General features: G+C 40.7%; 1 long non-coding RNA gene and 1 pseudogene across 1 annotated transcript; one reads left to right on the top strand and one right to left on the bottom strand.

The window, feature by feature from the left end:
• Positions 1–17,928: 17,928 nt before the first annotated feature.
• Positions 17,929–18,831, bottom strand: LOC488418 (annotated as a pseudogene).
• Positions 18,832–34,685: 15,854 nt separating this feature from the next.
• On the top strand, positions 34,686–65,857 carry LOC111094274. Its single transcript, XR_005384513.1, has 4 exons — positions 34,686–34,844; positions 55,692–55,804; positions 63,804–63,940; positions 64,591–65,857. It is a non-coding gene; the product is annotated as an uncharacterized LOC111094274 (long non-coding RNA).
• Positions 65,858–70,573: the final 4,716 nt, after the last annotated feature.

The following is a 70,573-nucleotide window of genomic DNA, read 5'->3' as shown; positions in this document are numbered from 1 at the left end:
TCTTGTCTACCATTTTTGAAAGGTGAACTTTAGGGACACCTGGGAGGCTCAGTGGTTGAGCATCTGCTTTTGGCTCAGGGTGTGATCCTGGGGTCCAGGATCGAGTCCCACATGGATTTCTTGTAGGGACCCTGCTTCTCCCTCTGCCTGTGTCTCTGTGTTTCGCATGGATAAAAAAAAAAAGCAAAAAAAATCTTAAAAAAATAATAAAAGGTGAACTTTGGTGGCCATGTGGATGGGAGGAATGCAGAGGAATAAGACAACTCTTTTCCTTTAGGTAATTCAAAAGGATAAACCTGGGAAACCATTATAGTGTCCATCTTTTTTGCTTTTCTCAGAATGCAGTCTTTGCTCTCATTATCAGAGATGTTGATCCAGCTTGCAGAACTGGGAAATTAGGATTTGAGATGGAAAGGACACAAAAAGAAAGAACTACATGATATTCAGCTTCTGAAAGCAAGACAGGATTGTGCATGTCAGTAGCCTTGCATGCTGAGTTTTTATCTTAAGAGAGGATTTTTTTTTTCCAAATCCTTTTATTATTCACTGACTGAAGCAGGAGGGACCAGCTTATAAAGTTCTGTAGTCTATAGAGGATACTCTTCTGTTTGCATTAACAAAACCACAGGTCTTGCTGCTCAATAGCAGAAAAAGGGGAATAATTAGCTTAAGGTTGACTGCAAATAACAAAAATACTTGAGAGAAGTGTAAACAAAGTAGAAGTTTCTCTAGCATATTCCAGAAGTCTTTTTTCTGGTTCCCAAGGTTGTCTATGCAAATCTGGCATGGTGTTCAATAAGACTTGAAGATTTAGGCTCCTTCAGTCTTACTCTCTGCATGCTTCACACTGGAGGTGTAATCTCCAGTGCACCCAGTAGGCAGACCGCAAGGGGGAGAGAAGAGTCTGCCCCCTTCCTTTAAGGACGCTTGCTGCAAACTGCGTATACAATGTGTTCTTGTCCTGCTGGGCAAAGTTTTGTCACATGACCATAACCGACTACAAGGGAGCCAGGAAATGGGAGCAGAACTCTGTCATTATGGAAGAAGGGACATACAGATACTGAGGAATAACCTGCACTTTCTGCAACAGAAAGAGAGGTAGTTGGAAGAATGAAACTTCCCAGAAGGAGGGCAGTACTGAGTGGAAGGCCATGATGAAGGCTCCAGGCAGCTCAAACCAACCCTGTGTGAGGGTATTGAGTGTCAAAAGTAGGTTAGTTCTGGGATACCTGGGTGGCTCAGTGGCTGAGTGTCTGCCTTTGTCTCAGGTTGTGATTCTGGAGTCCTGGGATCGAGTCCGCATCATGCTCCCCACAGGGAGCCTGCTTTTCCCTCTGCCTATGTCTCTGCCTCTCTCTCTGTGTCTCTCATGAATAAATAAAGTCTTTAAAAAAATGAGTTAGTTCCGAATACCTCAAGAGGCTAGGAAATGGGTTTTGTTAGCTGAGAAAGGAACAAATGTTCTCTATCATCATTTTTTTTTTTCTATCATCATTTTGACTAAGACTAGTCCTGTCCTGTCTTTACTACAAATTGTATGTGAAAAGACTTCTTCAGAAAATGAGTCCCAGGAGGGAAGGGAGCCTGGTGGATCTCTCTTCATCATGCTGCCTGAAGAGCCCGGAGGTAGGGTTAAGGGTTGTAAGAAAGACCTGAATCAGAACCTCTAAGATGAGGCCTGAACCTCTGGCCTGCTGAGAGAACCGGCTCTCGTGAGCAGCAGCAGGTGAAGGTCTGTACTCTAGGATGAACACAGCTCTGAGGCCTCCAGTTTGAGACGGGACTCTGCTTTGATCTGGCACTTGATTTATGCCACCTGGGCACAGAGGCCACATAGTGATTTACAGCAAAGATTTGGGAGCCAGACTGTATAGTTTGGAACCCAGCACTACCCCTTGCTAGCTCTGTAACTTTCCTATATAAGGAGGTACCAAATATGAAAGCTTTCCTCTACTACACGATTACAGGATGCAAACAAGACCATATGTTATCATTGTGAAGTTTGATGTGGTTGGTCCTACAAAATTGAGATTATTTGCCTGTACCTAAAAACAACATTTGAGATTCTATCTACTTTGTTCCTACAGCTTTGTTAGTGTCTCTCCTATTATGTCAGAGTTCTTACAAGTGGTCCTGTTTCAGTTTTTTACCAGATTTTTTCTTTTCTTTTTTTTTTTTTTTTTAAGATTTGATTTATTCATGAGAGACAAAGAGAGAGAGGCAGAGGGAGAAGCAGGATCCCTATGGGGAGCCCGATGCAGGACTCGGTCCCAGGGCCCTGGGATCACGACCTGAGCCAAAGGCAAATGCTCAACCACTGAGCCACCCAGGCGCCCCTTACAAGGTTTTGTTTTTTTTTTTTAATTTTTTGTTTAGCACTTTTCTTTTTCTTTTCTTTTCTTTTTTTTTTTTATGATAGTCACACAGAGGAGAGAGAGAGGCAGAGACACAGGCAGAGGGAGAAGCAGGCTCCATGCACTGGAAGCCTGATGTGGGATTCGATCCCAGGTCTCCAGGATCGCGCCCTGGGCCAAAGGCAGGCGCTAAACCGCTGTGCCACCCAGGGATTCCCCTTACAAGGTTTTTATAAGTAAGTCTTGTATGGCTTTTTTTAAAAAAAGATTTTATTTATTTATTTATGAGAGACAGAGAGAGAGGCAGAGACAGGCAGAGGGAGAAGCAGGCTCCCCCTGCCCCCTGAGGGGAGCCTGATGCAGGACTCCATCCCGGGATTCTGGGATCATGCCCTGAGCTGAAGGCAAACACTCAACCACTGAGACAGCCAGGTGCCTCAGTTTCTTGTAAGACTTATTTTTTTTTAAAGGATTTTATTTATTTATTCATGAGAGACACACACACAGAGAGGCAGAGACACAGGCAGAGGGAGAAGCAGGCTCCGGGAGCCCAATGTGGGACTTGATCCTGGGTCTCCAGGGTCACATCCTGGGCTGAAGGCAGTGCTAAACCACTAAGCCACCCGGGCTGCCCATTATAAGACTTGATTTAATTAAAATATGATACATAGAAAAACTCAAGAAACTTAGCTCTTATGTATTATGTTATGTATCAGAACAAATGGAGAAAATGGCTGGAAAAATGGAATTTTTTAGAAAAGGAGTTTACTTAGGCTCTGGAAATAGGTATTTATTGATTTTCATCGATGTTGATGTAGCATGGTGATAACCATGGTTGATGTAGATGATGATAACCTATAATCCTTGCCAAAGTTAGTAGATGAATAAATATGCTTTCAGTTGCATCATCAGTTCGTGCAACAGAAATGACCTTAAATCCACAAGAAATGACATGCACAAATGGGGTGAAGACTGAGTTAATGAATTATTTTTACAGTTGAGCAACATTAAATCCAAACAATGTTATTCTGCTGTTTATATCACAGATCTGCAGTTTCGGTTAGTCCTTTGCGGCAATTAGGACAGTCACAAAACTGCAAGTAGAAAGCAAAGTGCAATTCAGATTGCCCTTGGGAGTAAACATAAAAGAACAAAGCAGGTCCCCAAGTACGAAATCGGACATTATAGGAAATATACCATAAAGGTTGTAGGGACAAAGTAAACACAACACTGAATGTCTTCTTTTTTCCCCCCTTTCCTTTTTCAAGATATAAGCAGATTCCATTTGGTAGGACTAACCATATTGAACTTCTAATGATAATACATCTCTGGATTTGTTTACATCCTATAGCTTATTCACAGAACATGCTAACCAGCGTATGTTGCATGTTTACTTCAAGCTTACAATATCAGCTGTGAATTCTGTTCAGTCCAAATCCCACCATGATCTTTTAAAGTTGTAGTTATATTATTCCAAATACTATTAGATGTATTAGTAAAGCCAGATTAATTACTTGCAGTTTATACCTCAGATTTCTTCAATTTTTATTATTTTAATTATCTGTATGTTGTAATTACATTTCCACTATACCTTTTTTCAGTAGGTTAATTATGTCTTGGTGAAGTGTCCCTTAAATCAAATGCTATCATATGAACCATATAAAAAGAATAATTATAATATTCTAATACATAGTGACTTAGATTTAAAGCAGTTTTAATGAGTTTTGGAAATAAAATTTATATATCACTTCACTAATATTATTTTAAATATGAATTTCTCTTAAGCATTAACTACACTATTAGGTATAAGACAATTTGAAAAGCAGAAACTTATTGTTATTAAACAATAGAGCAATAAAAATGTTTTGGGAGGGGAGGGGGGAAAAGAAGATTTAAAACATCTAAGCAGCTACCCAGGCAGCTTAATAAATCATTTGTCATGAAGCACCTCAAAATGTGCTAATGTGTTCAGGACACTTAATTCCATGTATCTGAGGGAGAATTGTCACATATCTTGATTCCCCAATTTGAAGTGATTTTGAGTTTTTTCTCTTTTTGGTTAAAAAATGACCGTGATTTCTCAATTTTGGAATTACACGTTCCTTAGTCTAGACCTTATAATAAGTAACGAAGACAAACTGGTCACATATTGGTGTAACTGCTAAAGTTAGAACTGTCGATAATTAGAGCTAAATCTCTAAATTGTAGAAAACTGACTCTCCTTCAGTGGGAACTGCTATTTACTGAACAGTAGAATATTGTAACATGGTGTAGCTGATGGGGTGGCAAAGCACACCTCCAGCTGGCTGGCGCTCATGGTTTCCCTAGTCTCCTGGGGTCTCCCAGGCCGCCTTCAGGAAGCACTTCGGGTCAGTTAATTCCAGGCTGGGCACTCATATCTCTGTCCCCAGTAAACCAGCAGTATAAAACTCAGTAAGCCAAGACCTTAGATGGTTTGTGAAGTCCTTTCAAGTGCTGCTTTCTCCTGAACTCCCTATCACAGGTCCAGCCAGCCCTGCAGGCAGTCACTGGGGTATATCCCCAGTTGTTTTAGCTTCCTCTCTTTGTGTAAAGAAGGAACAGAAATCTACTCTAATGAATTCAAATAAATGGGGTTGGGACACGTGATAGCAAAGAGCTCACAAAATCAAACATAGGCTTCATGGGAAATAAGGCTGTAGCTAAAGCTATCAGGAATCTATTTTCTTCCTTTTTCTGTCTTACTGAGGCCAACTGGTATTTCCTTTTCCTTTCTCTTGGCACATCCACTCCACTTTCCTCTTTCATGAGCCGGGCATATTAACGCACATGTTCCTGAAATGGCAGGCAGCCTCCAAGTCTGTGTGTCCTATCAGCATAGCTACCTTCAGGCTTTCGGGGTCTGTTCAAATATGTACATTGTAGGGGATCCCCGGGTGGCTCAGCGGTTTGGCACCTGCCTTCGGCCCAGGGTGTGATCCTGGAGTCCTGGGATCGGGTCCCATGTCGGGCTCCCTGCATGGAGCCTGCTTCTCCCTCTGCCTGTGTCCTTGCCTCTCTCTCTCTCTCTCTGTGTGTGTGTGTGTGTGTCTCTCATGAGTAAATGAATAAAATCTTTTAAAAAATGTACATTGTAAGATTATTTATGTATTTGACAGGGAGAGACAGGGAGGGAACACCAGTAGTGGGAGTGGCAGAGGGACAGGGAGAAGCAGGCTCCCTGTTGAGCAAGGAGTCTGATTGGGGCTTGACCTCAGGACCTCGAGATCATGATCTGAGCAGACGGCAGATGCTTGATACTGAGCCACTCGGGTGCCCAAAAATAGTTTTTTTTAAGATTTTATTTGTTAAAAGAAAAAAGATTTTATTTGTTTATTTGACAGAGAGAGAGAGAGAGCACAAGCAGGGGAAGAGATAGGCAGAGGAAGAGGGAGAAGCAGGCTTCCCATTGAGCAAAGGGCCCAATGTGGGGCTCTATCTCAGGACCCTGGGATCATGACCTGAGCTGAAGGCAGACACTTAAACCACTGAATCACCCAGGTGCCCCAGCTCAAAATATTTGAGAGGAGTGGTGGTGAGGGGAGAGAGACAGAATATGATTTGATACAGGAAAGCCAGTGGATGGACTAGTTTTACGTCAGCTGTCTTTGATCCTCCCGTCAACCTTGGTTATAGGACTTCTGAATGTTAAAGATCAGTCTTCATCACAGCAAAGAAAATAGAAGACGAAATGCAAAGCAAACCGGAAGATGAATGGCATTTGAAAACAGTAACAATTCCTACATTTTCATACTCCTTGATATTTTCTCCTAGTATGCTAGCTAGATTTTGTGGTATTCAGTTGGTAAGAACCAAAATTCTTTGTAGGAGCAATATTTAAAAAAAATATTTTACTTATTTATTCATGAACGACACACAGAGAGACAGAGACATAAGCCGAGGGAGAAGCAGGCTCCCTGCAGGGAACCTGATACAGAACTCCATCCCAGGACCCTGGGATCACGCCCTGAGCAGAGGCAGATGCTCAACCACTGAGCCACCCAGGTGCCCCTGTAGGAGCAATATTGACACAGAAGAGATGACCTGTCTCTGCCATGTAAGGATACAGCAATATTGCTGGAATCGGCAAACCCGGAGGAGGACTCTCACCAGACACCAGATACCCTGGCACCGAGGTCTTGGACTTCCCAGGCTCCAGAACAGTAAGAAATGAATGTCTGTTGTTTAAGTCAACTATTCTGTAGTATTTGTTGTAGTAGCTCAAACTAAGACGCAAATAAATTGTTTAACCCAGTAAAATTGTTTAAAGATTTTTTCTCTTGATACTTGATAATTTTAACAAACATGTACTGAATTGACAAGTAACTTTAAGTGTGTTGCTTACTCTCTAGGATCCTCGGTTCTTCAGTTACTATAATTCACCTTATGAAGTTCCAGATATAAGATATATTCAAACCCATCAAGGAGAAATTACTGATTGGGTTTCAGAAAGGATTTTACACCTCAGGTATTTCAGTTGACTTATTGTTTCTATGATGATATTATTCACCTCTAACTTTCTTTATATTTGTGAAATTTTATTACAATAAATCTTAAAATATTAGACCTGGAGGATATATTAGATGTTCTATAGTCCAGCTCCCTCATTAATATATACCATATTTTATCCTTCTAATTACTAATATACTGTTGAAGTAGCAAAAAGAAATAAGAAAAATCCAGGACTGCACCAGAGGAAGCATTTTTTGGAAAGGAAAAACTCAAATGAGGCCTCATCTCTATCAATAAAGCTTTATTCATTTACCCCATAATTATTACCTGATAGATTTTTAAAATTTGAAATAATCATAGGGTTCACAGATATGCAATAAGAAGGTGGCAGCCCAGGTGGCTCAGCGGTTTAGCACCTGCCTTCAACCCAGGATTGAGTCCCGTGTTAGGCTCCCTGCATGGAGCCTGCTTCTCCCTCTGCCTGTGTCTCTACCTCTCTCTCTCTCTCTCTGTGTGTGTCTCATGAATAAATAAATAAAATCTAAAAAAAAAAAAAAAAAAGGTGGCCGTGTTTATGGTTTCTGTTACAAGAAAGAAAACTAATTTTTAGGTGATTCCCCTACATTTGTAATTAGTTGAGCCTCAAATATACATAGACATTATATATATCACTGATATTGAGATTTTTCTATGTAGACAAATTTGAAAAACTTACTTTTGTCTTTTTTTTTTTTTTTTAAGATTTTCTTTATTTGAGAGAGAATGAGCCAGAGTAAGCAAGAACACAAACAGGGGAGAGTAGAGGGAGAGGGAGGAGGAGACTCCCCACTGAGCAGGGAGCCCTACATGGCTTGATCCTGGAATCCCAGGATCATGACCTAAGCAGAAGGCAGATGCCCAACCAACCGAGCCACCCAGGTGCCCCTTCCTTTAGTCTTACAATAAGTTTTGAATAGTATGCTATTTGATAACGAAAAGCTTATTTCTATATTTATTAATATTTGTAGTGCCCTGATGAACGAGGCACATCTCAGCCATAAGAAATATGTGTTCTGAAGTCCTCAAACTAAAATCCTCAGGCCCAAACATTTCAGTTTTGTTCATGTTTTAGTGACCACACACCTTTGAGAACTGAAAGGAGTCTTTCAGCATAGTGATGGAAAGGACAGACAGCAGGCTATTTTTAGTTGCCAAAGAACATCACATTCTAGCCAATACATTTTTTTACATGATACTGTCAGCCAAGTCCGAGGGTGTCATTAAAGTATCCCTTAGAGTGTGGAGCAAAGATCGTTTCTAAAAAGTGTTCATAAAGTCAAACTCCTAAACAGTAAAAAAATGACAAAGCTATCTAAAATTAAACTTTTCTTTCTTTCTTTCTTTCTTTCTTTCTTTCTTTCTTTCTTTCTTTCTTTCTTTCTTTCCTTATTCCATTGAGAACTTGCTTCACTAAAGTTAAATAATTCTCAGGTAAGAACAGCACAGTCATTTCCCCCATTCCTGGTTCTCTATCGATTTCAACACTAGATTTTGCGATATTTCCTGTGCTGTGAGCTTGAATTTCTAGGCAATAAAGATAAGAAGGTAGGAACAGTGTGACTCCTCCTTTCCGTCTGTTTAAAAGATAGGAGGCAGCTGGAAACCTACTTGTCAGGAGCCCACTAGTTGCCAAAAGTCTTCACAAATTGTTTCAAAGGATCCTTTTATTGGCCATAGGTAGGTCTATTATCTTCACTTTAGAAAGTGGGACTCCATGGGTCAGAGAAGCTAAGCAATTTGCCTAAGGTCATGTGGCAAATAGAAGTAAGGCTGGAAGAGAACACTGTGTCTGAACATAACAGAGCTCGAGATAAACGTCTCACTCAGTAGGCCTCTCACCGTCATCTCTCTTCACTGCCCTTCCACACAGACAGGAGAGGAGTAATGGCCATGGCTGCCCTGGGCCTCTCTCTGCAGGATGCAGGCAGCTGCCGTCCGGTGGAAGCTCTAAGTTCAGAAATAAAGGCCATAACCTGCCGAGCGTATTTGTAGTAAGATGCCATACAAATTCAAGGTAAAATATTGAATTGCTTCTTTCATTAGCAGTTTTGTAGTGAAATTTCTCCATGAGGAGGTGACATACCTCACCATGCAGGAAGATGTGGGACACCTCACATCGGAATAGACGAGAGCTTGCTCTTCTGGTGACCTCGGATAAACTGTACAGGCTAATGTTTATGCTTTCAAATCTTTCCTCGTTTGATCCTTTCAATTTATGGGCTGTTCATTTCTTAAGACTCAGAACTGGCTTTCAGGAAATATATCTATTTTTTTTCTTTCCAAAGTGGTGTGAAATTTAGATGCTAATTGTGTTTTGTTTAATTAGATGTGTGAATTAAGGTGTATAAAATAAGCAACTAACTACTTTCTCACAAGAAGTAATGGATTTCTCAGATCGAAGAGCAAAATGGCATAAACTGTAATCAAAATAGTGTTATGATCTCGGGGTACCTGGCTGGCCCAGTTGGTAGAGCACGAGACTCTTGATCTCGGGCTTGTGAGTTTGAGCCCCATGCTGGGCGTAGAGTTTACTTAAAAAAAAAAAATAGTGTATGATATCATTTCATGCAAGAAAAATGGATGATTCCCAAGGGCTCTCCCTGAGAAATAAGGTTGGGAAACTGGCTAAATCCTCAAATCCTCCCTACCTCCTCCTCCACAAGAGAAACAAAGCAGGTATTTTGCAACACACAGTTTAAAGTGAAGCTATAATTACCACCTAATAATCTCTCATCCTATAGTTCCTAACACCTTCACACCATTCTGCTTTGGCGATTTTCTGCTCAAAATAAACTCTGAAGTATAAACTGTTGAATGTCAATAATCAATTCCTTGCTAGATTTACATAATAGGATAACAAAACAAAAAATCGCTGCATAACTAACAAAGCCTTAACCCCTCTTAAGCAATATATGCAGTCACTCAAGCCAAACACCATTGTATCATCTGCAGATACCGAACAGTGCTGACATGCCTGACGTGAAACGCTTGGGAAGGCCTCCAGGCCTAAATCCAGCAGAGCCAGTCTACTGCCCTCAACTACCTACAGAAAGACAGGCATTTTAGTGGTTTTCTTGGGACAACCACCCCTTTTGGAACATCCTCTGGCTTCCTGGGACCCCCAAATTCCTTGCCCAAAGTTAAGAGCCTGCAGTGTCTTCTCTAGGTTCTTTGGTTGTTCTAATAACCTATTAAATTGACATAAGACAGGTACATGGGGAAAAAATTTAATTTCAAACCTAAGGGAGCTGATAAGAATATGAGCCTTCCTCAAGTGACAAAAGCAGGCAGCCTTTATATCTTTTATGTATTTATTCACTTATTTTTTAAAAAGCTTTATTTATTCATGAAAGACACACACACACACACACAGAGGCAGAGACATAGGCAGAGGGAGAAGCCGGCTCCCTGCAGGACCCTGGGATCATGACCTGAGCCAAAGGCAGATGTTCAACCACTGAGCCACCCAGGTGCTTCAGCCTTTATAACTTTTAAACAAAGAAACAATTATTTGTGAAGAAGTGACTAAAGGGTTTGGGCTTGGGGTAGTCAATAAATGAAGAAGTAATAAGTTTGTTTATATAACCTTTTTGGCCCTGAATTCCTTATCAGTGGTGATAAGGATGGTTTCTACCTTCTAGGTGCAGGGAAGGTAGCCTTACATGGGGAATTTATTTCCTGCTTTCAGGGGGACAAAAGGACCTTCTTGTGCCAGTTCCTTAAGTAACTTTAGTTCAAGATAATCAATATGTCAAAGTGGCATATTTTGGGGTGATCTGCCCTGAACCCCATCATTCTTTCTCATTGGCTGACTATCCCATGGCACAGCTTTCCCATACAGCCTACCTGTGCATTGCTTCCCATTCTTCCCTGCCCCTCCTCCCCCTTACTGCCCTGGGTTTATACCTACCACATAAAAGCAAGAACACTCAATCTCCTGTATACTTTGTTGTCTAGTAAATTGGGCTAAAATATAGATCCACAATATGAATCAGAAAAAATAAAATTCTGAGAGTTTTAAGGAGGCTTCATTACATAGACATGATTGATTACATCATTGGCCATCCACTCACTCTCCAGTCCCTCTCCCCTCCACAGAGTTGGGGTGGGGGAACTGAAAGTCCCAACCCTATAAACACAAGGTTGGTTCTCCCTGCAACCCACACTCACCCTTTGGTGCTTTCCAAAAATGTCACCTCATTAACATAAGACATCTTTATTGCGCTCTCTCATCCTCACTTAGGAAATTCCCAGGGTTTGGGGAACTGTGTACCAGAAACAGGGAGGAAGACCAAATACACATCTCTGATGATAAATTACATCATCACAAAACGAAACTTTTGGATGGCGTTTTTAAGGATGGATAATACCTGAACTGATAGAGAGGAAACAGAAAGGTGCTCCGGGTAAGAGTTTCAAACCCTGAGTGAAGACTTGGGACCTAGTATGGTACTTGGGAAGGACTTGCCATCTCTGCATTCCTGTTAATACCCTCAGGGTGTTATAGACTGCTTGAAGGGCACCAGTGAAACCCACATTCATCCATGATATAAAGAATTTAATGATTTGGGGCACCCAGGTGGTACAGTCAGTTAGGTGTCCAATTCTTGGTTTCAGCTTGGGTGGTGATCTTAGGGTCGTGAAATCAAACCCCGTATTGGGCTCTGCCTTTGGTGTGGAATCTGCTTAAGACTCTCTCCCTCTCCCGCTGCCCCTCCCCTCCACTCTATCTCTCTCTCAAAAATAAATAAAAAAAAAAAACAAGTAATGATTTGACAGTTTTCCTAACAGCAACAAACAAGACAAAACTGAACCTACATTTCAAATCTGGGTCTTCAAACAAATTCTCAAAAGGGCCCTCTCAATTTTGTTAATAAAAATAAACACTTCTGGGGCGGCCCGGGTGGCTCAGCAGTTTGGCGCCGCCTTTAGTCCAGGGCCTGATCCTAGAGACCTGGGATCGAGTCCCACGTTAGGCTCCCTGCATGGAGCCTGCTTCTCTCTCTGCCTCTCTCTGTCTCTCTCTGTCTCTCTCTCTCTCTCTGTGTGTCTCATGAATAAATAAAATCTTTAAAAATCTAAAATAAAATAAAAAATAAATAAAATAAACACTTCTGATGAAAAGTCCCTTTATTGGTAACTTAGATGCTTAAGAGTAGTGACAGGTGGTAACTATTCTTATTGTGATGAGCATTTCTTATATGTGTATATAAAGTTTGAATCACTATGTTGTATACCTGAATCTAACATATGGTATGTCAACTATACTTCAATTAAAATTAGAAAAAAATTAATGCATGTTAAATAGAATGGTCAGAATATAGGATAATTTACACAAGAGTGAAAACAGACAATAATTCACTTTATTTTTTTAAAGATTTTATTTATTTGAGAGAGAGAGGGAGAGGGAGCATGAGCAGGGGCAAGAGCAGAGGGAGGAGCAGACTCCCCACTGAGCAGGGAACCCTACACGGGCTCCATTCTAAGACCCTGGGATCATGACCTGAGCCCAAGGCAGATGCTCAACCGACTGAGCCACCCACGCGCCTGATAATAATTCACTTCAGAGTAATATTGAATTATGGGATATCCAAGAAATAAGTAAATCAAGGTCTTTTACAAATGATCAACTAGGCCCTTATTTAACATTCAAGTATGTGACCTGAAAGTTTTTGTTGACCTGGGAGTAAAATTAAAGAATTTAGGGGGCACCTGGGTGGCTGGGTGGTTGAGCATCTGCCTTTGGCTCAGGACATGATCCTGGAGTTCCGGGATCGAGTCCCGTGTCGGGCTCCCTGCATGAAGCCTGCTTCTCCCTCTGCCTGTGTCTCTGCCTCTCTCTCTCTCTCTCTCTCATGAATAAATAAATAAAATCTAAAAAAAGAAAAAAAAAAAAAAAAAAGAACCACAGGCCCCAAATGGAGTCTTTTATACTAGGCCACATCAACAAACCCAGGCTTGATACTTAACTAATTGTCACTTCCCCCAGAAATGTAGTCTTAACCAGTCAGTCAGGAGTTTCTGATCAACACCAATGAGGTAATCCATCACATGGGCCCTCTCCATCCCCCAAAGGAAGGTGAGGTAATCTGTATAATAAGACCCTCTGTCCTTCCCCCTCAGGAAAAGTGACCTTGCCTGAAACAATCCTTTCCTTTTTTCCTTTTTTTAAAGAGTTTATTTATTTATTCATGAGAGACACACAGAGAGAGAGAGGCAGAGACACAGGCAGAGGGAGAAGCAGGCTCCATGCAGGGAGCCTGACATGGGACTTGATCCCAGGGCCCCAGGATCACGCCCTGGGCTGAAGGTGGTGCTAAACCGCTGAGCCACCCGGGCTGCCCGAAACAATCCTTTCTTTTCATTTGGTTAATAACTTCCTTGCCTCATCCTCCTTCCTATAAAAACCTTCCATTCTGGGGAGCCTGGGTGGCTCAGTGGTTGAGCGTCTGCCTTTGGCTCAGTTCATGATCCCCAGGTCCTGGGATCGAATCCTGTGTACGGCTTCCCTCAGGCTCCCTCTGCCTGTGTCTCTGCCTCTCCCTCTGTGTCTCTCATAAATAAATAAATAAATAAATAAATAAATAAATAAATAAATAAATAAAATCTTTAAAGAAATCAGAAAACTTCCTTTTTGTACAAGTCTTCAGAGCTCTTTTCTCCTTGCTAGAAGGGATGGTGCCCAATTTATGAATCACTTGAGAAAGTCAATTAGATCTTCAAATTTACTCAATTGAATTTTTGTTTTTAACACATTATTTCATTGCAGCTAACTGTATTGTCACTGGGGTGAATAAGGCAGAGGAGGGGATAGACTCGTCAGGAGTGACGGGCCTGAGATGTTGGAAAGGTTGTATATAAGGAGAACAAACAGATTCTGTGGAAGTTTACAAGAATTGGTAATTGCTTCAGTAAAGCAGGAGTTGAAGTTTCTATAGCTGAATGGATGATGGTGCCTCTAACTCCTGAGACTATAAGGATAAGGTAGGAGTACGGAGGGATAAAGATAGAAAGAGCATGGTTTGGCTGGATTGATTTTGAGGCACCTAAAGAATATTCTCCAGGAACATCTCCCGTCCCTCTTTCTTTCTTTCTTTCTTTCTTTCTTTCTTTCTTTCTTTCTTTCTTTCTTTCTTTCTTTCTTTCTTTCTTTCTTTCTTTCTTTCTTTTTTCTTTCTTCCTTCCTTCCTTCCTTCCTTCCTTCCTTCCTTCCTTCCTTCCTTCCTTCCTTCCTTCCTTCCTTCTTCCTTCCTTCCTTCTCTCTTCTTTTTTTAAGATTTTATTTATTTATTCCAGAAAGAGAGGAGGAGCACAAGGAGAGGGACAAGCAGACATGGGGGGTTTGACCTCAAGGGTTAGATCTCAGTACCCTGAGATCAGGACCTCAGCCAAAACCAGGAGTCAGATGCCTAACTGACTGAGCCACTCAGGTGCCAGTCTCTGTCTCTTAAAAAAAAAAAGAAAGAAATTAAAGTTAATTTACATCTAATTGCTAAGACAAGCATAAGAATTGCCAAATCTTGATCACACTGGTATTTAGGAGTAGTGTGCTTTACAATGATGTATTATCATGTCCTCTTGGCTCATTGCTATCACTGCTATCTCCTCATATGGGTTGAGTGATTTGACTAAAGTCTAATTGCTAAAGTCCAAATAAAACTCCATATTTTTATTCCTTGTTCTTTTGCTTTATCTCAAAACCAAATCTCCACAGCATCTATAAAATAATAAAAACAAATTCATGAAAGAACCAGTAGCCTGTTCCTGCAGGCAGTGTTTCTCAGTTGAGCTCCAAGTGACAAACCAGAACCAGAGCTCCCTCCCTTCCTACTGTACCTTCACCAGCTTCTTCCAGTAACAGAGTATCCTCTTGGCTTATTTCCCTTCAATTCATTGGCCCATAGCTTCCAGGTTAAACAAAGACATTTCAGTAGCCATTTATATATATGTATTTATGTATGGTAGCCTCTTCTTCACTGCATTCCAGGACAACTTTCCACCATTAACCATCACCTTGTTCTGCCTTCCTTACAGAGAAAGATTTTTGTGAATATTTGGCTTGTTATCGTTAGATCAAACACAAAATGTGACTTCAGATTAATTTCCTTTTTTAGTCTTTATCCAATTTTTCCAAACTACTTCACTCCTAACCTAAAGGGATAATTTCTTAAATAAAGATAGACTTCATTTTTGGAAAGGTAAAACTTTCAAACTGACATTTGAGCCAATAAAAATGTCCCTAAAAACATCCATGGTGCTAAAATATAATTTTTAAAAAGCCAAAACATAATTTTCATGCAAACATATAAGGAAGATGTATCAAAATTTCATCAACTTATTAATGAGGGGATCAGTAAGAGTAATATCAATTCAAAGGATAATTTGAAGAATATATTTTTATCAATAAATATCAGTATTGATAAATATGTATATATATACATATTTATATATGTGTATATATATATATATATACACACACATATATAGTCAGGAATGCTGAAATGACTTTGTCAGTCGATACAAAACTGGTTAATATCCTGTAGGATAATAAAATACAATGTTTACTCTTTTCCTGGTCATCTATCATGGAACTTTACCAAGGTCCTGTATCTGGGAAATAGATGCCTCCACGATATTCTCCCTTCAGTAATATATCACTGAATATATTTAGGATATATCAGAATGAGAAAGGGCAAATAAACATAGTTTGAAGAAAGGAATTTCAGACAGGATGGCAAGTGGGGAAGGAGCCAAGTTTTGACATTTGTTCAACAAATATTTTCTGAGAACCTAGTAAGGGCAACACACTGTTTTGGGTGCTATGAAAGAAATCAAATTGCACAAGACTAAAATAATAATAATAATAATAATAAAATAAAATAAAGGGGGATCCCTGGGTGGCTCAGTGGTTTGGTGCCTGCCTTTGGCTCAGGACCTGATCCTGGAGTCCTGGGATCGAGTCCCACATCGGGCTCCCTGCATGGAGCCTGCTTCTCCCTCCGCCTGTGTCTCTGTCTCTGTCTCTCTCTCTCTCTGTGTCTCATGAATAAATAAATAAAATCTTAAAAAAAAAGTTGCACAAGACTTGGTCCTTCCTTTGATAATTTGGAAAGTGAAAATATTTACACAGTTAACTATAATGCAAAACATGTCCCTTCACATATTGTGAGTTTTAAGTTTCTATTTGTTGTTTTTTAGTAATCTCTACCTCCAACATGGGGCTTGAACTTACAATCCCAAGATCAAGAGTCACACACTCCACCAACTGAGCTATCCAGGCACCTCCTGTGAATTTTTTTAATAATAGAAATGATGGGTGATTAATGAAGAAAATTGTGAACAAGAGAAAAGTAGGAAAACATTACCTAGAGTTCTATCATCTAAACGTAATCATTATTAATATTTTAGAAGAATTTCTTTTGGTTCATTTTTTAAAAGATTTTTTATTTATTTATTAATGAGAGACAGACAGAGAGAGAGAGAGAGAGAGAGGCAGAGACACAGGCAGAGGGAGAAGCAGGCTCCCTGCAGGGAGCCCGATGTGGGACTCGATCCCAGGACCCGGGATCACACCCTGAGCTGAAGGCAGACGCTTAACTGCTGAGCCACCTGGGCGTCCCTGGTTCATGTTTTTTGATGGTCACTTTTTACTTTCCTTTATCCTCTTTAAGAAAAAAAATTTTTTTTTTTTTGCTAAACTTGCCATCTTTATACTATTTTACATCTCTTAAAAAATTTATAAGTCCTTTGCATTGCTTCATAGATATCTGTTAGTTTCTTGTTTGTTTCATAGCCTATATTTGACACCTGCCCCTCTCCTGCTCTGAATGAATATGGTTGGCCATCACAATAGCCCACTTCTCTAGAAATAGACACTGGTCTAAGAATGAGTTTGTGGCCTGTCTAGCAGAACCAACCCTGTTCTGGGAGATTGATATGCATGCTCAGAGAGGAAGAGATATGCATCTGATCTGCCAAGAGCCCATATGCCCCAGCACATGCAGAAAACCTACCTGAGTATAGACCTAGTAAGAAAAGGGACAGAGAGAGAGACCGAGAGACAGAGACAGAGGGACAGAGGAAGACAAACCAAAGGACATCATTTGAGTATCTGGACATATGAAGTCAGGAACTTTAAGCTTTAAAGGAACTTTAAAGTTTCATGAACAAAAATATTCTCTTTATTTGCTTGAACTAAGTGGAGTGGGGTTTCCATCACATACCATCAAAAAGCTCTGTCAATATACCTATGATTACATAGTCTTAGCCGTCATCAAAGAATATCTGGTTTCTATGCAAAGACCTTGTTTACAATGAGAGTAATAAATGTGGTCAAAACAGAAAAAGTTCCATACTAGGATTTATGAAATGTTCTCCCATTTTACTTCCATATTCTCCTTTCCTCCTTCTCTCCCTTCCTTTACTTTTTATTTTTTAAAAGACACATTTATGGGATCCCTGGGTGGCTCAGTGGTTGAGCATCTGCCTTCAGCCCAGGGCCTGATCCTGGAGACCCAGATTGAGTCCCACGTCAAGCTTCTGCATGGAGCCTGCTTCTCCCTCTGCCTGTCTCTCTCTCTCTCTCTCTCTCTCTCTTGTCTCTCTCTCATGAATAAATAAATAAAATCTTTAAAAAAAAAGACATTTATTCAGCGTCATGATCAGACTATTACATTTAGCAATCAACAGCATGGGTGCAAAAAAAAAAAAACTACATTAAAACGCTTTGTTGAATGCTTTACACTTTCTGCAGAACAAACTGAAATAACCTGTTATACAATTAGTCACAAATACAATCCTCGAGGTTTTTGCCCATACACATGAGTATTGTCTAAAACATGTCTTCTTTGTAGCAGCGAGGCCCTGCCACCACTGTGCTTGGCTGAGCTCACAAATCTGTTGTAACCTGTAGCTTCCCTGTCACTTCTCTGGCTCTCCTCTCCTGCTAAGCTTTGTTTCCTGGCAGTAATTATAACCTTCCGCCACTGCCATAGCTGCTGCTGCTGCTGCTGGAACCACCATAGCCACCTTGGTTTCATGGTTTGGCAAAGTATTGGCCTCCACCAGCATAGGGGCCAGAGCTTCTGCTTCCAAAATTTCCTCCCTTCATGGGTCCAAAATTTGAGGATTGATTGTTGTAATTGCCAAAATCATTATAGCTTCTGCCACCTCCAAAGTTGCTTCCATCATTACCAAATCCGTTGTAGCCATCCCCACTGCCACCCTGTACACCACCACCTCCACTGCCACCGAAGCCACCTCGACCACTGAAGGTCCCCCCCATGACCAAAGTTGTCATTCCCACCAAAACCACCTCCACGACCACCACCAAATTTTCCAGAACCACTTTGGCCTCTTTGGCTGGACGAAGCACTAGCCATCTCTTGCTTCAATAGGGCTTCCCTTACTTCACAGTTGTGGCCATTCACAGGATGGTATTTTTGAATGACACTCTTGTCTACAGAGTCATGGTCATCAAATGTCACAAAAGCAAAACCTCTCTGTCTCTCTTTTTTTTTTTCTTTAAACTTCTCTTTTTGCCACTGCCTCGGTCAGTCATGATCTCATTCACTTCAATTTTCCCAAACATTTCAAAATAATCTCTTAGATGATGTTCTTCAGTGTCTTCTTTAATGCCACCAACAAAAATCTTTTTCACAGTTAAGTGGGCACCAGGTCTTTGAGAATCTTCTCTTGAGACAGCCCTCTTTGGTTCCACAACTCTTCCATCCACCTTGTGTTGCTTTGCATTCATGGCTGCATCCACCTCCTGCACGGTGGCATAGGTGACAAACCCAAAGGCTCTGGAGCTCTTGGTGTTTGGATCTCTCACTACCACACAGTCCTTAAGCGTTCCCCATTGCTCAGGATGGCTCCTCAGACTCTCATCGGTTGTTTCAAAGCTCAGACCTCTGATGAAGAGCTTCCGCAGCTGCTCAGGCTCTTTGGGAGACTCTGACTTAGACATGACGGCGGTGGCAGGGGAGACTTTCACGATGCTTACTCGGTGGCTTCCAGGGGCAGAAAGGGTCTCCCTTCCTTTTATTCTCTTTCCATGTTTATTCTCACTAAACAAACACTGACCGACTGATCATCTGCCTTGTGCTAGCCACAGTGCTGAGTGCTGAAGGTATAATGGTGAATAAAACCCACTTGGTCCCTGCCTTCTTGGAGCTGATGCCACAGACTTTCTTTCTCTTGCGTTGTGTGACGTTGCACAGGACAGCATTGGCGGTGTAGTATTTTTCTATGTTCTATTTTCAGGCATACAAGGAATTGCTTTTTTTTAAACAGCAGATCATATTAATATGCTAATACTTTAGTAAAATCTTTTATCCTGAGAGAATTACAAAAATGACTATGTAGATTTTGAACAGTCTAAGTCCAGTAATTAGAAGCCTTTGAAAGTGACAAATGCTGGGCTCTTGGGCGGCTTAGTGGTTAAGTGTCTACCTTTGGCTCAGGTCATGATCCCAGGGTCCTGGGATTGAGCCTCATGTCAGGCTCCCTGCCCAGTGGGGAGCCTACTTCTCCCTCACCCTCTGCCACTCCCTCACCCTCTGTTTGTGCTTGCCGGCTCTCTTTCTCTGTCAAATAAAAAATATATATATTAAAAAAAGGAAAGTGACAGATGCCATATTTATGACAATTTATATATAACCTGTTGACTTGTTTGCTTTTGAAATATGTTACTTAAGTTGTCCTTTTTAAAAATTTTAATTAATTTAGTTTTTAAAGATTTTATTTATTTATTCATGAGAGACAAGGAGAGAGAGGCAGACACATAGGCAGAAGGAGAAACAGGCTCCCTGTGAGGAACTTGATGTGGGATTCGATCCCAGGATCCTGGGACCACGACCAGAGCCAAAGGCATACACTCAACCACTGAGCCACCCACGTGCCCCTGTTTTGTTATTTTTATATATATTTAGGTGTTATTTATTTAAGTAATCTCTCTCTCTTTTTTTCTTTTAAATATTTTATTTATTCATGAGAGATACAGGGAGAGGCAGAGATACGGGCAGAGGGAGAAGCAGGCTCCGTGCAGGGAGCCCGACGTGGGACTCGATCCTGAGTCTCCAGGATCACAACTTGGGCTGAAGGCAGCATTAAACCGTTGAGCCACCCGGGCTGCCCTATTTAAATAATCTCTATATCCAACATGGGGCTTGAATTAATGACCTTGAGATCAAGAGTCAGATGCTCTACTGACTGAGCCAGTCAGGTGCCCCAAGTTGAACTTGTTTTTTGACTAGACATCAAATTACTTTCCATATATAAATTAGTACAATACTAAAAAAATCAATGCACAGAGACTTGCCACAGGTACAGTATGTCTGGTGAGTGGAAATAAGCAAAATAAATTTACTTATTTTTTTTTAAAGATTTTATTTATTCATGAGAGACAAAAAGAGAGAGACAGAGAGAGAGGCAGAGACATAGGCAGAGGGAGAAGTAGGCTCCCTGCAGGGAGCCTTACATGGGACTCGATCCCAGGTCTCCAGGATCCCGCCCTGGGCCAAAGGCAGGTGCTAAACTGCTGAGCCACCCAGGCAACCCAATAAATTTACTTATTTTAATTAATTAATTTTTGGAGGGGGAAGGAAGGGCAAAAGGAGAGGGAGAGAGAATCTTAAGCAGGTTCCACACCCAGCTTGGAGCCCAATGGGGGATCCATCTCACAACCCTGAGATCATGACCTGAGCTGAAATCAAGAGTTGGATGCTTAACCGACTGAGCCACCCAGGTGCCCCTAAAATATATTTATGTAAGAAGATTTTCCCAAGTTTTTTGCATTTGTCCTAAGCACAATGTATAATTCTTTCAAAATATTTTGACTAAAATAAAATAAAAGGTGCTAGTGTCTCCGGATAAAAACTTATGTAATATTTCTAGAATGAAATATAAAAGCATGTGAATAAAATGATGGTAAATATATCTGGAAGAAGCAAACTTAGGAACTGAATCCATCACAGAAAAGTTCTTTTCTCCAAAGAAAGGTAAGCCACCTTTCCTCCTTTATAAGAGTGCTGCAGCATTTAGAGCGAGTTTGGCTTTCCTGCCAGGAGTTTGGTCAAACTGAGCCAAAAGCAGATGCTCAACCACTGAGCCACCCAGACATCCCTACACTAATTGTTTTTAAATAGATGAAAGCCAGTCACACCTTATGTTTCAAACCTAACAGTGATGATGATTTTCAATATTGACTGCACATTAGAATCAGATGGGAAGCTTTTAAAATTAGGTCTTGGGATCCCTGGGTGGTGCAGTGGTTTGGCGCCTGCCTTTGGCCCAGGGCGTGATCCTGGAGACCCAGGATCGAATCCCACGTCGGGCTCCCAGTGCATGGAGTGGTAACTGCTAACTCTTTTTTAAACCTATAGGCTTCGATTACTTCAGGAGATGCTCTTGTGACCAAAGACATAAAGCCTGTTGCAAAGTGGTGCTTGCTTGGAGGATCCCAGAGAGAAGGACAATCATGGGGATCCTTATGAAGATTTCATTAAATAATTTTTATTCCTCCTTTTTGTTACTACATTGGTCCTGTGTTATTCTCACTTTTTACTCTTCTTAGGATGTGTTCATAGGGCCACTGGATCACTGTGTGTGTGTGTGTGTGTGTGTGTGTAAACAGAACAAATTAATTTTGAAGATAGTACTACCTTTACTTGCGTTGGGTTGCTTTGTATTTCCACCACAACAGGACAAAGTGGGGCATTCAGAATTTGAACTGGGGTCACAGCTGTTCTCGGTGTGTCACGCCTTTCCACCACCCCATGAAGGAAGAGAGTGTTTAGATCAGCTTGCCACCAGGAGCTTTCTAACAGAAATGCAAACTAATTTAAGTTACGAAAGGGACTTAATTCTACTCTATACACTAGGAATTAGGTAAAGTTTCTCAGCATTTCTTAAGGCTGCCCTGAGAATGCCGTTGTCCTCAAACACACTCAAAAGAGGAACTAACTAAAGACTAAGTATTTATCATCATAAAACTAAAGATACTTCCTATAAAGATTGTACTTCAGAATAAGCTGGCCTTAATCCAATCTTCCACTGTTTTCAAATCTACTCCCCTGTCTAATTCACAAATTCAAACCAATTCACTCAAACATATTCAGAAAATTCACATATTCAAGCCAGTTATTTGTGATTATGATTTAGAAGTCCACAGAGGTTCAGTTCACTATTACTGACTTTCATTCTTTTCATGGAACTTTTCTTTTTTAGTATCTTATTTTAAAAAAATAATAATCTCTACCCCCAACGTGGGCCTCAAACTCACAACCCTGAGATCAAGAGTCACATGCTCTTCCAACTGAGCCAGTCAGGCGCCCCTCCAAGGGAATTCTTTATTTCCATGTAGAGTCAAAGAGGGAACCTAGATTTTCATATTAAATAAATCTTTTTTTTCCTTTTAAAAGATTTTTATTTATTTATTCATGAGAGACACACACACACACACAGAGGCAGAGACACAGGCAGAGGGAGAAGCAGGCTCCATGCAGGGAGCCCGACGTGGGATTTGATCCCAGGTCTCCAGGATCAGGCCCTGGACTGAAGGCGGCGCTAAACCACTGAGCCACCCAGGCTGCCCATCATATTAGAGAAATCTAGATTTGAATCTCTGCCACTTATTCTGAGAATATGGCCAATTTATTTTTTCCAGTGCCTCAGTTTCTTTGTAAGATAGGTAGAGTTGATGTAGGAACAGTACAATTATGTGTGAAATTTTTGGTACCTAGTATGGAATCAGTATTTAATATTAATGGGTTTTTTTTTTTTTAAGTGATCTCTGCACCCAACGTGGGGCTCAAACTCACTACCCTGAGATCAAGACTCAGTTGCTCTACCGACTGAGCCAGCCAGGTACACCCAATTCTCCTTCTTCTTTTTTAAACTTCAGAGTTTTTCTCTATCTTGCTTTCTCCAGTAATAACCTATGACCACTGAGTCCCCCCCACTTGACTGTAAATGCCATGGAAGCAGGAACTCCTATCATTCAGTCTACTGCCTGGAATAGAGGATCCGTAAATGTTTGCTGAATGCATGTATGTGAGCCTCTTGGACAAGGTGCTCAGAATGTCATGTGAACAAATGCCTTTACTGTGACATAAAAGAATTTTGGGACACGGTCTAGTGAGGAGTGAAGTAAATTCTAAAAACAGTCTCATGTTACTTATTTGAAAACATTAACTCATTCCCAGTTTTGTTCTATTCTTTTTTAGTGCTATAGCATAGGATTAAGGGTGTGGGTTCTGCAAGCACAGAGCAACACTACCTGATTTTGGTTTTGTTTTTAAAGATTTTACTTATTTATTCATGAGAGACACAGAGAGAGAGGCAGAGCCACAGGCAGAGGGAGAAGCAGGCTCCATGCAGGGAGCCTGACACAGGACTCGATCCCAGGTCTCCAAGATCACGACCTGGGCCAAGGGCAGGCGCTAAGCCGCTGAGCCACCCAGGGGTCCCCACTACCTGGTTTTGGATCCAGACCTCATTACTTATTAGCTGTGCAGAAATAGATTAAACATTCTGTTTCCCATGTGTAGAATGGATATAATAACCACACCTATCTCACAGAGCTGTTGTTGCCGGTTAAATGAGCTAAAATACAAGGAAGTGCTTAGAATGGTAATTGGCACCCACTGTGAGCATTAGCCCATCTAGCTCCTTCCTGGACCAGCCTGCGCTGGTTATCCTATCATCCTTCTATTCCCAGGTTTAGGATGTATTGTCTTTTTCGGCCTTCTGGTTTCTGGAGAAGTGGGCAGAGTCCTGGCTTTGTTCTCCAGTATTGACTGGGTTCTTTCAGCAGCACGAGAGGGGGGGGGGGGGGGGGGGGGGGGGGGGGGGCTGTTGTTGGATCCTGAACCCTGGGCGCTGGCAAGGCCCTCCAGTAACTCCTGGTTGTGAGGGCCTCCCCTCTGAGCAGGTTCCCCTTGGTGAGCTTCCCACCAGGAGGTATTTTCTCTGTCCTCTCCTGCCCTGCTCCTTCCTGGAGCTCTTCTCTCCTAAATTCGTATATTCCAGATCATCTCCTATGATTTCTCCTGCAAGTCTTTCGCCTTCACACACCTGTCTCCCCAGGTCCTCGGGCTGCCAAGCCTGCCTCATCCAGAGGACCTCTCTGCCTCCCTTCACTCTCCTTCCCCAAGTCACTGCCCCTCCCGCCTCCCTCCCTGACTGGGCTGGGGTTTGTTTGCTTAAGAGTCTCAGATCAGTCTGTGGGTGTAGGCAGGTATTTAAAGGTCGCCTAGAATGAGAATAGATCCCCCCAGCTCCCTGCCTCGGCAGAAAACAACAATAACAATAAAATGAGGGCAGCTGGGGACTCTTGACTAGCAGAACCCATTTCCAGAGCCTCCACCCCTAGCAAGTAGGAGGGGCTTAAGCCTAGCACATAGTAGGGGCTTCATAAGTGTGTGTGGAATACTGAACTGGCTCAGCCTCCCAGCCAAGCTACTGTCTGGGGAGGACAGCTTTCCAGGGCTCCCCAATTTGTTTAATTTTCAGGATCAAGCTCCACCCCTTTTTTTGTTTGGTTACCTGGACCTGCCCATGAGAAATTGCAAATAGTTCACTGTAGATTCCTACCATACCCGAGGAAATGTTTATTTCTTGTTGGCCGATAGCAGAATCCAACAGCATTTACAAAAATAAGTGAAGGGGCACCTTGGGTGGCTCCGTGGGTTAGGCATCTGCCTTTGGCTCAGGTCATGATCCCGGGCTCCTGGGATGGAGCCCCAAGTCATCAGGCTCTCTGCTCAGTGGGGAGCCTGCTTCTTCCTTTTCCTCTGCCTGCCACTCTGCCTACTTGTGCTCTCTCTCTCTGTCAAATAAGTAAATAAAATAAAATAAAACAAAATTTTAATTAAAAAAGTAAGCAAGGTGGCTAGAGAGAACCATGAAAAGAAGAAAAAAATGGAGTGGTTATTAGCTAACAAGAAAGCAAACACATAAAAAGAAGGGAGGATATGTGGGTATTGGTTAAGAAGTGGCACAAGCTGGGATTCCTAATCATTTCCTCCTTCCATGCTTCTGTCCACAGGCCACCGCCTCCCCTGGCACCGTCTAACTGGGCGTCTCCTGTGACTATGGTGACTGCTGTGACTCCCTGGGCTCTCTGAGATAGAAACACCAGGAGAGTAATTTCCTTCTGGCCTTCTCTCTAGACTCCTCCCAAATCAAAAGACCCATATCGTTCAGATCTAAGGCTGGGAGGGTAAAGGGGTTGAAAGGTGCTCTGCTTCTGTACAAATTCCTCATTCAGCCAGGCTGACCGGCTCCAAATTTATTACAATTTTTGGAAAGAGATAGTGAAGGAGAGCGGGAGGGAGGCCGTTTGAGAGGCTTTGAGAGAAAAAGATAAGGAAAAGGAGAGGGAGGGAAAGTGGGACTTTCCCTCTGACTTTTAGAGTTTTAAGAGCAAATTTTTGTGTGCCCTTTTTTAGAATTCCACACAATGCTATTTTTTTTCCTTTTTTTACACAATGCTAAATTTGAGACAAAAGGTATATAGAGTGTATACGGGGAATGTCATTGGGTGAATGAAGGTCAAAGGTTATTTAAACGAGGGAGGGAGTTGTTTATTGGTGGTTACTAAATCTCTACAGTGTATTTTTAGACCTCTCATTGGATTGTAAGATAAGGTGAGGAAAACAGGATTTCTAAGTATTGCTTAGCAGCAATTTAGCAATCTTTGGGATAACCATCAAAAATTTCCTTGTACCAAGTTATCTCACTAAGAGTTTTCAAAATGTGCCCTTGGGTGTTAAGGGAGAGGGGACTGAGTGGTAGGGGGTGGTGCAAGGGTGTCCCAGGTGAGCTGCCCACTCGTGCAGATTCGGTGTAGCTCTTCCAAGTCTTCTTTGGTGATGACCAAGGTGGGACCGTTTCCACCACACAGGCAGCAAGCTCCAAATCAGTGTTTCTGGGAGAGCTTTCTCGTCAAAAACATTTACCAGCATACCCCTGGAGCAGATCTCCTTTTATCTGTATTTATATAGATATGGACTGTGGAAAATACAGCTTTTGAAAAAAAGTTTTGTGGCCCCTTTGAACACCATGCCTCAGTTGGATTTTTCTCCCTTCCTTTCTGAGTAAAATGCATAGTGAATATTATCCAGATCTTCCTCAATTTACGATGGGGTTTAGTCCTGATAAACCCATTGAAGTCGAAAATGCATTTAATGCACCTAATCTGCTGAGCATCACAGCTTAGCCTCACCTACCTTAAGCACACTCGAACACTTAGACAGACTGTCCTACCACTGGGCAACATCCTCTAACATGAAGCCTATTTGTGAACAGAGTGTTGCATGTCTCTTGTAATTTATGGACTACTGTGCTGAAAGTGAAAAGCAGGATGGCTGTGTGGGTACAACCAAAGGTTTTGTAAGGGTGTCAACTGTTTCCTGCCTCGGTGGCGGGGCTGACTGGGAGCTGGGGCTGTGGCCCCCAGCATCACAAAGGAGTATCATACTGCATGTCACTAGACCCAGAAAAAAAAGCAAAATCAAAATCGAAAATTTGGTTTTTACTGAACGTGTATCACTTTTGCACCATTGTAAAGTAGAAAAAAAAAGAAGAAAACATAAGTCAAACCACTCTATGTAGGGGGCCATCTGCCACTTGAAGAATGATGAATCATTTTATTATTTTTATATCACTTTTTGTTAAGAGACTGCAGTTAATTTTATTATTTACTAAAACTATAGCAGTAACATTCCATTCCATAAACTTTCTAATAAATCTACATAAAATGACTGTAGCAAGTGCTTTAAAATGTTTTAAGATACATCAAAAGAAAAAAAATCCTTGGTTATAGGCTTGGAGTTTAGTAAATGTAGACTTTATTGGATTAGTCAGCTAAGTAATTAAGAAATGGATGTGTTCCAGGAAATTGTCACTCCTCTATTTTTTTTTAAATTTTATTTATTTATTCGTGAGAGACACACAGAGAGAGAGAGAGAGAGAGAGGCTGAGACACAGGCAGAGAGAGAAGCAGGCTCCCTGTGGGGAGCCCGATGTGGGACTTGATCCCAGGGCCCCGGGATCACGGCCTGAGCCAAAGGCAGATGCTCAACCGCTGAGCCACTGAGGTGTCCCTAATATTTAAGTTCTGATTAACATTTTTGTTCTTTTTGGATTGTGGTATTGGAATACTGTGCTGATTTATTCCACAGTACTTTTGGCTTCCTAATTGTTTTTCCACCTCAAAAAAAAATTTTTTTTTTTTTATAGCAGCTCCTTAAACTTGCACTTTGAGAACTATGATGGTCAAGCCCATGACCAGGCAGTCTTAGTTCACTCTCTCCAGGTCTCCCCCACGTCTCCTCTGACTGTTCCTTTCTCAGGCTTTGTTAGGTCAGATTTCAGGTCACCATTTGGGCTATTTTTTACTTTGGTCTCTTATCCCATGAGGCTAGTTGGCTTAAGCAATGGAAGATGCCAAGATGTTAGTTGGGCTTCAGGGAAAAGAGAGAACTCATTTTGAGTTAAGCTTAATCCATGTGCTTGGCCTGTAATCAGAGAGCTCTGTGTTGGGGTTTTGGGCATATGGTTTTTTAATTTCCATTTCCCATCACTTCTAAATATCTTTTCTGGGGCCTATGGGGAGGAGAGGTAGCTGTACCCCATGCAGGAGTCCTTTGGCTTAATAGCATGCTCGTCATTCCAATCAGAGCCTCCATGTGTGGTTGTCTGGCTTTGAACCGCAGTTACCTGCCCCTGGTGTCTCCCTGGGCCAGCCTCTGATGCGGGGCATCTTGTTCTGACGTATACGAAGGCACCCTTAAGGCTTGTTTCTGATCTGATAGCAAATCCTGCTCTGGCCTGCAACAGTGATAGTCCCACCGGGTATACAGATTCTGACCCCGTGTCCCAATTTCCTGGGACTCAAAAACAATCATAAGAGTTATTTTTGAGTGCTCGCTTCGGCAGCACATACACTAAAATTGGACTGACGCTGAGAAAGTTAGCGTGATTAGTGCCAGTGGCTGGGGTGGGGGTGGGTGAAATGGGTGAAGGGAGTCACAAAGCACACATTTTATGAACTTACACGGGATTTCATGTACAGCATGGTGACTACAGTTAATAATACCGTATTGCATATTTGAAAGTTAACAGTAAATCTTAAAAATTCTCATAAGAGAAAAAATTCTGTAACTATGTATGGTGATGGGTGTTAGCCAGACTTAGTTTTTGATCATTTTGCAATATATGTATATAAATATCCAACCATTATGTTGTACACTCGAAAGTTATATAATGTTATATGTCAATTATGTATGCTTCAATCATAATAATAATTAAAAAAGGTTTTATTGGGCAGCCCGGGTGGCTCAGCGGTTTAGCACTGCCTTCGGCCCAAGGCCTGATCCTGGGGGCCTGGGATCAAGTCCCACGTCAGGCTCCCTGCGTGGAGCCTGCTTCTCCCTCTGCCTGTGTCTCTGCCTCTCTCTCTGTGTCTCTCATGAATAAATAAATAAAATCTTTTAAAAAAAGGATTATTTTAAGAGGGGAAAATAAATCAGTCATTGCTCATACAGATAAGCCTCTTGCTCTTCCCTGAAAATGGAGTTCTGTTGGGAGACTTCTGTGCATCTCACACATGTGGCTTTCTCCTCCCCCTACTCATTTGCTAGACTTGTCTGGATGTGTTTGAATTTAAGTTGCAGACCCAGTTTGAGTTCATTGCCAGAGGCCCATCAGGCTTCCACAAGGCCTGCCCCACCAGTTTGACAAACATGCTCAGGCATACTGGAACTCCACCAATGGACAATAGATTTCCCACTATACAAACAAGGCCAGGAAGCAGGAAGAGAAGTGGAGGTCAGGAAAGGAGAGTGAAAAGGGAGTGCGACTTGCCCTGACTTGCTGCTACTGCCTGCCCCACGACTACTTAGGATTTGCATTTCGATAGTTGATTCGGCAATAAAAATTGCTGTACACCCACTGGTCTGCCTTTCTTCTCCCCACATCTTAGAGCATAAATTCTTTGGAGAGTCAGGCTCCCTCCTGGCCGAGGTGTAGTGTTTACCAAAAAGGCTTAGGAAACATTTTTTGACAATTAAAAAAAAAAATTTTTTTTTCTACACAAAGCGAGGAGGAGACCGAAAATGAACCTAGATGTGAAGCGAGAGCAAACAAAAAGTCTTTTCACTTTGCTTTGAACTGAGTACTTTGTTAAAAGAACAAGGCTCTTTCTACATTGTGATGTAGTTCTTCTGTGGCCAGCTTCCCCAGATCTGTGCAACGGTTGTGCTGGGAGCTGGATCAGTTGTGGTGTGCATACGAGATGGCATCACGAATTCCTGCTGCCAGCCTCAGCTCAGACACGTTGGGAAAGAAGGCCTCAGAGAATTGATCACATTGACTATTTTTCTTTAGTTCTTGTCTTTGTAAGCAACAATGAATGTACAGCCAAACTCAGTATCCCTGTTTCTAGTATTTCTGGGACTGGTAGTGAGATATAGATAATATAAATTTATTTTTGTGATTTTTTTTTAAGATTTTATTTTTAAGTAATCTCTACACCCAATGTGGGGCCTGAACTTACACCCCTGAGATCAAGAGTTGCATTCTCCACTGACTGAACCAGCCAGGCAGCCCTGGTGTTCTTTAAAAGCAGACAGATGAGGGGCGCCTGGGTGGCTCAGTGGATTAAGTGTCCAGCTCTTGATTTCAGCTCAAGTCACGATCTCGAGATCTTGAGATGGAGCCCTGCATCTGGCTCCACGCTCAGTGCAGAGTCGGCTTGTCCCTCTCCCTCTGTTCCTCATGCTACTTACACTCTCTCTCTAAATACATAAATAAAATCATTTAAAAATAGAGAAAATAAAAGCAGCCAGATGAACAAGTGCATGGAATTAATACAAACAGTATCATCTCAAATCTTGTTGAAGGCTATAAATGAGCTTGTCTCAGAATTTCTTATCAACAGATATTGGGGAAGGGAAAAACAACCTCTCCCGAACAACAAAATAAGTTCAGGTGTTCTTGATCTCTTATCATCCACATTGATCAATATTCTAATTACTTCTGCATTTTTGTAAAAGATGGTCGTGATGGGAGCTGTGCAATCCTGTCACCAGCCTCTATTTACAAAAAGACGTTTTGAGAGTGAGGAGCAGAGCAGCAGCACCCTGTCTCCTCTTAGGTAGTGAAACAGCCCACAAGGTTTGGCTGAGCCTCAGCTAGCTTTCATCTGTCCCTTGCTGCTCTAGATGGAGCCACTTGACAAGGGGATCTGAGTGGAAGGGAGACCTCTTCTGGGAGCTTCCTGCTGCTTGGACATTTAGAACCCGAGCACATGGCTTAGCTCACCTGAACGGCGGGACAGAGGAGCTTGGGTCCCTAAAACCAGAGGTCATTATATCACTTTGGGCCCTCCCACCCTGACGTTTATGTGAGAAAGAAACTTAGTCTGTGGCTTAACACAACAAAAGTTTATTTCTTGATCATATCACTTGTCCAATCACGTGTCAGCAGGGGGAGCTGCTCATCAAGGGCACTGAAGCATTCTCTTTTTAAAAAGATTTTATTTATTTATTTGGCAGAGAGAGAGAGAGAGAGAGAGAGAGAAAGCACAAGTAGGGGGAAGGATGGAGGCAGAAGTAGAGGGAGAAGCAGACTCCTTGCGGAGCAGGGAGCCTGGTGCAGGCTCCATCCCAGGACCCTGGGACCATGACCTGAGCCAAAGGCAGACACCTAACCAATGGAGCCACCCAGGTGCCCCTGAAGCATTTTATTTCAGTCAGTGCTTCCATTAGTGTTTCCACTAGTGTCAAGACAGGCAAAGGGAATGGAATCAATTGTATACTCAAATCTTCCACTTGAACACCTATGTTTTCACATGTGTGAAAACACGTGTTGCTTCGTTGGCTAATGTAAGTCACATCACAATGCCTAACCTCAAAGAGAGTAGGGAAGTACAATCCTACTATGTGCCCCAATGGGAGAAGAGCCAGAGTATGTGAACTATCCTAATGAGTGCTAGAATTTCTGTCTTGTTTAAGCCACTGGTATTTTGGGTTTTCAGCTGCTTGCTGCTTCCCTGAATCCCAACCAACACAGGAAGGATCACGCCAATGCTGTAATCAGTTGGAAGTGTTTATCAAAATCTCTGGAATTCCCTGGGTAACAATAGTAGATAAAAGCAATCATAGGTTTAGTAAAACAGAAGAACCTCAGTATCTGAGTAGTTTTAGGAATCTATTCTGATATTCTATAGGTAAAATCTAGGTAAAATCATGTCTGTCTGTGCTTTCCCCCAAATGCAGGAACCACCTGTGGGAGAAGGCTGACATACATATTTATTTCTTCCAACTAGACCTATGGTGCAACACATCCACTAAATCTGTAATCCAGAGCGTTTATTTACTGTGTGTAGGTGTCACTTAGAAGCAGGCACCTTCATTAAAAAAAAAAAACAAAACAAAAATCAGGTTCGTCTCATGGAAGAACATTCTACAGACTGTGGACAGAGGAAGTCTTTTCTGTTACCAGAGAGCAAGCCCATGCACCGAACGGACCACTCTTGCTCTCTTGTAGTCTCATCCTTGAGCAGGAAAGCAGAGCTGTATCACATGTGAATCTGAAGGACAAAAGCAGCCCTGGAGACGCCAAGCAATAGTCTATGTTACAGGTTTAACACACTCCTTTAATTTCATTGGAAAAAAATAATGAACCCGGAGAAAAGTATTTATGGAACTGGAGGAGAGCATATTTTGCTGGTTTTACTTTATGTTTGAAGTTTTGGGGATAGCTCTGCCCATAAATACTGAAATGCCTAGCATAAAGAACGCAGCCTGGGGCATACCCCATAAAACGTACAGTGCAATTAAATGAGCAATTTCCACTGGAAATAAAACGGGCATGTTGAGCGGAATATGAATTAAACTATGCATAGGACTTGGGCTCGTGCTAGGAATCTGCTGGGTTCGGTAGCAGCTGATGCAGTCCATCTATAGGTCAAGGCCAGAAAGTAAGGAAAGACAACTGCAGTTAGCATGAAGATCAAGGCATTCCAAACCGTGGTTAATGAGCCTGTCCTTACGTCTCCTGGAAAGGCCCAGCAGGAGCAAGGAGTAAACCCGACCCCCTATTCCCCTGCAGACACACTGAGCTCCTCTGTTGGGTTTGCTACGCAGAATTTTTGCCAGTCTCAAAACTTTATTACCACCTTCTGAGGAGTCCGTCCTTCATCAAAGTCCCCCAGGTGTCGTTAGGGAAGTGTGTGTAAAGATTTCGACTGGAAGACTGAAAAGCCACCAGAACAAACATCGGTTGGTAATAACAGACCACACTCTGTCCCAGTTCATTTCTGGGACCATATTTGGAGAGGTAAGGGCAATGACTCACTGAGACCCCAAGGAAAAAAGTCAGCTCAGGAAGGGTTTAGAACTGCAAGTCTGAGGCACCACGTGTATACTTTGGCTCAGAGAGGGACAGGCCTCTAAGTACAGAAAACACGGTTATCTCATTTGTCCTGGAGGTGAAGCAAATCCACCCAAGATAAAGCTGAGCGTGTATTCTTTGAGGAATGAGTGTGAGGGCGAGGGCAGGAAAGCTGGATGTTTTTCTGCCCACGAAAGGCAGAGGAAAGCTGGTTTCGAGAAACCAGTTCTTTCCTTCCCAGCCCCAGATGGTTCACCTCCCCTGCCCTGGAGGACAGGAGGGGGGCAGAGTGGGTAACAGGCCGGTGATTGGAATGGGTAGTCCCAGCCATTTAGACCATTCGGAAGTTTAAAAAGTATTGCTTCAGAAAATCATGTTAGTTCAAAAAAAAAAAAAAAAAAAAAAAGAAAATTATGACATTTCACTATAGTTTTGTCTAAATTCTCCTTCTCTTGCCAAAATAATCGGTGTTGGTTGGTCATTTTCTGGTTGTGAGACGTACCACATAGATGTGAAGATTGCTCAGATGAAAACCAGGGTTTTCCAGGGCAGCAGATGTTGGCATTTCTCGTGCACGATTCCTTCTAGCCCGACCTATATCTCAGCGCATCTCGGTCATTGGGGTGCCGAAGTGCCCTTTCCTCTCTCACCTGGAGGCCCTCCTCCCCCAAAACCAGCACGTGGCACATCTGGGCAGCCCTCCTGGCCAGGACTTGGCACAGTGAACCAGGAGCTGGGGCACAAGAGTCGCTTTTCATGTGTGACCCTCCAATGTTGGACATTTCCGTCTTAGGCTAAAGGCATAATAATAATAATAATAATAATAATAATAATAAGGCACTTAATTTAGGTTAACAGAGCATTATATAACCAGAAAAATTTTTACAGCTTTATATGCATAGTAAATAGTCGGTACAGGAAAAAAAAAAAAAGACTTCTAGGTTTATTATTTAGATTAAAAAAATAAACACTTCAAATTCTTTTTATTTTTTATTTTATTATTTTTTAGATTTTATTTATTTTATGAGAGACACACAGAGAGAGGCAGAGACACAGGCAGAGGGAGAAGCAGGCTCCCTGCAGGGAGCCTGCCCGGGACTCAATGGGACTCGATGCTCGATGCCTCGATGCCTCGTTGGGGATCAGGCCCTGAGCCCAAGGCAGATGCTCAACCGCAGAGTAGCAGAGTCACTCAGGTGTCCCTCAAATTCTTTGATGATGCTTCTTTTCTTTTCTTCCTTCCTTCCTTCCTTGATTTTATTTATTTATTCATGAGAAACACACACACACAGACCCAGGCCGAGCGAGAAGCAGGCTCCATGCAGGGAGCCCGATGTGGGACTTGATCCCGGGACTCCAGGATCACACCCTGGGCCGAAGGCAGATGCTCAACGGCCGAGCCACCCAGGGATTCCTGTCTCTCTTCTCTTCTTTTCTTTTCTTTCTTTCTTTCCTTCTTTCTTGCTTGCTTGCTTTTTTTTTCTCATTCTTTCTTCTTTCTCTTTCTCTTCCTTCTCTTCTTTCTCTCTGTCTCTCCCCTTCTCTCTCTCCCTCTCTCTGTATCTTTTCTCTCTCTTTTTCTCTTTCTCTCTCCCTTTCTCTCTTTTTAGTCTCTCCGTCTCTCTTCTTTCTCTCTCTCCTTTCTCTTTCTCATTCTTTCTCTGTCCTTTTCTCTCTGTCTCTTTCTTTCTCTCTCCCTTTCTCTCTCCTGTCTCCCCCCCGTCTCTCTCTTCTTTCTCTCTTTCTCTGCTTTCTCTCTCTCTCCCTTTCTGTCTGTCCCTTTCTCTGTCTCTTCTTTCTTTCTCTCTCCTTTCTCTCCTGTTCTTTCTTTCTCTCTCCCTTCTTTCTCTCTCTCCTTTCTCTCTTTGTCTCCTTCTCTCTTCTCTCTCCACCTCTTCTTTCTCTCCTTTCTCTCTCCTTCTCTCTCTCTCCGTCTCTTCTTTCTTTCTCCTGTTCTCTTCTGTCTCTTCTTTCTCTCTCTCTCTCTCCCTTTCTCTCTCTCTGTCTCCTTTCTCTCTCCCTTTGTCTCCTTCTCTCTCTCTCCCTCCCTCCCTCTGTCTGTCTCCCTCTCTCCTTCTGTGTCTCTCTCTCCTTCTCCGACAGCGCGGAGGCCGAGAGCCGGCTTCCCTCCGTCCCCCGCCGAGCCGGGAGCCCCGCGCATCCCTCGAGCTCTGGCGCCGGCTGGTGGCGGGAGAGGGAAGCCGCGCGCTCGCCCCGCTCGGCGGCCCCCGCCCCCCGCCCCCCGGCCCCCGACCTCCCCGGCCCCCGCCCCCCGGCCCCCCGACCTCCCCGACCTCCGGCCCCCGGTGCCCCGCCCCCCCGGCCCCCCGCCCCCCCCCGATCCCCCCGGCCCCCGGTGCCCCGTCGGGGCGGCCTCGCGCCCAGCGGAGCGGCAGGCGGTGGCGGGCGCCCTGGTGGAGCCGCGCGCACGTTGCTGCCGGGACCGCCGCGGCGATGGAGCAGCTGCATCTGTCGAGGCCGCTTAGTCCTTTTCCGTCGGTGGAGACGCTGGGACACGGGCCTGGGACACGTGGGCGCCCAGGGCCTCGTCGCAGCCGCAGCGCCCGAGACGCACAGGTGGTAAGTGAACGCCTCCCGTTGTGGTCACGGGGCACAGCTCGCCCGGGAGCGCCCCCGCCCGCGCCCCCGCCCGCGCCCCCGCCCCTCCAAGGGGAACGACTCTCAAATGGTTAATAAAACAGAGACCTCTTCACACGGTATTTTGCAGCTGCTACATTATGAAAAAAATATTTGCAAATTTCAGGCCAAAGACGCTTTGTTGGGGATATGAAGTAAATTTAAGCTTGGAGGCCAATCTATCCTCGGGTTGCAATAGGTTATAAGGATTCGCAGGAAAACTGCAAACATACAGTAGGTACTTCAAGAACAAAGAATCTTTGGCAGGCCATTTTTCTCATTTAATTAAGCTATAACTGATCTTACTAGGGCTATGGAGGGACTTCAGATGCTAATAAATAAAACCCGAAGCTGGGCCATTTCTTTCATTAAATAGCAGGAGTGTTTATAACTCTATTACTTATTGCTAAAATCAATTATTAGTACTAATATTCGATGTGGAATTTATAATGAAAACAAGCTGAAGCTTGTAAAGAACTTTTAAATAATGTCATTTGTTAATGAGCACAGGCTGTTACATGCAACTGATGAATCACTAGATTCTACACCTGAAACTGATAATACACTATGTTAACTAAATTGAATTTATTTATTTAAAAAAATTTTTTTTAAGATTTTATTTATTTATTCATGACAGACATGGAGTGAGAGGCAGAGACACAGGCAGAGGGAAAAGCAGGCTCCATGCAAGGAGCTGGACGCAGGACTCGACCCTGGGCCTCCAGAATCACGCCCTGGGCGGGAGGCAGATGCTCAACCACTGAAACACCTAGGCGTCCAACAAAATTGAATTTATTTATTTATTTATTTATTTATTTATTTATTTATTTATTTATTTATTTAGATTTTATTTATTTATTCATGAGATACACACAGAGAGAGATAGAGGCAGAGATACAGGCAGAGGGAGAAGCAGGCTCCATGCAGGGTCTCCAGGATCAGGCTCTGGGCTAAAGGCGGCGCTAAACCGCTGAGCCACCCAGGCTGCCCTAAATTAAATTTAAATAAAGAATTTGTTATTAAAAGAAATGCCATTTGTAGATCTATCTCAGTTCTGGAGAATAAGGATAATCTGAACCAAAATTTCTTGTAATGATATTTTTAGAAGGCAGATCTAATTTAAGAGGAGGTTTTAGGAATGAATTATCATGACAGTCTTACCTGGCAGCCTAAAATGTTACTCTGCTGTTGGGGAAACACATTTAAAATTTTCTCTATGGGAGACCTCAGATGGTAAAATAGCTAGCTGGTCATGCTGCTGCTGTGTGAGATTTACGTAAACTAGAACTTTGAGCTTACTTTGCACTTTTGCTAAAAGCTGCATATTTCTTCTTAAAAATTCATCTAACCTTCTTATCAACCAAGTTAAAGTGTAGACATATTCTCTTTGGTTTTAAGTATCCTGTAACTTTCGGTGTATAATAAAGCCCTAGCTAAAAATCTTGAAATCTTTAGTTTATCTGGTCTCCTCGGAGTCTCTTTTATATCTCTTTGTGATGGAAGCTGAGCTTATCTAAATGATTTTGAGTTTTAAGAAGTATTATTATTATTTTTCTTGGAAAAAATTAATTTTAAGAAGGCTCTTTCAATGACGGTAGATTAATTGAAACTGAAGTGAATGATGGAGTGGAATTGTTATAGAATATTGAGAATTAGGGGCACCTGGGTGGCTCAGTGGTTGAGCATCTGCCTTCAGCTCAGGGCGTGATCCTGGGGTCCTGGGATCAAGTCCCACATCAGGCTCCCTGGAAGGAGCCTGCTTCTCCCTCTGCCTATGTCTCTGCCTCTCTCTGTGTGTCTCTCATGAATAAATAAATAAAATCTTAAAAAAAAAAAAGGAATTTTGAGAATTACAGCAGGATAAAATAATTTATGCTGTTTTAAAAACAGTTTTGTAGTATTAACTATTTTATTATTTTAAAAGATTTTATTTATTTATTCATGAGAGACAGAGAGAGAGAGAGAGAGAGAGAGAGAGGCAGAGACATACGCAGAGGGAGAAGCAGGCTCCACGCAGGGAGCCCAACATGGGACTCGATCCCTGGTCTCCAGGATCAGGCCCTGGGCCAAAGGCAGTGCTAAACCGCTGAGCCACCAGAGCTGCCCTAACTATTTATTTTAAATGCTGAGTTTGTGATTAGTTCTATCTTTGAAACTGTAATGGTCGCCTTAAAATATTTTGATGCCTACTATAATCCTTATGTAATTTCCCATATGCTGCCGCGTAAATGCTTTGAAATGTCATTCCATCATATTTGAAATTTACTCGTAAAGATTTTAAGATTTATCATTCGCGTTTAATTTCTTATTACTTTTTTGATATTGTAAAGTTAGAAATTAACTGTACATTGCAAAATGAACACAGTTGAAGGAAGGAAGGAAGGAAAATGTACCTGAGTGTGTGTGTGTGTGTGTGTATTTTTTTCCTCTTTGGAGATTTCTCTGATGACTTTGAAATAGTGATAGCAAATAAGCGGGTCACTCAATTTGGATTCTTCTTTCATTTGAAACAGTCTATAAAATTTTTGCAAAAGAAACAAACATGGGCTATCATTTTTACTCATGGGCGTCCCTGAATGTGACAGCATTAAAAAAGAAAGCTATAAATACAGTCACACATTCCGATGTTCACATTTGAAAAGACAAGGCATACCTGAAATGCATATATACACATAATCAGATATTGGTTTGGCCTCCAGATTACACGGTTCCTAAATTGCACAGTCTTCCCTCACAGAGTGATACTGGAGCCCACCACAGACCTCCTCATTAGGAGACTCTGGCACAGTATGAGAAAGGGACACATCTGCCAGCAAAGTGCTACAGATGGTTCCCCTCATTAGCCTCCAGAACTCCAAGCAACCATCACGGAGGAGGCCGGGGATCTCACTTGGACAAGATGTTAGGCTAGCCTCCTGTTCAATGTCATTAGGACTTCTCCACAATAATCCCCTTAGTGTACCCTGTTGGGCTTGGGCTGGTTTCCATTTTGCACTGGCAAAGAGTCGTGACGGTGGCACCATGTCCCACTTGCCAAGGGGCATGGTATGATTTTCAAATTTGAAAAAGTTCCCTAGGAAGTTCACACTCCTAAACTTCTTTATCTAAATGCAGTGGCAGGACATTCTCGATGCTTTCCAGAAGCTCATTAGTCTAGCTCTTGGAGTTGCAGGCAATGCTCACCTTCATGTACGTGCTGACTTATTACGCTAAAGGCCTTGACGATCTCATTTCTCCTTTCCCTCTCGACCTACTGATTTATTGATATAATGGCATTTTAATTTTGTTTTGTTTACCCTTTGTTTATGAATCAGCCTTAAAATCAGGGCACCAAGCCCTGGCAACCGGAAATGTTAGTTAAGTTTAGCAGTAGAAACAGCAGGGGGAGCCCATACTGTTTTATGCTTTGCAGTTTCTCTGACTGGATGATTATTATAATAATAATTATAGTTGTTGTTTTACATTTATAACAAAGATGTTTACAATCTATGTACATTTATAACATAGATGTTTAGAATTCAGATCATCACCACGTGCTAGACTATTATAATTTCAAGTCGCAGAGGGTCAATTTTTATTCTTTAGTTATATGAAATTATGATCCCATTAAGAATAATTGATAGGTAACAATTTGGCAGCAAGAATTTTCTTCCCTGTCTTTTAACCCAGGGAAAATCTTTTTTTTTTTTAAGATTTTATTTTATTTATTTATTTGACACAGAGAGAGAGAGAGAGAGAGAGATAGTGAGTGCACAAGCAGGGGGAGCAGTAGGCAGAGGGAGAGGGAGAAGCAGGCTCCCTATTGAGCAGCGAGCCCCATGCAGGGCTCCATCCCAGGGCCCTGGGATCATGAGCTGAGCTTGGGGCAGGTGCTTAACCAACTGAGCCATCCAGATGCCCCTAACCCAGGGAAAATCTTATTCTGAATTTTTTCAGAAAATGAAATCAGCCAAAATCCCTATATAGTTTCTTGTAGCTGTTCTTTGACATTTATAACATCCCCCCCCCCGAAATAAAGTGTAAAAGTTAAAATATACCAACTGATGTATTCTTGAGACTGTGATAGTGAGGGGAAGTCCCATCACAATCACTTGGTGTTCTAATATGACTCAGACTTAATTTTCAATTTTGAAGTTAATAAAATGCAAAAGCCCAGTGGCCTTTAATATTGTTTTCTTATTCTTGATGAGATCCTTGGGTCAGTAGGTTTTCTGTACCATAAAATAATAGAATATCTGAATGACTTTTTGCTCACTAAATAAGCCATTGTAATGTCTTTAGGCATACATTTTATACATTGTAGCCCATTCTAGATTATTCTGCTCTATTGGAGGGGAAGAAACTCTAGAGTGGTACTCAAATACCTGCATTGGTGATTTTGTCCATAATATCAGAAAAGCCACTTCACAGTATGATGTTTCATTGTGATGTCAAAAAGGGTTTTATAAATTTAAACAATTTCTATTGAATAATTTTTGAATTTCTTAAGAAATAGCTTAAAACCAAGCATCAACTAACTGTTCATTGTCAGGGACACTGAATGTTGGTACAACACATGCAATTTTTTAAAAATTAAGAGAATTTTCTTTTTGTCAAAAGACTTTAAGACTTAACATTCTTTGATGGATCAACAATTCTGGGGATCCACCTTTCTGGTTCCCTCCATGCTGAAATTTCAAAAAGAGCAGTCTCAGAGTGACCAGAAAAGTTTCAGAGGGGTAGCATTTGAGTAGAACCTCGAAGGTGGGGAAGAATTTTATGGGGCTGAGGGTGGGGCTGTAGTGTGTAGTTGTGGTGAGAGGGAAAGACCCTTAGGCAGAAGCACTTATGACGCTTAGGTCATAAGCAAAGGATCACAATTGGAAAGGGTCACAGATCAGGGCATAGGAACCTTGGCTACCTACAAGGAGTGGGACACTATCATGAAGTTTTGATATGCAGCTTAGCAGTTAGATCTTTATTCTGGAGGCAGAGGGAGCCAGGGAGGGTTTCAGAAGGTTTAGAGGGTTTAGAATAATATTCCAGAGAGACTGATTTGGTGACAGGAAACAGGGTTCATGAAGATTTAATCAAATTGATTTAGCATCAGCATTAGAAACCAAAATAAAGAAGTTATAGTTTAAAGTTGATCTTTGGGGTGCCTGAGTGGCTCAGTCTGCCTTCAGCTCTGGTCATCACCTCAGGGTCCTGGGATCAAGCCCTGAGTTGGGCTCCTTGCTTAGAGGGGAGTCTGCTTCTTCCTCTCCCTCTGCCCCTACCCCTGCTTATGCTAACACACTGTCTCTCAAATAAATAAATAAAATACTTTTTTTAAAAAAAATTTATTTATTTATTCATGAGAGACACAGAGAGAGACAGAGACATAGGCAGAGGGAGAAGCAGGCTCTCCCAGGGATCTGGGACTCTGGGATCATAACCTGAGCCGAAGGCAGACCCTCAGCCACTGAGCTACCCAGGTGCCCCAATAAATAAAATCTCGTAAAAAAGTAAAGTTGCTGTTCACATAATTTTAGAATATGCTTTACAGTTTTTTTTTTTAAATCATCTTCCTTGGTTATTATACTCAATGCTAAAATCCAGGAGAACAAGTCCATGTAGAGCTGTGTGTGGATATTTTCTTTCCATGAATATTAATAATAACATCTTGCATTTGGGAACAGATTTTATTATTCTAAATATCAACATATTGTTTTGTTCTTTCATCAACCTGGTAAAGCTAATGGATGCTTGCATAAAAATAACAGGTGTTACAAGCCCATCTCTTTGCTCCTATGTCTTTTTGTAAATGTAGATTGAGAGATTAGACTGAAGCTATGGCTGTGTCAGTTTCTCCGTGAAGAGTTGAAAATATTATTCTATGGTTATTTGTGTTTGTTATTTTTTTAAGATTTATTTATTTAAGAGAGAGAGAGAATGAGCAGGGGGAGGGGCAAAGGGAGAGGGACAAGCAGACTCTCCACTGAGCAGGACCCTGAGATCATGACCTGAGTAGAAATCAAGAGTTGGACACTTAACCGACTGAGCCACCCAGCCATCCCTCTATGGCTATTTATTTCAAACAAGCTTTGAATTTCATTTTGTGGGTGTCTTACACTGTGGTACTATTGTTGGTTTATTTTTTTTTATTTTTATTTTTAAAAATTTTTTAATTTATTTATGATAGTCACACACACAGAGAGAGAGAGAGGCAGAGACATAGGCAGAGGGAGAAGCAGGCTCCATACACCGGGAGCCCGACGTGGGATTCGATCCCAGGTCTCCAGGATTGCGCCATGGGCCAAAGGCAGGCGCTAAACTGCTGCGCCACCCAGGGTTCCCATGTTGGTTTAATTATATACTCACAGCAAGCACTTTTTGGAGGGAAATAGAGTATCATCCAGTTATAGGTTAAGTGTTGTTTGGTATATCTTTTTTTCTGAAAAAATTTACATATATACTATGTTAATATTGATACTAAAACTTTTACTTGATCCAGAAGAGAAAAGGTACAGTAACATGAAACAAGCAAAAGGGAGTCCTAATTATAGACAGAGAAGAGATTTTTAAAGTTTTTGTAAAATATAATATTTTTTTAAAAATTTGAAGAAAATACAATTTACATCAATACATTTAAAAGCCATATACTATACTTTTAAAAAAATACCACAATGGGGGTGCCTGGGTGGCTCATGGTTGAGCATCTGTCTTTGGCTCAGGTTGTGATCCTGGGGTCTGGGGATGGAGTCCCACATTAGGTTTCCCTCAGGGAGCCTTCTTCTCCCTCCGCCTGTGTCTCTGCCTCTCTCTCTCTCTCTCTGTGTCTCTCATTAATAAATAAATAAAATCTAAAAACAAAAACAAAAACAAAAAACCAACCCAGAATATATTGGCAAGGGAGCCTGTAAGACAATCATTTTTTCTAAAGTACCTGACACAAAGTGGGAACTTAGATGAGATTGGGCCTGTTCAGGGTGGTACCAGGATCCCTGCAACACATCATTTGTGGCTTATGTGGCCGTAATTATCAACTTTGACTTCTATGTCAATGCTTGGTTCCGTCTAACTTTATAAAAATATATTGAGCTCTTTAGACCCTGTGTTTGGCATTATCACAATTTTTGCTTGGCTCAGACAGGGCAGGTTGATTATCATTAAAGTGTTATTTATTTCTATTTTATTAAGCCCCTTTTACATTCATGTTACAGGTTAATTTATACTTTTATTTCATGCACTACTTGGCTTTACTGATTAATATGCCCCATGGCATTCAATAAAGTCAGGCAGTGGAGGAAATAAGAGTGGTATTAATTTCTAACATTGCTATAAATTTGCCTTAATAAAACTAGCTCAATACCACTGCAGAAGTAATACAATGGATGCTTCCAAATTGTTAACAAAGATGCAACTAAACAATTTTCTTTCCTGAATTTAACATCCCCCAATTGCCTTTTCTTTCAAGTGTTGAAATGAAACCTGACATAATTTTTCCCTCTTTAAAAGGTAATATGATAGTTGGCATAATACAACAGCACACAGCCCTGCATTTGACTTTATTCCAACACCGTACTTAGACTTAAGGTTACAAACGATGCAAATTAACTCAGGCCCACAGGCCCTTGGGGGTAGGGGGTGGGAATAACTGTGTTCATGTAAGGATTTTTGTAAAGATTAAAATTATCTAAAAAAAATTTATGTCTCCAGCCTCAGTTATTTGTCCTTCTTTGTGTATTAATGTTCAGGCCCAACAGTAAATATTATTACTGTGAAATCTGATAACATGAAGGGGATAGTGAAAAATCTTTGTGCTGGAATTATTTTTTTGTCAGTTAACCCACCACTCCCACCTGAACCGTGTAATTAAATAAGGTTAGAATTAGGATTTATAGGAATTTATTAAGACAGGACACACTACCACGCACTGATTTGGGGGGTCACAAAATTCTGATGATAAAGAATGTACTCTGCTGTTAAGTAGCCAAATTCATATATTAAAAGACAACACATTCTATCCTTTTCATTTATTAGATTGTAGGGAGGCTGGCCCAAAAAATTGCAAAATCAGAAATTTGCCCTGATTTCCATGGTTCTGAAAGAATTAGTACACTTTATTCATTCTGAAATTCCACCTTTTCTCGCCTTTCAATAATTTAAGTTCTAGCATTTATGGATTGGAAAGAAAATTGATTTTTTAAAAAGCAGCAAACAACATTAAGAAATTCTCCTTTGCGTAAAAGTGTCAGGTAATGTGTTCATTCAACAGATAGACATTTATTGATTAGCCTCTGTGCCAGGCACTAATCTTATCCTGGGAACAGAACTGCGAGATAATTATGGTCTCTGTCTCCTTAGAATATACAGACTTGCTCTTTTATTTACTTTAATAAAATGTGGTGAAGTTTCACACGTTGATAAGGAAGATACTTGAGGACAGAAAAAAATGCTTATTTGGGGTCTGTTTGTCTTTTGAATGGCTGAGGAACTTCTAGATTGCTTAAAGTCCCCTTCAAATCATACCAAAGTAATAGGCATCTTTGCTCATAAAACAGTTCAAGAAACAGTGGAAGAGTGAGTCATCTGACATCGATGCTGTGCTCAGGAGCATATTTCTTGGCTTTTACTAAATCAACCTAATGGAGTGATTCCCATCCCTCCACCCCCAACTCCAATGAATCCAAGTCTATTAGCAAGACAGATCTGATCTTACTGTGTTTTCCCTTGTTCATCTTTTGGTTAAAATCAACTCTCAGGTAATTCACATTAAAAAGATGCATCTTAAAAAAAAAAAAGATGCATCTTTTCATGTTCCTATTTTTATGCAACTTCTAGCTTTATGCAAAAAACAACAACAACAACAAAAATCCCCTCTTGGCTGTTTCTATTACCAAGCCCAAACTGATTCTCTTTGCTCATAAAAATGAGACTTGAAGAATAAGTATTTCTTTTTTTTCTATTTATTATTATCATTTAAAGATTTGATTTACTTATTTTGAGATAGAGAGAGAGGGAGAGAGCAAGCAAGAGAGAGCACAAATGGGTGGGAGGGGCAGAGGGAGAGGAAGAAGCAGACTCCCTGCTGAGCAGGGATCCTGATGAGGGGCTTGATCCCAGGACCCAGATCAGGACCCCAGCCGAAGGCAGACGCTTAACTGAGCCACCGAGGTGCCCCAAGAATGAGTATTTCTGAATCACTCCTCAAACCAGTTTTTAGTAAAAAGTTATTTTCAAGAGAATAATCTAGCTCTTGGATCCTGAGAAAGTTTTAGCAAGTAAAGAACGGTTTGTTTCCGGGAACCAATGTATATCCAGACCCTGGAAAATAAGGAGCTTGCATTGGGTTACCAATCCTCCTGTAACCTTTACTCACAAACATGCTGACTCAATGAACTGCCTCAATCCACCGAGAAAGTCCCATCCTAGTGTCTGCTGGCTCCAGAAAATCTGGTTGTTAGCTATTTCAGAAAAACTGTTTGGAAAATTGGCCCGAACTTATTAATTTTGATGTGTTTTGATGGATTTTATGAAGTGGACAGACAATCTAGTTCATTGTATTTCAGGATGGATTTAATAATGCCATTGATTGACCAGTAGCTGGTCAACACACAAAGGGATTTACACGCACACTCCTAGCTATTAGGCTAAATTAAAGCTAAAGTTTTGCCTAATAATCAAATGGAGAAATCTTATTTAGGTAAGAATAAGAAAATCTGACCTGTTGGTAAAATGAGTTAGCCAGAGGGGTACCTGGGTGGCTCAAGTCAATTAAAGTGTCTGACTCTTGGGTTTGGCTCAGGTCATATCTCAGGGTTGTGGGATTGAGACCCCTGTCGGGCTCCACACTCAGTATGGAGTCTGCTTGTCCCTGCTCTGCTCCTCCACCACCTAAAATAAATAAATAAATACAATCTTAAAAACATGAGGTAGGCAGTGAATTGAAACAGAATGTAAGGTATGTGTTTTTAGCTAATAGGAAATTGAAATTTACTGTTTGCAATGACTTTAAACCCATGTATAATTACATTTCTTGAAATCCCCACCCCCCCAAACCCATCTAGTCCAAAGTAATAGTAAATAAAATACAAATTAAATAATGCACCAAATGCTTTCATCTTAAATTCCTATCCTATAAGTAAAGCTAAAAACCTTAGGAGTCTCTAAAAATGTATTTTAATAAGTCATTCTTTGCCAAGCTTTCTGGGGGAATAATGCTGAACAGAATGAACCAACTGCAAAAATACGATAGTTTTGCAAATATTGGTGTAAAAATATATGTATAAAGCAAAGAGAACTTATTTGATTGGTGAGAACTAGACAATATTGTTGCAACTTTAAATTTTTTATGGCCTCAACTTAAATCTTTAGTTAATCACGTGATCAGAACGCAACAAAATATATGCGAATGTGAAGCAAAGGGTGTCAAGATTTCCCCCTCTGTATTTATTTTTTAAATGACTGTTCAAGAATTAGTACCCTTTGAGGATAAGGGTATTATTTTCTTTTTTGAAGGGAAACATTGTACTCTATAGTATGACTGGTACTGTCTTTTGTGCCATTATTAATACATTTCCTGTTTAAGGAAATGACTTTTTTTTAACATGATATTTAAACTTCAAAATAAGTGCTATTGACTTTTAAAATGTCTTATCTTACCAATGTCATTCTGGGCATGAAGAATAAAGTATGGGAAATGCTTGTCATAATAATCCTATTGTCATGAGATTCTTCTTTTTGAATAAAGTGGCTCACAATTGGTTTTCCTTTTTGGGGGGCAATTGGGAGAGAGAAAGTAAGTTTCAGAGATAAAGCAAACAGACTCTTCCCTTTTAGAGTAATGATTTTTAAATACAAGTATATAATATCCCTGTAATATAAATAAAGATCGGGAATAAATTCCAGAGGTCTTGTCTTCATATTTCCAAAAGCCGTGCTAGTCTCCTCATACAGTTGTAGCTAATGAATTTTTGTTTCCCTTCATTTTAATTTTTTCGTTCTTAATTGCATTCTTCAAAACCATCACTTAAAACTTAACCAGATTTGAATTGCAATATTAAGCACAGAAAATAGCAATTGCAAAGGTTAAGTTTGTGGTATTGGATTTTTCATGTTATGTACTTAAAGCATATTTCACCAGAATAACATATATGATTAATGTGTATTTAATAAATGATGTAGATTCCATTGTGAAAATTCTAGCATTTACTGAGTGGAATCTGTTTATTTTTCATTTAACTACCAGAGTTCACATTTTTTTTCAGTTATAAAATAAGCAAGGTATTAATACTGTTTATATATATGTACATATATATATAAATAAGCATACATTTTATTTTATATATAAGGTTTTATTATATATGTATAATACAAGCACACGTTTTAGGGTTTTTCATTTGATATACATATATGTATATAATATCTTTCTTGTTATTAAGGCTTTTATCTTAAGACCAATGTGACCCTCAGTTTTGAAAAGTACAGGGAGCACTTCAATGAATGATGAAGTCTGCAAAGTGCACAAGTGTCTTAATTGTGCATTAATAATAATAGATAATACTTACTGCATACTTATTTGTATTAGGCAATGTGCATAAGTGCTTTGTGTACATTTGTTCCTTTAGCCTCACAAGAAAGCCAGGGGGGTAGATTTTTTTACCCTTATTTTAGAGTGAAAACCAAACTTGGGATTGAATGACTTATTTAAAGTCTACAGCTAGTTACTGGTCGAGCCAGGATTTTAACCTATGGCTATCCGTTTACACCCACAGTACGTGGAACAAGATCAAATAGCTTTAATTTACTTGTAAGTTTACTCGTAAAGTTTTTGATTAGTTAAATATCAGGTGGAAAATATAGTAATTATGACAAGACCAAGAAATATTAAAAGACAGAGTCTAAGGAACAAGGATATGACACATTTACTTTCTTCCCTTGTAGAAAGAGTAAGAGATTACAGTAGAAAAGATGACAATGCAGTCCTGTCACACTATGAAGTGAGCAATGATTATTTGCACAATTCATTAATTCACTTAAGCAGGATTTTGTTGGTCACTGTGATGCGTGGTGGTACAAAGGTAAGAACAATGTCCACCTTTGAGGAGTGTACAGCCTAAAGAGGATATAGACCATCACACAAATAGTGCAGTCCTTAAGAATGATCAGGAGTTGTGCTGATGACAAAAGAAGGTATGTGATGGGTGGAAAGGAGACTTGTCTTGAGTTTCAAAGATTTATAAGTGAGGCAGATGATATGGTGAAGGGTGAGGAGGGAGGGTGAGGTCTTCCAGGTGGAGAGAACAGGGGGAGTAAAGGCAAGAAAGTGCAAGGGAGTTTGGGTGGGTTAGCATAGCAATAGATGATCCTGAAGATGGACAGACAGACCAGATTCTCCAGAGCTAAGGTTCATAGAAGTTCATGTAAAGGCTCTAGGGAAGAGGTGGATAGATTTACTCGTTAGGATAAACACTCTGGCTAAAGTGCAGGGAAAGGATTGGGGAGGGGTCACAATGGAGAAGACCAGGTAGGAGGCTGCTGGAAGACAAGGGCCTGACAAGTGGTAGAGATTTGATGAGAAGAGGACAGCTCAGGAACAGTGTCCTGATGTTGAGAAAAATGTTTGTTGGGTTCCAAGAAGGTCCCTGGTGACTCTTACTAGAGCAGTCTCAAAGCTGTTGGGGTTGAGGAGTGAGGGGTTGATGAGTGGAAAGGAAATATAGTGAGTGCAGTCTCTGAGTTTTCTCCTTTTCTACTCCCTGTGGTGATTTCCCCGTCTACCCCCAATCTCTGAGAAAGAAGGAAAAAAAAAAAAAAACACTTACTGGGCAATTAATGAAAACCAGTACATTGTGGGAGCTTCAAAATGACCCTGTGATGGAGGCCCTCCCATGATCTTTGTTTCATAGGTGGAGAGTGTGCAGGGTCTGAAAGGCTTATACACCAGCCCAGGGCCCACAGTTGGCCAGTAGCCGGCCTCTAGTTCAAATCCAGATCTGTCTGCTTCTTGAGCTCACAATGCAACCACTGCCTTCTTCTAGAATTTAGTCTTCATGCCGGCTCTTCTTTCCTCTCCTTGCCAATCTGCATAAATGATGCATAAAGCTTAATGTGTTCTTTTTCCTGATGCATCTTTGGAATGATCATAAGATGTGCTTATTTTACATTTTTTATTGTGAAATATAACATAGAAATAGAAAAGTGAACGTAGCATGACTGTAGAGTTTGAGGAAGAGTCACCAGACCTCCAGAAATTGTCTCCCTTCCTATTTTTCCCTTTCCTCTCAGAGGCAGCCACTCATCCAGTTTCAGTGGCATTATTACCTTACGGTTTCTCCATAGTGTCCCAATCTGAATTATGCATCCCTAAACAATAGTGTAGTGTTGCCTTTTTGGGCACTTTATGGGGGTGGAATTATTCTGTCTTGCTTCTTTTGCCCAAAATTATATTTTGTGTTGGGGATCCTGGCTGGCTCAGTCGGTAGAGCATGTGACTCTTGATCTTGGGATAGTGAGTTTGAGCCCCATATTGGGGGCAGAATTTACTTAAAAAATAAAACAGACTTTAAAAAATATGTTGATAAAAATGACGTTTTGTGTTGCGTGTGTGTGGCATTAGTGCAATCATTTTCAATGCTGAGTATTTCGTTGTATGAATTAGCATGTTATTTATCTGTTTTATTGTCTAGGGACATGTAGGTTATTTCCAGTTTTGAGTAATTATGACCAGTGTTGTCCCTTTTTTGGTTAAGCCAAAGGCAAGATGCTCTAAGAACTCAATTTTAAATATCTTTAAATATTTTAGGAGATTAGGAGCTCTTTCTAATTTTCTTGAAATGAAACCCCATAGGTGGCTCCTGTGGGGTTCCTGATTTGCTGACTCATGAGGCCAAGCCTGAGGACTGTGAGGAGCATTTCTAAATTAGAATGTTTGAAGAGGTCAGGTGAACTGAAAAAACAAAGAAAGAGTTATTACCAGATCCCCCCATTTCCCCTAGCTTTTCCACTTCATTGTTGCAATCTTAGCTAAATGCAGTCAGCTTGCATATTTTCCTACATCAGTCCTTTGATCAGCAAAGTAATTTCTTTTCCTTCCTCTGTACAAGTCTTTTAATTATAGTAAGCTCATTCTTTGAAGAACAAACATGGTAAAAAATATGAACAACTTGAATAATTTTAGCAGCTACCTAAAAGAACTGGTTTTACATGGGATGAAATGATAACTATTTAGTTTGTGTAACACGAATCATTGAAATATAATGCAACCAGTAATAAGATAAGCGCGTATCATATATTTAATAACGACATAGAAGGTAGAGTGTAGCCCAGTGGTTTTGAGTACAGGCTCTGGAGACAAACTGAATCAGGTTCCTGCTCCATCTCTCGCTACCCATGTCAGCTGGGTGAATTTCTTAACCTTTCAGACTTGGCTTTCCTGAACCACACGCACGATAAGGATGGTAGTAGTACTTATTTCATAAGGCTATTGTGAGCGTCTGATAAGAAAATTATGAGTACTTAACAGGGCCTGCTTTAGTAAGGCTCAATAAATGTTACTTATTTCCAATAACCCAACCAAAAGGGTAAAATAACCAGAGTATTTATTAATAGATTTATTTATTTATTTATTTATTTTTATTAATAGATCTTAACAGAGATCTTATATATCTTATGTCATAGCTACATATTCAACACTTAAGAGGCTCCTGGACTGTGGTAGATGCTGTAGGTCATACAGATCACAGGAAATCACAGACAAGTGGCAACATTAAATGAGACATGTTTGGATGTCGTACACCTGAAGCTAATATAACCTTGTATGTTAATTATATTTCAATAAAAATTTAAAAAAGCACAGCATAGGGATTACAGTAAATAATACTGTAATAACAAGGTGAGAGATGGTGACTGCACTTCCCGTGGTGAGCACCGTGTGATGTATAGAATTGTTGAATCACTGTGTTGCACACCTGAAGCTAATATAACATCGTATGGCAATTGTACTTCAATAACAAGAATAAAGACATGACGGGTAACCTTAAAGTAAGAAGTGATCACCGATCATCAGGGGTATAGCTTTCCAGGAGCTGTATTTTGAATTTGATCTTATACCGAGTAATAGACATCACTTGGCCAAGAAGAAACTTGAAGTCCTTTCATCCAGAAGATATGCGTGTGCCAAGAACATCTCTTTTGGGAGATGTCAGGAATAGATGGGGTTGGGGTGATGAAGGGAGCAGTAGCTGGTGGGGTATTTTTGTCAGCAGCATCTTTTAGACACATATATTTATTAGATGGTAGGAAAAAAAATAAGGATTTCGGTTCCATTCGGATTGCCTTACTGAATCATAACCCCTTAAAGTAAAATGAAAGCAGTCGTACAGTATCCAGTTTGGCACATTATAGGAAAGAAAAAAATGGTAAAAAAGAATTCAGGCAAAATAACCTTTTCATGTTTTCCTCCTCATAATACATAACGAAGCACATTTGACATTTCAAAGACTTAAAGCTCATACTTGAACAAGCGGTGGTGAAATTCCTGCAAGAGTTATTTGAGCTAATATATATATATATAATATTACAAATGTATATATATATTTTTTTCCTTCTTTTCCTTTGCTTTTATTAGATAAGCCTCCTTCCCCACTGCTTCCATTGTCGTTTGAGTATTTTATTTTATTATTTTATATTATTATTTATTTTAATTATTTTTGTTTTAATTATTTTTATTTTTATTATTATTTTTTTATGATCACGCTCTCAGGATTGCTCCCAGGACGTCGCACGACCCCGGTTCCCCTGGATGCCGCGCGCCCAGACCCAGGGGAGCCACTAGATGGCGCGCAGACCTGCCGCGGGCCCGGGAGCAGGGCTGCGGGGCCCCAGCCGAGCCGCGCGCAGCCGCTTCCCGCGCTCTGCTCCGGGGCTGGGAGCTGCTGCCCCTCGCGCTGCTGCAGAGACGGCATCGCCCAGGGGCGACCGCGGGGCTGGTGCGGAGCCCGAGAGCCCCGCAGCCTGGCCGCCGGAGGCGCGGACAGACAGACAGGCAGACAGACAGGCAGGCAGGCAGGCAGGCAGGCAGTTCCCCGCTGCGGCTCGCAACCTGCTCGCGGGCGCTGTGCGTGCTGGCAACTCAGCAGCCACGCAGAAGCTGCCCCTAAATGCAGAATATCAGTGTAGGCGGCAACACCGCTATCCGTAGGGAAGGGGGGAAAGGGACAAGAAGGAGGACGAGACCAAGGGGGAGCTTGGTGTCAGCCCTGGGGCGTGCACAGGAGCCGCGCTCGCTCGGGGGCTCCGCCGGGCGCACAGTCTGCGGGACGGGGAGCGCTGTGTCTATCGAGCGGCGCTGGCAGGTGCCTTCACTTCCCAGGTGAAATGCTGCAGGCTCTGTGAGATTACGTTGAGCTTGTTCATATTCGCCTAGAAAGGGCCACACCTCTTCTTTCCAGTCCGGGGTAGCGGGTAATGACTCCGGCAAGGTCTCCCTGCCTCCTTCAAGTTTACGCAGGGGCGGTGGGGGCGGGGGGGGGGCCCATTTCTCATCATCGGGCCCAAGCTGCCGATCAGCAACATTGAGCCCTATTCTGGAGCTTGTCACATCAGTGTTGCTTCTTAGGTGATTAAAAAGGAGCAGGGCAGCCCGGGTGGCGCCGCGGTTAAGCGCCGCCTTCAGCCCAGGGCCTGATCCTGGGGACCCTGGATCGAGTCCCGCGTCGGGCTCCCTGCGTGGAGCCTGCTTCTCCCTCTGCCTGGGTCTCTGCCTCTCTCTCTCTGTGTCTCTCATGAATAAATAAATAAAATCTTAAAAAAAAAATAAAAAGGAGCAGTGGAATCTTGAAGAAAACATCTGACAAAGGGTAATGGGAACACAGTAATGGATGAAAAATCCGTGATGGGTTAGGCTCCACCAGCCAGGAAGGCCCTCTCTGCTAAGTACACGTGTGCACTTCAGCTCAAGGGCAGAAATGAGTCTTCTTCTGAGGCTCTTAAAAACACCTGGCCTGCTCTGGCCCTACAAACTCAGGTTTATTTGAGGCTTCCCAAGGTGATTATACTCAGGAGGAGGGTGGTTTTTTGTTTTGTTTTTTTGTGTGTGTTTTGTTTTTTGTTTTTTTCCCCCTTGCAGTTAGTTTAGGAACTCAGCACCAGTCAAATGCTCAGGCAGCTGCTACTTGTCAGGTGAAAGGGTGTGGAGCTTCTTTAATTAAAAAAAAAAAAATTGCAGGTTCATTTTAATTTGAGTCAAAATAGATTTTGTTATTTTTAAAGTTCTCATTTCCTTTGCTCATACTCACCCAACTAGAATTCATTCCATTCCCATCTTCTGCTGTCATGATAATGGGAGGGTTCAATAGAAAATTCTTAAAATCTCCCCAGGGTTATAATTTTAGTACAGGGCTATACAGTAGTTCAAATAAACGTTCTTAGGAAAAATGTAATATGGGGTGTGTGGAAATTGTGTAGTAGTCAGCAGAACTATTTTTAAAAAAATAGCTTTTCTTAATAACGTTGGTTAGGCTAGAAGTAGATGCGTGGGCTTTATATTCCATTCTGGAAAGTATTTTGCCTGGCGTTCATGGGTTTGCTTATTGTTTTGAGGGGAGTGGGAATTGATATGCAATGTAACCCAGAAGTAGAGTCCTTTTTTCAAAGCGAGGACATTTATTTTTCTTCATTAAAATATGGTATTTCGATATGTAACTAAGAAAAAAATGATTTCTGGTCCATTACTAGTAAAGAATCTGGAAGTGACAAAAAGGATGGCTGGAAACCAGACGACGGTTAACCATATAAATCTCTAGAAGTAATATACTTTTCACCTCTGGGTGCCACTGTTCAACTGCTTCTTGTTTTTTATGACTGTTTGAAAGCCGGATGCTTCCTGTAGATGTATTCTTAAAAGAATCTGTTAAAGAGACATTTCCTCTATCTCTAGTTGTCTGCTAAATAACTTTTCGGCACATGGATGTAAATTCAGCATGGTTGTGATTTGCCATTTTAATTACCAAATGATGACCAAATAACATTGAAGATTGTTTATATGGGCAATTGGCCAGGTTAAAAGCCTGATTTCATCTCCTGTGGAAATAAATCTTATACTTACCTTTTGGTAGGCATTTAACCAGAAAAAGCCATTAAGACACAAGGGAGTTTTAGCTTAAATTTGTTGCCATCTGTAGACGTGATTTTAGTTCTGCACAAATATTTCCATAGAAATCAATTTTATAAAGGGAAATAATGGGTAGGCATTGGGGGAAATTAATCAATTAAAATATAATTTTAACAATCTAACATTGTTACCTGAGATATTATTTTTGCACTTAATTTTAAAGCTCAACTGCTTCAGTGTCTCCATTAAAAGAACTCTACAAAATATATTTCTTTATATTTTCGGAAGACTTAATTTTCAGGCATGATTATTTTATTTTATTTTTTTTTATTTAAAAAAATTTTTTTAAAAGCATGATTATTTTAATAACTAAAGATAAGAACCATATTTGTAATTTTGCAAAATGTACAAGTAATCTTTTCTTTTTACGAACCAGGCAATGAGTTAGTATTCTGTACCAAGAAACAAATGTACATGTTTGGTTGGTTTTTAAATCTCTAATTATTTATTTTAAACTTGGGGTTCATCTGAAATGCCAGAAGAAGGGGTTATAATGCCAAAGTTAATCTTGTTTTGTCATATACAAAGTAGTTAATCTAAAAATTATTGATTGATATTCTCCCTCTTTTAACTCTTTTAGGACTCAATATTTAAAGCAAAACTAATTTATCTAGGTGTTCTACGGCACAAAATTAATTCTACTGGGACTGGGCCAGGCCAAGCCTCATTATGGAACCGTTCCTCTTGCTGAACTAGCCTAAGCCTGATCCTTACTAGAATACTTTTTTGAAATTATTCACAACACAGGACTTAACCCTTGAGATGCTATGGAATTGATCTTCAATATTACACTTATTTGACAGCATCAGGGATACATTAAAATGAGAGTATGTTTTATCCCTTCTTGGTGCTGAGACTGGAACTTTTAAATTAGGCAACTGTATTTGAATAGATTGGAGGGATTTTAGTTTTGTGATTCATATACCAGAGTTGAAGTATTCATTAAAAAATCTTTACCCCTCCTCCTGTCTGTGTCACCGTAAGTGTATTGCTGACCTGTCTTTTTTCATTTGTATGTAAGTGGTACGTTTATCTCTTTGTCTAGGTGGCCAAATAGTTTAAGATCACCCAGATGTTTAACTGACTTTCTTTGCTCAAATGTCTGGTCAAATCAATTGGTTATTTTGATGTTTTTGTACATACATAGAGCCCAAGAGTATAAACTGTTAAGTATCTGTTATTTGTTGTAGGTATTGAAAGGTGTTCAGCATCATATACATTTTTCGTGTGTGTGTGTGTGTGTGTGTGTGTGGTTTTCCTTTAATTTATGTGCAAGTATTATTGGGGGGGATGGATATTTTATGTGTCAAAATTTTTATTTAAAAAAATTTTTTATGTTGACTTTCTGCTTGTTGTGTAGCAGTTTGTGAGGATTTTCCAGTGGAAAATCCTCTTGCATTTTAAGTTTCTCTGCTCAGTGGGGGCCTCTCACCAAATTTTTTTCATGGTTTTCCTTACTCAATTTGCCTCATTTTCCATTAGAACGTTACTAATTTGGTACTATATGTGTGTGTGTGTGTATACATATATATATTATGTATATATATTTATATATTTATTTGTGGCTAGGAAGAAGTATTTATTTGGTAATAGTAATTTTGTGCCCAGTCTACCAGTGGGGTCTCCCACAGAGAATCATATCGGGGTAAACTTGAGTGTGGTTAGATGTTTTTCTGAAGGAAAAGCAATAGTTTGGTCTTTAGGAGGTTGCTTGATCTGTGTGCTAATAACTGCACCCCCCTCCCCAGAATGGATAGATTTCCATTAGATTAGTAAATTGACATGGTTCCTCAGTGTCACATAGACACACCAACAGAAGGTGTTGCGGTTAGGTTGTGAGGCCTAATTCATCAGCTTAAACTCATTTTATCTGAAATGCAATAAGAATTGCTAAGTTTCCCTAATGTAAAAATAGCCTAAGTCAGTTATTCTAGGCTATGATTAAACACTAAAGAACAGGATTAATAAGTAAACATTTAGGGAATTCAGTGGTGCTTGATAAGGAAACCCCATTGGTTTACATAAAATTAAATTGTAAAAGTCACCTATATAGGTCCTATTGTTTAAAATAAAGTAGGTTTTTTTTTTTTTTTTTTTTTTTTTAGAAAGCTTTGTAAAAACATAGACTGGCCAGTGAATTTAATTTCTCCATAAAAGAGTAGTTTTAATAGAAACTGTTGCCTTGTGAAACTGAAATCTCCATCTGTAATGTGCTTCTGTTATAAATCCATTATAAAAGGATTTAAACTGCATAGACTCCCCCCTCCTCCCTTATATTTCTCGATAGCTGAGATGCATTAAGAAAGAATAAGGCTCTGAGCTTTGTGGAAATTTAATAAACATGAATTTTTTTTATTAACAATTTAAATATGACCTCCAAATAGATGCAGGCCTATTTGAGTCCGAATCGGTTCACAATACGTAACAGGGTCCAGGAAACTTTGGCAAGGTTTGATGGTGCTCCACAAGAAAGTGTGCTGAAAAAAAAAAAGAAAAAGAAAAAGAAAGTGTGCTGAGAGCTTGGCAGGGGATGTTTGACCATTTCTTTCTCCCCCTGCATCTTCCCCCTGTACTCCCTGTCAACAGTGAAAGAACCCCCCCACCCCCCAAAAAAGAACGCCCACTCACCAGTTTCAATTTATTTTTTATTTCAGTTGGAAAATCCCCACTGAATGAATAAAAAAAAAAATTAAACGTATCCTGGGAACATGCCGTTCAGGGTTTTGGAATGGGAACTTCAAACGAAGTTGGTAAAGGAGTCAAATGCGTAAGTGGAAACTTTGAGGAAACTGGCAGTGGGAGACTGGAAATCAGGCATCATTTACGTTTTACTCCACCCCCCTCGGCATATGTGAGTACAAAGCAGGGAGCTTGGCAGGGCTGTGAGTCAGAATCCTCCTCTCAGGAACTGAGCAGAGAGAGATTCCCAGCATCTGTTTCCTCCACTATCACCCAGAGGATACCGGTGGTAAATCACAGGGAATAAAAATAGCCTTGGAAGTCTAGTTCCAAACAAATGCTACACATGGTTGGCTATGTGGTCGTGGCGTGGAGCCTTTTCTCCCCAAATTCCTCATTAGCTAATTCGCAGACAAATTATTATTTTCACATTCCTGAGTTCTATTGCTTAAGTTGTTCATCAAAATGTTGAGCAAAATCTTGACATTTTGATCGATCTGAATTGAACTATTACCTAAATTACATGGTGTTTGGTATAAAAATCTGAACCATGTAGTTATAGGAAGGTTGGTCTGTAATCAATAATCCCAGGTGTTAAAGCTTTGCCTCAGACACAAGAAACATGTATTTCTGAAATAGAAACACTGCCGCACGCTTCTTACACTAATGCCAACTGCCAGTAGACTCATGGGCTCTCTCTGCATTTTGGTTGCAGGAAATTTTATGGCGAGCCTCTTATAATTGAACACAACTTAAGATCCTTGAAGGCTATATTTCACATATAAAGAAATATTTCTTAGGTCTGGCTGGAATTGTTGTAATTTGATATTAAGTTATAGCTTCAGATTTTCAACAAAAACAGCAGCTTTAATGAGATTAGCAAGTGGTGAAAAGTTCAAAGCGTTTAATGGAATTGATCTACTAAATTAGCATTGACAATTTTTAGTGGCTATCTTAAATATACATTATTATCATGAAAGAATTAGTCCAATTAGGCCTTTACATTTGGAAGATGCCCAATCTGACCTTGTTCTACTCAATGTGAAAACTGAGAGGGTCTCTGGGCTTATTTAAATTGGGTGCTAAATCAGTAGGTTTGGGGGACCCTTTCACTGCTATTTGGAAAGGAAAAGAAACCCAAAGCTTCTTCATGGTGACAAATGGCTTATTAGAACAGTTATGTATTGCAAATAAAAACACTGGCCAAAGAATAGCATAATATAATATTCAATAAATACATCAGATGAGTTAACAAGAATTGGGTTGTTTTCTCACGATTTCTCACCACAACCATATGTTACTGTGTATAGTGGATACATTAGGTACAAAGGTCATGCATTTGGAAGCTGAAATAGTTATATTCAGCATCAGGTTTTATTTAGAACATTCTGAATTAATAAATGAGCAGCTAATTTTTAAAACATAGAAAGATCTGCAAATATACATGAAGAGATAAGTATGGGATTTTTCCAGATATCTACTTCCTATATATCCACATGTGATATAAATATATTTTATATTCTCCTGATATGGGCTTCTATGATGCAGTCAACATAAAATATCATAAAAATAAAATTGTTTTGTATTTTTATGCAAAGCTTCTGATGATGTCTGATTATTCATATTTATCATGAAATTGTGAGGCTCTAGCTCTGGAAGGGGCTTGCTTTTGAGAGGTCAGCTCCTTAATTCATCAGGTCTCACATATAAACCTTCATCACTGGAGCTGAGGAGCCAGCTCTTTTGTGAGAGCATTTAGTAAGATGTATTTCAATTTTGTCATTGTTGCTGTTGTTGTTAGTCTTTGTTACAATATATAGTGGTTTATTTACCTAATCTGGGCTTCTCACTCTTCCTTTTTGGGAGATTTTTAGTAGAAAAAGGTGTCTCCTTTATGTCAGATTTCTTCAGAATTTCAGCATTGTAACTCATACACTCTGGCTTTCTCTGACATAAATTGAAGAATCCTGTTCTGTAAACTGATAATCCTATTCTCATTTACTGACCTCCCAGCATTTCTGTTTTTTCTTTTTTTAAAGATTTTCTTTATTTATTCGTGAGAGACAGAGAGAGGCAGAGACACAGGCAGAGGGAGAAGCAGGCTCCATGCAGGGAGCCCGATGGGGGACTTGATCCCAGGACTTGGGGACCACGCCCTGAGCCAAAGGCAGATGCTCAACCGCTGAGCCGCCCAGGCATCCCCCTCCCAGCATTTCTAAGTTCTCTCCTGAATGGTCAGAAAATTGCTCTTTAAATATAGAGCTCCAAGAAGGAGCTTAGTGCTTTATTCGGGGATCTTGAGGAAGATGGGAGGATGATCTCACTTGTCCTTAAGGATTTATTGAAAGGCTCTCCTTGTCAGGCTCTGCTAGGTGCTGGGAATACAGCAAAGAGAAAAAGGGAAAGCAAGACTTGCCAACAAATGATAACAAGGGGGTGGTGGTAAATGCTCACATGGGCGTGTACCACGTGCCTTTGTATGTGGCAGCCCTGATTCCCTATCCATGTCAGAACACTGTCCTAACTGCTGGCGCAATGGCTATTGGTAAGGCAGCTTTCCACCCAAACCATTTCTAATTCTTTATCTCCCACAATCGAGGTGTGTTTGGGGCACATTTTGCTTACCAAGTTTAATTCTGGATTTTGTCCCTGGTTATTTATACTGTTTCATCTTAACCTGTTGTTTGCCCATCCGGACACCCTTTTTGGCATCTCTTTGTTGTTCAGTTTGATGTTCACACTATTTGTGATCTTCTAAATTCCGGTGCTTTAGCTGCTGCTTCCCAGTCGGGCTGTAGTTAGCTGGTGAGGAGTTGTCTGCTCCTGTTTCTATTTTCCCCATGTCTTATAGGACAGGATCTAAAGCCTTCCTAAAGCCAAGCTAGGTTTTCATCAATTTAAGTTATGTGATTTACCTTCTTTCCTGTGTAAGAAGATGACTATATATTACCAAGACACAACCTGTTCTTTGTGAAGTCCTGTTGATTATTCGTGATCATATAATCACAAACACACTTACGAGTTCTGGTTATTTTGGTCCTTTTTTCAGTATGTAGGCATCTACTTAGTTTTCTGAAAGTCACACCTGAGTAGAGATGATATTTTTGTACCACTCATTCAAAGTTGTCAGAGGGAAAAAGTCAGAGCCCGTATATCAGCAAAGATGGCAAGTCCCATATCCTGGTCATAATCTATCACATGTCAGCATTAGTTCCTTCATAATCTGTGCTAATGATGGTATGATGCAAGCTTTTATTTGGTCACCCTGGGCAAGGTTTCCTCTTTTGTCGATTGCAATACATCCTTTCAGTTTGTTGTGATGAAACAGGACATGATAGATAGCAAAATGATTATGAAAAAAACCCACCTGTAATTCCCTATCTAGAAATGACTATTTTAACATTTTGGGATATGAGGTATATGTGTTAATTAAACACACATATTATTTTGAAACTTGAATTTTTTTCTTAGAACTATATAGAGTTCATTTTTCTGAGGTAACGCACATCATATAACCATACACATTAAACTTTCCAATATCAAACCTCTTTTGTGTAGTGTTTTTTTTTTATTATTTAATAACACTTCATTAACTCCCTGAGTAAAAAGAAACCTTTCCTTTATACATACCTTTCTGTGGCATTATCTCCTTTTTAATTCAAGTAGATTCCTTATTCTCTTAGTAACTGTGGTCTCTGAGAATAGGATCCGTTCATGGCTTATCCTTATGCTCCTTAAGTTTTAGCTGCATAATAGATATTTATTGAATTAATGAGCTTTAATGATGGGAATTGAAATCCTGAACCTTTGTGTTTTGGTTTTACTTCTGCTTCTGATTTTAGCTGGTAACTCTGTTTCCCCAGAGACAGAAGGAAAAGAAGCAATTTCTCACTTATCTGGTATATGAAGTATGCTGCAGAAGGTTAGGTATGGCATGAAGAAAATATAAAAAAGAACAACTAATCAACCTGTAGTTCTATTACCCAGAAATAAACACTATCATTTTTTTGATGTGTGTTCTTCCAAACTTTCCCTTTTTATGTATTCCTATGCATATGAAATATGACTTTCACTTAATTTTTTATCAAAATGGTGCCATAACAAACTACTCTTTAATTGCTTTTTCTTATTAATATAACATTTTTACATGGTGAATATATACCTAAACCTCAGAGTTGATGGTTGTATAATACTCCACAATGGTGATATGCCATAGTATATTTACTCTGTCCTCCCCTTATTGAGTATTTAAATTATTGTCTACTTTATACATTCTATATAAATGACATTGTAACAGATACCTTGGTTCATACATCTTTGGGCATTTGCCTACAAAAGGTTTTAAAGTCCTCTTTTAAATGATCAAAAGTTGGGTAAGCTTATAGTCTCTTTCCCTTCCATCCCCAAATTAAAACATTTGGGAGTTTCTTTAGTGTGTGAGTTGGCCTAGGATTTAAAAAAATTATTATTAAACCAACGCACATAGCTCTGGTTGGTGATAATGGAATTACGTTCTGTCTCAAATTCATTCTAGAAGAACTGTTTAGCTTCATTTGATCATTTGTAACATTCAAATTGGACTTTTTAGACTTAGTCCTACATACAGAAGAGATACAAATGTAAATGTTTACATTTCTAGAAGTTGTTAAGTCTAGCTAAATCTGTGTCATTTCATAAAAGTAAAGGCTTGTAGGAAGATTGGTTTCTGTGATCACCTCTGTTCTCCGGTTAGTACTAATCACACTTTTCATAGGGCAGTGAGAGTAACAACTAATGGAAACAGCAGTGAACTCACCATAAACGAGTTATGAAAACGTGGGCAATATCACAGAAGTGCCTTCAATGAGAAAACACTATGCAAGCTGCATCTGTACCTGCAGAAGTCTCTCTTTTTTTATTCTTAATAAAAGTACTTGCTGACAAGAGATGGGGGAAAACCACCCACCACCTCTGCAGCCCGTGGGCCCCAAACAGACAGGGAGGGTCAGGACTGGAATGACAGCTTCTCTCCTTCCTTGCCCTAGACCTGGGAAGGAGAGGGAAAAGCCCATAGGCTCCTCCTCACGATGACATAGGACACCCCTCTTCTAGTCAGCTCCTGTCTTGCTTCTCCACCCCAACAACCTCTCATGGGGCCTTCTTCCCCTTTTGCCACCAGAAAGCTTTTCCACTCCTCCGCCTGCGCCTGCCTTTGTTTGGAGTCTCACTAGTTGCAGGCGGTGTGGCTGCCCACAGACTCTCTTGCTGTCAAGAATTCCTGTTCTCATGTGGGTGATCTTTGTTTATCTCTACAGAGGTTATTAGTTTGGGGGAACAAATAAAAGCACTCAGAAGAATAATAATTAAAAAGTGCTTGCATTTGCCTCAGCCATTGCTTTAATTTAAGCAATGCTTCTCGCTAGGCTAATGTTTGTAGTGGATGGAAATGTTTACTAGATCAAACATTTCTAAGAAAGAGGATGGCAAAGTCAAATCACTGGTGTAAAGTAGTAAGATCAGGAATTAGTGCTCCCTTTACCCAGTAAGTCACATAACCTCCCTGGCCTTAACTTCTGAATCCATATTTTAAAACATCTAGTATTTATCAAGCATTTACTAAAAGATAGGTTCTTTCTGAGTGTTCCTTCCAAATATATTTATATATATATATATATATATTTGTTTGTTTGTTTGTTTATTTATTTATTTTATTGAATCTTCACGAAACTCATGAGGTAAATCTCATTATTATTCAGTTTCATAGAGAATACCAAGCTGCATAGAAGACAGTCTGCTTGATCGACTTCATAGAATGGAAGATGATAGAGTCAGGATTTGAACCCCGGCCATCAAATTCCAGAGTGTGAGCTCTTAGCCCCCCCTCCCTTTTTTAAAGAAGGGTAGGACTGGGATGCTTGGGTGGCTCAGCAGTTGAGTGTCTGCCTTTGACTCAGGGCGTGATCCCGGGGCCCCAGATCGAGTCCCACATCAGGCTCCCTCTGAGGAACCTGCTTCTCCTTCTGCCTGTGTCTCTGCCTTTCTCTCTGTGTCTCTCATAAATAAATAAATAAATAAAATCTTAAAGAAAAAAAAAAAAGAAGGGTAAGGCTGTATGATCTTCATGGTCCCTTGTATCTGTAACTCATACAAAACTCTAACTTCAGAGACCTCTGTGAAAAATAAAAACCAAACCACTCTCTTGATGACTTATATATGCTCCCAAACATCCAGATATCTGCCTTTTTTTTTTTGCCTTTTTTTTTTTAAAGTAAGCTGTGATGTTTTAGAATTAAAGAAAAAAAAAAAGCTAAAAAGCTTTAAAAATTGACAAAATTTCATCATGGTTTTAGTTAGTAAAATCATTGTGTTAATAGGAATAAATCTGCAAACACATCATGGATTTTCACACAGAAATTTGGAATATTCAGGTAAAAGTAGTGGGTCTGGCTGCCCAGGACTGTTTTCTAGCAGTTGAGCAGTTGTGTGCTTGTTGGCATTAACCATCCCAACATACCACAGAAGAATGATTTGCAGAGCAGATGCCAGAGAGTAAAGAGGTAGGAGGCAAGGAGGGAAGGAAAGAACCATGGCTCACCAATGTGGTGTGAAGGGAAAGGTGAAAGATATCTGAGCCTTATGCCAAAGAGTCAAAGTAAACTCAGCTCTTACAAAAAGGCATTGTGGGATCTTTGAGGGGCCCCACAGAGCTGACAGGTCATTTCTTTATGGGTCTCACTGGGAGACGTTCATGCAGTAAGTATGGTATGGGACTCAAATTTGAATTTGCCTATCCTATTTTATTTTATATTTTCCTTAATTAGGCTCCATGCCCAGCATGGAGCCCAAGGCAGGGCCAGAAAGAACTCAGGACACTGAGATCAAGACCTGAGCTGAGGGGATCCCTGGGTGGTGTAGCGTTTTGGTGCCTGCCTTTGGCCCAGGGTGCGATCCTGGAGACCCGGGATCGAATCCCACGTCGGGCTCCCGGTGCATGGAGCCTGCTCCTCCCTCTGCCTGTGTCTCTTCCTCTCTCTCTCTCTGTGTGACTATCATAAATAAATAAAAAATAAGTTAAAAAAAAACTTTATTTAAAAAAAAAAAGACCTGAGCTGAGATCAAGAGTCAGGTACTTAACCAACTGAGCCACCAAGCTGCCCCATGATTTTATCTACCTTAGAAGGAAACTACTTGAACCTTGCTTGCAAACTGATGGCTCCAGAGAGCCAGTGCCTAGGAGGATGATTGTAGTATACAGGAAGAAGCACAGGATGGGAAATGGGTTGGCTGGATTCTAATGCCAGTGCTGCCACTCGCTGGCTGTATCGCCTAGACAAGTCTCTTACCCAGTCTGTGCTCAGTTTCCTCTTATATAGAAGGAGAGTTTGATATTGGATCCTGGTACAGTTACCTCTCAGATCGTTCCCAAGTTTTGGGCATCCTGGGAGCTTCGGTCCCTGGACTGGGAGTTCTGTTTGTTCTTGATGATTACAGTCACAGTGGCTAAAAGACAAACTTTGTCCTGAGGCTTAAGCTTTATGTCACCATGGTGCTCAGTAGGCGATGCCTATTGACATTAATCCCTCTGGGATCTTTTAAAAGCTTATTTTGATATGTTGGTATATTTTATTCTTTTTTTTTTTTTTAAACATTTTTTTTATTTATTTATGATAGTCATACAGAGAGGCAGAGACACAACAGGCAGAGGGAGAAGCAGGCTCCATGCACCGGGAGCCCGATGTGGGATTCGATCCCGGGTCTCCAGGATCGCGCCCTGGGCCAAAGGCAGGCGCCAAACCGCTGCGCCACCCAGGGATCCCGGTATATTTTATTCTTTCTTAAATGCTTAAACTGGTCTTGTGTATGTACAAGCAGCATATATTCCATGTGAATCTATTTTCTTTATTTTTTTACTTTAAAAAAAAACATTTTATTTATTTATGACAGATACACAGAGGCAGAGGCATAGGCAGAGGGAGAAGCAGGCTCCTTGAGGGAACCCCAGGGGGACTCCATCCCAGGACCCCCGGATCGCGCCCTGAGCCAAAGGCAGACACTCAACCACTGAGCCACTCAGGCGTCCCTCACTTTTGTTTCTGATCTGACTCTAGGATTATCAAGAAACAAGGAAGGCTATGCTAATGGAATCATCAGGAAACTACTTATAAACTTCTTGATAGATAATTCTATGAAATATGATTCTCAGCCACTCATCTTTATCCTCTACCTTCTCACCATTAGGATTAAGGTATTTACAATGCTCAACAAACAGTATCCTTTCTGTAATAAAATGATCAGTTATTTAAAATTTATTTAAATTATTTAAAAACCAAACCATGCTCGTGTAACATCTCATAATTCTATTGAAGAAATACTTTCTTATTTGATAAGTTTGGAAAACAAATTTTCAAATAAGCAATGTTTCTTTTCTTGTCATGTGAAAATGGCTAATTCATTTTGTTTTTGAGCTGGTATGGATCCAGAAATACCTCTTAGGAAAAATCCTGGCTTTGCCTGCAGGTTCTTCTTGGTCCAATTCTGCATATAGAATGGCCAGGATCTTTCCAGACTCCCCATTGTTTCCCAAAGATATCAATTTTACCATCAGTTCATTTGATTGTTAATGCTTACAGATTCACTTCAAGGAATATTTGTGATTCAGGTCATTGCCTAAAAGTACTTGTTGTTCAACTCCTATCAATCCTTACTAGTTTAAAGCAGAGGTTGGCAAAGCTTTTCAGTAAAGGGTCAGATAGAAAATATTTCAGTTTTGCCAGTTATATGGTCTCTGTGGTAACTATTCAACCCAATAAAACTTTATTTATGGAGACCAAAACTTGAATTTTATGTAATTTTTAAATGTTACAAACTATTATTCCTCTTTTGATTTTTTTTCAGCCATGAAGCAGATGGAAAAATTATCTTATCTTGTGAACCATGTGAAAACAGGCAATGAGATAGACTTAGCCTGTAGGCTATAATTTGCTGAACCTTGGTATAGAAAATTATTTATGAGGAAATATTGGAAAGACACAACTGATAATTTGTGGTTGAGAGTACTCTAAGTTCCAGCCAGTGGAATGTGAGCAGAAGTGATGTGTTGTTGCCACTGGGCTTGGCCCATAAAAACTTCCCATGAATGCTGCTTTTTGTTCTTTTCCCATATGTTGAATATGGTGGGGACTCAAGATGGAAGAAACCTGGTTCTCATTTTGGCTTTACATGAATAAGAAACAAACTTCTAGGGCTGCCTGACTGGCTCAGTCTGTACACCATAACTCTTGATCTCAAGGTTGTGAATTCAAGCCCCATGTTGGTCTTGAAGCCTACCAAAAAAAGAAAAAAAAAAAAAAAGGAAGAAAAGGAGAAAGAAGAAAGAAAGAAAGAAAGAAAGAAAGAAAGAAAGAAAGAAAGAAAGAAAGAAAGAAAGAAGAAAGAGACAGAAAGAAAGAGAGAGAAAGAAAGAAACTTGCATTCCCAAATTACCCAAATTCAGTGTTAAGCCACTGAGATTTTCAGGGCTTTTTATTTGAGTAACTAGTATTATCTTAACTAATATGTCATTATTTCTTCCAGATGTTTTTGGTTTGACTGTTATCCTAAATCGAAGTCTCAAATGCTACAAGCTTGGATGGACTTTTCTTTGGTCTCTTTCTCTCCTCTTCATTTCCTCCTTTTCACATTTAACTGGCAGATGAGAGATAGAATTGCTTTCCAAGTTCGAGAATATACTTTGGTGGCCATTAGCTTCTCCAAAAATGCTACAAGAAATGAGACACTTTGCTTTAGCCACAGAGACTGTCCCCAACATGAAGCCCACCTGAGAAATTCTTTTAGAACTCAGGGCCAGGAAAAGCTTATCTTCCCCTGAGGAACTTGTATGTTTTCTTATCAACAAAGAATATTGTTGACTGTGCCTGATTGTATCCCCTTTCCCTTTTCCCTCTGGTTGCCAAGAAGCTCAGAGCCAAATTTTTGCTTAACATTAATAACTTTATCGAACCCTGTGGCCTACATATCTGCATTCTTAGTTTCCTCCTGGTCTTGACCTTCTACTCTGCTGTGTGTTTTCCTTGTTTCTGATTTTTTGGTTATTTATATTTTATTGCTTGTTTTCTTGTAAGCTTCCTCAGATCCTTTGTGGAACAAGGTGGGGTCAATAAAAAATGGCTTCAGCTTATTAATAGAATATACCAAAAGCATTCCTTTTTTTTTTTTTTTTAAGATTTTCTTTATTCATGAGAGACACAGAGAGAGAGGGATGCAGAGACATAGGCAGAGGGAGAAGCAGGCTCCACGCAGGGAGCCCGATTTGGGACTTGATCCCAGGACCCCAGGATCAAGCCCTGAGCTGAAGGCAGATGCTCAACTGCTGAGCAACCTAGGCATCCCCCAAAGCATTCCTTAATCACCAATTTAGTTCTTTGGGAATGAGAACTTCAAATTTATTTATTTTCAGGTTCTCCTCTTATTGTGTCCCATGGTTTGATGAAGAAATGGTTTTATAATTATGAAAGCTGAAGGCCTTCACATTTCTCCATTCTACTTAAAAAACAAAAAAAACAAAAACAAAAAAAAACAAGAATGTCATTTTATCCAAAGTTCCTATTGTTTGCCATAGAAATTGTAGAAAGGTCATAGATACATTTGACTGACAGACGATAGACTAGGAAAAGATATTTTCAATATTTAAAAGCCACAAAGAATTAATATAAAGAATATATAATGACCTACTGAAAATCAATGTGAGGAAGATAAGAAACCCAACAGAGAAATGGTCAAAAGATATGAGTAGGCTATTTTCACAAGGGTATACTAGAAAACCTAACAAAAATACGTATGAACAGACGCTGAAACTTATCAGTAATCAGAGAACCGCAAATTTAAACAAGTTGCCGCATTATATTCATCCAACTGGCAAAAATTAAAAGGTGGATAATAGCAAGCATTGGCAAGGATGTGGGCAGTGGGAACCCTCAGGTATGGTTGATGAGAGTCTGGACTACAGAGCATAGTCTCTGGAAGCAGTGTGTCTTCTAGCGGTAAATGCACACGTGGTGACTGTTCTTGCAGTTTGCACCTGGTGGTTCCACTTGTGTTTCCTTCTTTTGCTGCGTGTACTTGCTAGAACACTAGCAGGTCTGTCCAAAGATTCTGTCTTTGCTAATCCTTCCATTATAGCAAAAGGTTCTTTCCCGAGGTTCTAGCCAGAAACCCAGGAGTCCTTTCCTTACCTAATCGAATCCATCAGCAAGTCTTGTTAATTCTATATCCAAAACATCTCTTGAATCTGCTGTCATCGCCTAAGTTCAGCTTATGACCTTCCTATGCCTCGATCCCTGCAGTGGCTTCCTAACTGGTTTCCCTGCTCTGGACTCCAGCATTTTATTTGCTATCTGGTAAAAAAAAAATGCAAATTGTATTTTGAAAATGCAGATTGGATTAGTTCTGATCTCAGCTCTTACACTGCTTTTTTTTCTTTTTTCCAACCCCCCGACCCCCATCGGCTCATACACTTCAATGACCTCCCATTGCACCAAGAATTCATGATACTAAACCACTATTTAATTGATGGAAGCAAGTTTTTAAAATTAAATAAATTTGATGTGTAACATTGTATAATTTTAAGATGTACAGCTTGTTACTTTGATACATTTATATTTTATAATATGATTGCTCATATAGTGACATTTATCATATTACATCCTCATACTACAACATTATTGTCTACATTCGTTATACTGTGCATTAGATCCTATGACTTTTTTAGTATTCGTTATAAGTTTGTATCTTTTTTTGAATAATTTTTAAACATTCTCTTTTTTTTAAAGATTTTATTTATTTATTCATGAGACACACACACACACACACAGAGAGAGAGAGAGAGAGAGAGAGAGAGAGAGGAGAGAGAGGTGGAGACATAGGCAGAGGAAGAACCAGGCTCCATGCCGGTAGCCTGATATGGGACTCGATCCTGGGACTCCAGGATGATGCCCTAGGCCAAAGGCAGGCACTAAACCACTGAGCCCCCCAGGTGTCCCTTAAGTTTGTATCCTTAAACACCATCCCTCTCATCCACACCCCCAAATCCCTGGCCACCCACCATTTTACTGCTTTTTATAGGTTTAACTTTTTTAGATTTCACATATAAGTGATATAAAACAGTAGTTGTCTTTTTCTGACTTATCTAGTATAACGTGCCCAAGGGCTATCTATGTATCTTCCTTTCTCATGGGTGAATAATATTGTGTATTATATAATAATGTGTATATATCCACATCTTTTTTGGTAAAAGCAAGTTTTATTATTTATTTAAAAAAATTTATTTATTCATGAGAGACACAGACACAGGCAGAGGGAGAAGCAGGCTCCATGCAGGGAGCCTGATGTGGGACTCGATTCCCAGGACCCCAGGATCACGCCCTGGGCTGAAAGTGGCGCTAAACCGCTGAGCCACCCAGGCTGCCCGAAAGCAAGTTTTAAAATCAGTGTTTTCTAACACTTGGGTCAACCCCCAGAGCTTTTTGCTATGAAATTTTCAAAATTAAGAAAAAGTATTTCTCCCTGTTAGTAGATATTTTGCTGATACAATCAGTTGATGTGGGAAGGAGGAAGCCTGAGACATAGCTACGGGCAGCCTCAGCTCTGAGAAGCTGGTTTCTACAGTCTTTTTTTTCCTTTAAGATTTTATTTTTTTATTAATTTTTTTAAAGATTTTATTTATTGGAGCACCTGGGTGGCTCAGTGGCTAAGCATCTGCCTTTTTTTTTTTTTTTTTTTTTTTTTTTTAGCATCTGCCTTTGACTCAGGGCGTGATCCTGGGGTCAAGTCCCACATCGAGCTCCCTGCAGGGAGCCTGCTTCTCCCTCTGCCTGTGTCTCTTCCTCTCTCTCTGTGTCTCTCATGAATAAATAAATAAAATCTTTAAAAAAAAAAGGACTTTATTTATTCATTTGAGAGAGAGACAGCACACATAAGCAGGAGGAGAAGCAGAGGGAGTGGGGAGAAGGAGGGAACCTGACACAGGCTTGATCTCAGGACCCTGGGATCATGACCTGAGCTGAAGGCAGATGTTTAACCCAATGGAACCACCCAGGCACCCCTAAGATTTATTTTTAATCAATCTCTACACCCAACATGGGGCTCAAACTCTCAACTCTGGGATTAAGAGCCGCATGCTCCACAAACTGAGCTAGCCAGGTGCCCCTGGTTTCTGTAGTCTTCAAGCAGGTGAGCATCCCTCTCTGGCTCCTCTAGTCTTCAGTTTTGGGGGGAAGAACTTGTATTGTTTCTTCCTCAGAACCATGGCCCTGAGAGAGTCTCTTCTAGTTCTCATCAGAATCAGGATCGAGGACCAGCCCTGGGCCAGAAACAGGGTGTGGGTGGACAAGTGGAAGGAAGCTGAGAAGTCAGGGCTGGGCCAGCAGACAGTGCCTGACCCAGGGATAGAGGGCACTGGAATGAAGCAGACAGAGAGGGAGGGAAGGTGAGGGTTCCAGGCTAGAGTCCAAGCAGCCTGAGGTCAGGACCTGAGGAGGGGATGTGAAGGACTGGTGTAGACCACCAGAGCCAAGGGAAGAACTGAGCCCTGGCTAAGTTCAGCAACTTGCCCAGGATCATGATGCTGGTAAGTAGCAGAACTAGAATTTGAATCCAAGCCGACAGCTTCAGAGGTGGTGAGCGTAACCACAATGTAATACAACTTCAGTGGCATGAGGGTCGCTCACGGGCTTGGCCCCAAAGCTGTGTCTATAGAACATTATTTTTACAAGGTTGTGTATTTATTTGAGATGGTGCTGGAGGAGGGGGATAGAGATAGAGAGGGACTAAAGAGAGTATGACCACACCTGTAAATACATCAATTCATTCTCCAGGCAAATGGTTAGCAGTTATCTACTCTCAGATAATGTGCCACACCCCAGGGAAATGGAGTTGAGTCAACAGGATTCCTCCCTCCCAGGAATTCTCTTTCTTGTATCTGGGTAGCAACAGTGCATTATGTTGTGCTGTCACAGAGGTCTGCCCCAGTGAGCACAGGAGGGAAGAAGTGTCAGGGAAGGATTCCCTGATAATACAGAACAATGGTGTCAGAGGGCAAGGGTAACATTTCAAAACAGTACTGAAGGGACAGGTCCGGGCACATGAGGTATGATGTGTTTGTATATGATGAAATCCGTGATACACCATCATGGAGTTTTACTAGAGACCCACTCTCAGGAAATCCCTAAAAGAAGTCATAAGTGGTATTTCAAAAGGTGTCTAACTCACAAACACACGAAAAAATCTGGTTTCATATCTCTAAGTAACAGACACGGCTTGCTTTGCCAGCAGAGAGACTATGTAGGTTCTGGTTTGGGGTACTAGTCAGGATAGGCTAGTTGTGCTTGCAATAAAAATAATTCCAAATATCAGTGGCTGAAATAAGAAGGGTTTATTTCTTGATCACCCTTGATGCCCAGTGTGGATTGGTACATAAGTGGGTGGGAAATTCTGTTCCATTCTACATCTCCTGCAGAGATGGCAATTTCACCATCTTAAGCTGTGACCTGCCACCACAGTATTGCAGGGTTCATCAAAGCAAGAGGACAGGCATGGAGTCAAGAACTGCCAATTAATGATTTTGCCGGGAAGTGATATATTGACTTCTGCCCTCATTCTGTTGGTCACAAGTAATTACATGGCCACGTCTAAGTTCAAAGGGATGAGAGAGTTAGAATCTTTGTGTTTTCTGAATATTGGGGAATGTAACCATGTCTACTAAGGGCAGTCTCCTCAGCTCCACCCATGTGTGTTAGAAATGAAGGGGTTGTGTTTTTCCCACATGAAGCACAAAATGGCTTCGTTACTATCAGGTTATCATTCTCTTCATATTGTAATATTT

This window comes from Canis lupus, chromosome 36 (assembly GCF_011100685.1).
Source record: "Canis lupus familiaris isolate Mischka breed German Shepherd chromosome 36, alternate assembly UU_Cfam_GSD_1.0, whole genome shotgun sequence".
In the NCBI taxonomy this organism is placed as follows: Eukaryota; Metazoa; Chordata; class Mammalia; order Carnivora; family Canidae; genus Canis; species Canis lupus.
Note: the sequence above shows the minus strand (reverse complement) of the source record. Positions and strands in the feature narration are given on the sequence as shown.